Here is a 72089-nt window from a genome sequence, read left to right as displayed (position 1 = left end):
TCACCAATGCAGGTCACCCACCTCTTTCAGAGGAACAAGTACAAATAATGTACTCTTCAGAAAGCAGAGGATTGTGTGCTGAATGGTTTATTTGCGGACATAAAATGTTTGATATGGTTTCCAGGGGGGAAAAAGTAAGATGGGCGCTCCAAATTTTTTTAAAAAATTTTTTTTGGGGGGAGTCATACTTGAATCTTGATGAGTACATAGGTTTTCTGAAGCCTGTTAGTTTTGGTGGGTCTTCTGTGCAAATACTAGGATCCTGCTGAGTATTTTGAGGATCAGCCAAGATCGTCCAAGTGTTGCCATTTGCTATGGTGTATTTTAAATACATCTTTGTAATTGCACATTTTGTACAAGTACATGAATAACTCAGGGCAATAACTTTTATTATTGTATAAAGAGTAAGCGGTCCTTAGATAGCCAGAATGCATGCTTCTTGTTATAATTTCAGATTCTGAATCACCATCAGGCAATAAAAGTTAATCTTTGTATTTTATCTTTATATCCCTAGTCTTTATTCTTAATAAACCATTTTTCCTGCCTGGCCTGTTTTTTCTACTGAAACTCAACTAATTTGTTCTTCACCTAAATGGGGATAGCTTTTTAATTGAGGTTCTATATTGCTCCCAGACAGGTTCTTTTCAGTCAAAGGAAGAGATGGAGTAGTGAGTCTCAAGGCGGATTCTTTCTCTATGAGATATAAGTGAATTCAATGTGCTTTAATATAATATGTATAACTAGAACTCCTCATTGAGGGAGAAAGACCTGGGCTTCTTGTTAGTGGCCATTTTAGTTCAGATATGCTTACTTAAAATTATTACGGTGTCATAATTCTATAAGGTATAGTCCCAACCTTTTATTACAAAATAGTAAATGCTTTTCATGGCTGTGAAGAATTGATGGTTATATGAGGCAGAACTGATCAACAGAGAGAAACAAAAGGGTTTTAGAGGCTCAGTGATGGGGCTTAACTGTGGAGAGTTACAGATTTGAGGTCAAGGAACTGGTGTTCCTCTTCAAAGGGGAAGCAAAGAAGAAAATACGTCACATAACCTGCATAAGCATAGACATTTAAATATATTTTTTTAAGTATCAGATGGATTGACATTGGAGACCCCAAAGGGAGGACATATCTAGGAAAGGACAGATATATCATAACGTTAATGATCAGGACCTATAGAGTTCTTAGTAAATTCTAGAAGAACTAGATACTTCCCCCTCCCAATAATCCATCAACTCCATTTTTTAGTTCGTGTACCTACCTTTATTATTAGTAAATCTGTTGTGGCCTGCCAGCGGCCTGCACGGATTGTGGCTGATCCCGACGATGAGGAGGCTGGTGTGGTGTCATGCCAGCAGCCTGTGCAGCCAGCGCTCGTGTCGGACAGCGATGAGGCTGAAGAGGATGTGGTACCAGAGGCAGAGACTCAGCCAGGGCCTTCAGAACCTCCAGAGGCTCCTTCAGGTGGAGAGAGCGAAGTGGAGGAGCCTCTTCTCAATGCTCGAGCACGCAGGCCTGCCAAAAGGCATGAGTGGCTACTCAGGAGGATGAGGTCTTCTCAAGAGTAAGGCTTGAGGATAATTGGCCATTCCCTTAGCCTATTTAAGTCACACGCCCTTAGTAAGTTTGTTGCTGGAAACAACTTGTAATTATCATCAGAGCATTTTTAGAAAAGTCTTATCGTATCTTGTTTTCTGGGCTGGTTTGCTGGACTTTGGTTTATTCTTGCTACTTAATAAATTTGATAAGGACCATTGGTGTGTGTCAATATCCTTGGGAATCCAGAACTGAGGCAGAACAAAGTCACTCAAGGTGATAAACATACATAACAAACATTTCCTCATCCTATCTTTCCCACAACAACAACTGATGGGCTGAGAATGATTGGCCCAAAATCATTCAAGCCAATCTTTCATGGCTAAGGTGGGACTAGAACTCACAGCCTTCTGGTTTCTAATCTGGCGCCTTAACTGCTAGGCCAATTCATGCCATGGCTTCCTATGAAGAAAGACTGATAACAAGCATATGTGTTCTGATAGGTGAAAGACCTCCTTTTCAGATTGATACATTTGATGCCTTATATGAATTTCAGAATTTAGTGGTTTATTTAAGAGAGATCGACATAATGTTTAATGTCTTCACTTAACTGTTCCTGTCAAGCATTCTTATTTATTTATTTTCAATTTATTAGTATTTTGTCATGTGCTTAAATGTATACACAGTATAAAGATACAACACAAAAGTCCAACACTAAAGTAGTATAAACTTTAGGAAGGGGTCCTTGGTGCTCTCTGAGCTTGCTTGTTTTCTTGCAGATGTTTCATTACCCAAACTAGGTAACACCATTAGTGCTAATGCTAGTGACTAGCACTAATGATATTACCTAGTTTGGGTAATGAAACTTCTGCAAGAAAACAAGCAAGCTCAGAGAGCACTCCTCATTTCAACCCTGAGCTACAAATATTCTCCTTTATTGATAAACTTTAGTTTATTCCATTTATTTGTTACTTACAAATATTTATGACAGGTAGCAATAATTAAAATAGGGAATATAAAATGAAAAGTTTAAAAACCAATTCAGATCAACACTATTAATTAACAGTTACAAGCCCTTCAAAAGACTGATATCTTGGTTGCACTTCTAAAGTCAAAGAACAAAGAGGAAGAATCTATACAACTGCTTTCTAAAAAATGGATGTGATACAACTTGCCAGACAAATCTCTCAGAAAGGACATTTTTAGGAAGCATTTCCTGCCATTTTTAATGCCTGGATGAGTTAAAGAATTCCATTGAAAACATACCAACTCACTTTCCATTTATAGCCAAGTCAAGAAACATAATTACTTCAATTTCCAGTTTAAGCATTCCCAACTGTATATTTTATGTAACATGTAACATACTATGAAAAAGAAAGGTATAAGTTAAGTTGTGCTAACACTAGGTTTGGATGAGGGGGAGGGGGAGCAACTCTCGGCTCCCCTAGGACCGTGTCCACGCTCAAAGAACACGCTTAAAGCCAAGCTGGTGTATCTTCATTTAATCGTGGCAATCAGCGCTTACAGAAACCGGAATGCAAAGCTAGCAAAACAAAGACGCAGCTGTCACGCCCTTGCAAGCGAGACCTTATATAGTTCCTTCCAGATTACATTCAGCTGGAAGGTCTCGTACTTCCTCATTTCCTTCGGACGTACTGGGATGCCGTCACTTTTCTAGAGTGTTCTCAGAGTAGTAAGCTAACCCCACGCGACCCCATAAGGCACCCGTGCACATAAACGCCTACTCGGAAGCCTATTCCACCACCATCACCCATGTGGCTCAACCCCCCCCCTTCCAGCCGGGTATCCATGTTCTGCCGGTGCATGGACATGATGTCGAGTGCTTCTTGATGCTCGACAGCAACTTGAAGACAGGGAGAGGACAAGCCATAAATTCATAAATTCAGCTTCTGAGTGAGTGGGTTCAATCTCAAGAATAAAAAATAATCTTTTGTTTCAACCTAATGGAGTTGAGTGTCTTTCTTTCCTAAGAGTGAAAAATTGGGGGAAGACCTTAACAATTAAGTTGGTGGAAAGAATAGAGGGAGAAGCATAGATGATATTAATAAGGCAGGGAAACCGGAATTACAGAATTTACACAATAAAAGTTGAAAGAGACCTTAGAAGTCTTCTAATCCAACTCCCTGCTCAAGCAGGAGACCTTATACCAATGATGGCTAACCTTTTTGCCATCGCGTGCCAAAAGTGGAGGGAGGGGTCATGTGTGCATGTGCCCACACCCATAATTCTATACACCCTGCCCCCCCCGCACATGCATGCACAACCCCTTCGTGCTCCCCCCACTTTGACATGTGATGGCACGGTGAGCCGGGTAGGCCCGTTTTTCACCCTCCCCAGGCTCCAGAAGCTTTCTAGGAGCTTGGGGAGGGTGAAAACAGCCTTCCCCACTCCCCTAGAGGCCCTCCAGAGGCTGGAAACAGCCTGTTTCCCAACTTCCAGTGGGCCCAGAAAGCCCCAAAATCAGCTGAGCTCGTGTGCCCACCAATATGGCTCCGCGTGCCACCTCTGGCATGCGTGCCATAGGTTCGCCATCACGGTCCTATACCATTCCAGACAAATAGTTGTCCAATCTCTTCTAGAGGAAAGTCATTCCATTGTTTAATTGTTCTCACAAGTTGGAAATTTGTCCTTAATTCTAGGTTGGATTTCTCATTGGGTTTCCATCCATTACTTCTTGTCCTGTCCTCAGGTGCTTGGGATCAATCTCCTCTTCTCTGTGACAGTCCTCAAATATTAGAAGACTGCTATCATGTCACCCCAAAAACAATCTTGTTTTTTATTAGAGCACAGTTTCTAGAGTTCTTTCCAATCTCTCTAATAACTGTGCTCAGGTTCATATGACTGAGAAAGGAGGGAATTTTGATTGGACAGGATGCAACATTCCAAGCCTCCAACTGATTTTCTGTTTCAGAGAAACACATGGAAGGAATTTTTTTTGGATATGGACCATTTTTCAACTCAATCTTTCCCAAAGTTTATTGCAATAATGGTAATTCAGGTTCATCGTACATACTTTTAGTCAGGGTTCTCCCAAAGTCTGGAGATATCCCAGCTAGAAGTAAATTTGCCAAGAACTTTTCCTATACCGCATTGAGTCTTGTTCAGAGCAGTTGTTGGAGTTAGGCTAATGAACCAAACCTTGACTCCCTTTACACAATCTCCTCCAGAGGCATGAAAACCAGCTGGGTAACCTTTGGTTAGTCACTCTCCCAGCTGAATCCACTTCACAGGCTTGTTGTTGTGGAGAACATAGGAGGAGGAAAGGAGCATTAAATATGTCTGACACCTTGAGTTCTAAAGCAATAAACGTAGAATTTTAAAAATCTAATAAACAAACAAATATTTTGTTGAGTTGGATGGAATAATGAAGGCTGAAAAGCATGAGGTATCTGGATTCATGAATGATTTTCACTCCTTTACCAGGAGTGGGCATTGAAGGCACAAGTATTTTCTATGTAATGAAACCACTGCCCATCCCTAGGGATGTGTAGGGGATCTTTTCCTGATTTTTTTTTCTTTGTAGCCCCCAGAATGATCCAGTCAGTTCTCAAAATCATTCTCCCCTATCACTACATTAGGCTTTGTTGTGTTCAACTTTTTGAATTATTCTGTCATAGATGGATGAACAGAGTCATGACTCTGTTTATATAATTTAATTCCAACCTTCTGTTGGAAGGTTGGAAGTATAACAGTAAGAACCTTCACATTTGGATGGGTCATTTTCACATTCAGAGTTAGAAGCTATTTAAATTTTACCCAGCTGTTATCAGCTATAGAAACTATTACAGGATCCCAAGGTTTTCATGTAGTTGGGACTGAGCATAGATATATGTACCTTCCCAAAATCAACACTGACGAAAACCCTTTAAAAATGGCCAACAAAAACCCAGAATGCTCAGTAGGCATGGAAAGCTGATTGATTGCCACTGGATTGATCCTAAATAGGAGCACTTCCTGCTGTAACATATTGTTGCAGCGGCATGCATATCCCCTCCAGCCTTTTAAAATTTTTAATAAACTGCAATTTTCCACTTTTGAGGGGGAGTGCTTCTGAACTGTAAGAGCAGGAATCTTTGCTCCTTTACTGAAATTATATTTAGATCTTATCGTTTTGGAGCCTGCTAGCAATCCTTAAAATATATTCAAGAATATCCTCAATAGATTTGCTTACTGGCAATGAAACCATTCAAATGTTTATAATAAGATCATAAGGCCAACTAGCCTGAGAGTCCATCTTTCTCCAATTCCAATCTGGAAGTTGTTTATTAATTCCCACCTTTATCAGAACTGTACCAGGGGCGGATTTCAAAATCCGTCACTACCGGTTTGTGTGTGTGCATATGTGCAGAAGCGTCCGGGCAGGTGGGTGGAGCCTCCCACCGGCGCCACTACCAGTTCGTCTGATCCGGGGTGAACCGGTAGCAATCCACCACTGAACTGTACTGTTATCAGGTATAGTAGGCTCCAGAATGTATAGAAACCATAGGAAATACAGTTATTGTGATTTATTATTTTATGTTTCAACAGTAACACCCAAAAATTACATAAATGGATATACCAAAAAGTAAATGTGCCTGTCTCTCTGTGTGCATATGAATAAATATGCCTTGGGCCAGCACAAATAATGACTCAAAGACTGGTTCTGCTTTTTAAAGGCATGAAACTATAGCCACTTGAAGGCTTGGTGTGGCTGCTATGAGACCTTCTCAGTCTTCTCAACTTATTCTGACAACTAATAAAAACATTCTAGCCATCTGCATTCAATATGGCAATCCAGAGTGATGTTTACACACCCAGGGACAATGCATTAGAAAAACATTATTATTATTATGTATATACGGTGATTAGATTTGTCTAAAATATCTTTGTTCTTGTGATTATTCTTCTGACAACACTAATTATCGTATGTACTTTAATTTTTTCAGGACTTTGTAATAATGAGCCTAGCAAGAAATACAAGAACTGAATCAATGTTTTAAGTTACCTCAATGTACACTCAACAGGAAATATTGGCTGAATTCAATATTGTTGGATTATTTTCAAGATTTATACAAGAACTTTCAACCAAAAATATTGATATATTGGCACTGCTTCCAGAGATGATAATATTTCTTCAACATAATATGTTCCCAACTTCTGCCAATGCAGGTTGAAAGGTTTTAGTTTATGCAGCATAATTTTTGCAAAGTGTGGTGTGACAATGGTTTATCTTCACAGAATGCTTGATGGTTTGCTGAAATATATTTTATACCAGAGTTCCAATTTAGATAATCCTCCCAGAGTTTTTCAAAAAAAAAAGTCAGAGTTTGATATAGCCTTGATGAAATTCCCTTGATATCGAATGATGTGTGACTATATAATGTGGTCAAATATTATCTTACACATCTTAAATAATATATAAAGAATCTGGATTTATTTAGTACCAAGTTAGTATTTATGACTGTTGTTTAGACAGTGTTGAGTTGTTGATCTCGTTTTTTGAATATTCAAGAAGGAATAACTCCTAAGGGTTCTAGCACCCACTGAACATGTTTTTCTTTTCTAATAGTATGAATTAATTTTCTTAACTGAAAGTTTTCAAAATAATGCTTTAAACTTGATATACTTCAACCTCCATTGTATGTTTGCTTGTATTGCATAGCTAGTTTAGTCTCAGGAGATTTTTATAATAATGATATATAAATATATCCTAAATAGTGCTATAAAACTGGGACTGAAACTGTTTGGGACCGGATTTTATAAAGTATTGTATAGTTACTGTAACTTCAGCAAGCAATGGTAAAGAAATATGTTTCAATGATTTAAACTCTGTTTCAAATGTAGATATAAAAGGATCATAATTATATTTTAAATTAGGATCAATTCTTTTAAAAATCTCCTACTATATATCTAAGTCCATCTTGAAGTCCAATATCTTGAAACTGGTTTCTGTGATTTTTAACTGATATTAGCATAGCAGAAAGGATTCGTAGAAGTTAACTTCTGACCTTCTTTCATCACATTCTTATAATTCAAACTGCAGATGAAATATATCTCTGACCAGGTTTTTAAGAAAATAAGATAATCTTATTTTCACCACATAAAGAAATTACATGGTGATTGAAGACTGTTCCCATTTCTCCTAATATTTGGCACTGATCTTTTCCTACTGTATATAAACAGACATTCTTGTTTGATACCACTTACACTACTGTAGTTTACGATGTACCTCCTATCAGTGTCTAGGGATGTCAAAAGTCATTTCCCCTGGCTCTTCAAAATCCTGGATATTGCTTGTACATACATGTGGCAGCTGTCTAGATCATGACAGAGGGCCCCACTGTGACCCCTTACACTTGTGCTGTATTTTATCCAGGGAAAAACAGAGCTTGCCAGTGGAAAGGAACTTTGCTTAAATTGGCATTACAGTGGGCTACAATTGTAAAAAACTATTAATTAGCATTTTGAAGATCTGTCCCCTTTTTGTGATTATGGTGGTGATGAGGACAATCTCTGTACCTAGAGAAGGCAATTCTTTTTATATTTTACCTGATGAAATTAGACAACTTAAAGCCTCAGCTGGAGAGGACTAGAATATATTGAGTTCTTTACAGATGAGCTGTTAGTGTAATACAAATTAATAAAATGTATTATCAAAATTTACTCATCTCTACATATGTACAAATATTTAAGAGCATTTTTCCACTGTGCCATTTAATTAACAGCTATTTAGAAATCCATTTTTCATATCACTTTTAATCATTTCTATACAAAGCACAATCATTTAGAAAGCTCATAACCTCCAGCCTAGTTCTTATATTTCTAATTAATGTCTGTATATTAACCAACAGAACATCATGTAAAAAGTGACTGATAACAATAACTTCATTAACAGTCCTCCTGTAGAAACTGGCCCTAGATCATTCAATTAACACATTAATAATTAAAATAATATTTCAAGATGAAATGTTCTTCCGTGCAAAACCCTCAGATCACTGAATTATGGGCATATTAATTCATAACTGGCTTTCTTAATGGGTCTTGGCCTTTGTTTAACACCTAGCACATTAATATGGCCTGAACTGATTTTTCCCATCTATTTCACATATGGTCATTCCTTCTCATTTTAAAATTAACAGTTTTTAAAGAGATTTCAGAATGCAACTTTTTTTTTATTGCTGTCTCTTGCTTCTTCCTCTGAAAGATGTGGAACCATTTCTCTCCCTTTGTTAACCTTTTGAAGTAGACCAGACTATGAAACTAAAGTCAAGTAGACTATTTTTATTACAAAATTATAGTAAAAAAAAAAAATCTTGCAAGCTTGAATCTGCTTTCCTTCTCCATCTCTTTATGTTCCCGAGAACTAAAGAAGATCTTATCTGAGATGCTTTCTTGGGTTACAGTTCTGTCCAGGACTTAGGTTTCTTTTATCTGATTGCTGTCCTGGTAGCAACTCTTCCCTTTATTCCTCAGGGTCATTAAATTAAACCTAAATTTGGTGTTTTTAAACCTTGATAAGATTGGAGTGGAATATTTGGTTGGAGCAACTAACTAATAAAAAAGGAATGGTGCTTATGAAAAATGGATTTTACTCTAGAAATGCCCTTTCTACTTCAATATATTTTTAGAATAGAATAGAATAGAATAGAATAGAATAGAATAGAATAGAATAGAATAGAATAGAATAGAATAGAATAGAATAGAATAGCATTCTTTATGGGCCAAGTATGATTGGACACACAAGGAATTTGTCTTTGGTGCATATGCTCTCAGTGTACATAAAGAAAAATAAAATATATTCATTAAGAATCATAAGATACAACACTTAGTGATAGTCGTAGATTACTAATAAGCACTCAAATCATACTAGGAAACAAATAAAACAATATAAATTGTAAAGATACAAGCAGCATGGCTATAGTCATAAGTGGGAAGAGATAGGTACTAGGAAGGATGAAAAGAATAATAGTAATACAGTCTTAGTAAATAGTTTGACAGTGTTGAGGGAATTATTTGTTTAGCAGAGTAATGGCGTTCGGGAAAAAACTGTTCTTGTGTCTAGTTGTTCTAGTGTGCAGTGCTCTATGGCATCATTTTGAGGGTAGGAGTTGAAACAATTTATGTCCAGGATGCGAGGGGTCTGTAAATATTTTCATAGCCCTCTTTTTGACTCGTGCAGTGTACAGGTCCTCAATGGAAGACGGGTTGGTAGTAATTGTTTTTTCTGCAGTTCTAATTATCTTCTGAAGTCTGTGTCTGTCTTGCTGGGTTGCAGAACCAAACCAGAGGTGCAGATGACAGACTCAATAATTCCTCTATAGAACTGTATCAGCAGCTCCTTGCAGTTTGAGCTTTCTGAGTTGGCGCAGAAAGAACATTCTTTATTGTGTTTCTTTGATGACATTTTTGATGTTGGGTGTCCATTTTAGGTCATGAGATATGGTAGAATCTAGAAATTTGAAGGTCTCTACTGTTGATACTGTGTTGTCTAGTATTGTAAGAGGTGGTAGTATGGGAGGGTTTCTCCTAAAGTCCACCACCATTTCTATGGTTTTGAGTGTGTTCAGTTCAACTTATTCAAATAGATGGATAACCCTATTGCAGGAAATCCCACAAGACCGTCACATGATCCTCAGGTCAAGAGGGTGTTTCGCATGCTCTGCATTGCCATTTTCTTTCTAATTCATTTATTTCATTCAGGGCTAATCTGTTGGGACATGCATGGTGAACAGTTGGGGAACAAAGAACCTTTCTTAAAAGGAACTTTATAGCAACTTCTCCTTACAAGATGAAAATAACTGGGGTCATGGCTTACATTTTAGCTTGGATGGGTGCTAGAAAATAGGGTTGACCCTAAGTTATAGAAGTCTTTGAAGAACATGCAGCTCTCTCAATAGTACACATGCTTCTTGGCTAGAATTTTAAAGTAACATAGACAGAAAGCAAGCAGTCAACAGGAAAGACCAAAGACAAGATAAGCTCTTTCTAGTTCCTCCCATGTAAGAAATGGATGAACTCAGAAGAATTTGGGGAAATGTTAGGAATGTCATTCCAATAAAGAGTTTTAACTTTAACCAAACAAACGTAGGATATAGATTAGATTTAGAATGTAAAATTAGCTAAAACAGCACCGAAAGATAAGCAAACAATTGTTCTGCTGATGCAGGTGCAAACATACATTTTCACATGCAGTGGAACTGCACATCCTGCTACAAAACAGCTACTATAGATAATGGGACAAACCCTCAGGAGGTTGCCATGGAAATGTTACTATTATGATACTGATGTGCAATGGCAAACGTTTGAAAGATTATCTACTTCTTAGAAAGCTGTAAGTCACCAAGTATGAATGAGCCAATGCTGATACATTCTGAGATATGTTCTAAGGAGAGCAAAGGTGACAGTTTAACATTTGGACTTATTGTGGTCCATAGTAAAATACACGGGGAATCCCATTACCCATGAGAACAAAATTAGGATTAGGGTTAGAGTTAAGGGTAGTTTTTGGAATCACGGGCAAAACTAATGTCAGAAATAGATTCTTAGAGGTTCTCTAAATAAGTGACTGTAAAATCTTTTTGTTCAGACTTCTTTTTAGACCATAGTAAAGTATATAGGAAAATCCCATTGCCAATGAAACGAAACTAGGGTTAGGATTAGTGATAGGTTTGCTTGGAGTCAGGGCAAAAACTGATATCAGGGAGAGATTCTTAGAGGTTTTCTAATGAAAGAGATGGTGACAGATTTTTTTTCAGATTTCTTTGTGGACAATAGTAAAATTCTGGGAAAATCCCATTGCCAATAAAATGAAACTAAATTTAGGATTAGGATTAGGGTTAGGATTAGGGTTTGTCTTCTTGGAAATAGGGTCAATAACTGATGTCAAGGATAGATTCTTAAAGGTTCATGAAGGAAAGGGACAGTGACAGATTTTCATACGGACTTCTTTGTGGACCACAGTAAATTTCATGGGAAAATTCCATTGCCAATGAATAAAACTAGAGTTAGGGTTAGGGTTATAGTTAGGGCTCCTTGAATTCATGGCCGAAAATTGATATAAGGGATAAATTCTTAGATATGCTTTATTGAAATGGATGTTGACAGCTTTTTGTTTGAACTTCTTTGTGGACCACAGTAAAATACATGGGATAATCTGACTGCCAATGAAATGAAACTAGGGTTAGATTTAGGCTTAAGATTAGTCTTAAACTAGTCTCCATATTTTTCGGATTATAAAATGCACTGGTGTATAAGACGCACCAAGATTTTGAAGAGGTAAGCAAGAAAAAAAAAGTGTTTGCCCTCCCTGGCCCCCAGGAGCACTCTGCAGGCCTCCCAAAGCCTCTGTGCACCCTGTTTTTGTGAAAAATGTGGCTGTTTTTTGCAAAAACGGGACATGCTGGGTGGGGCTTTGGGAGGACAAAAATGGCTGTATTCGGTGTATAAGATGCACCAACATTTCCACCCTCTTTTAGGGAAGAAAAAAGTGCATCTTATATTCCGAAAAGTACAGTAGGTCTCCTTGAAGTCATGGCTGAAAAAATTAAATGAGGAAAGCCCATTGCCAATGAAATGAAACTAGGGTTAGGTTTAGGATTAGGATTAGGATTAGCGTTAGGTCTCCTTGGAGTCCAGGCCAAAAACTGATGTCAGGGATAGATTCTTAGAGGTACTCTAAATAAAGCCACTGTAAAATCCTTTCATTCAGACTTCTTTTTGTACCATATATACAAAGTACATGGGAAAATGCCATTGCACTGTTTGAAATACTTGGTGTGAAATTGACTATATAAGGTTGTATATATGCTCATATGTGTATTGGGGTCTTTTGCCTCTAAAGATTTCTTCATATGTCTGTCACTCTCTGTGTGTATGTGTGTTCTTTACTATATTATTATTTTTCTTTTTTTCTTTTTCTACTTTTTTCTTTTAGTTTGCATTATTTTTTTATCATTGTAATTGTAGTTTTTAATAAAACTCCACAGAATCAATAAAATTCTGGAGAAGTATTCTGTGTAATGGCTAAGTAAAGAAACAGAACTAAACGTTGCCTTCCAGGTGTTGGATAAAGGAGAGGAGGTGTTTTCATGGAATTTCTGCAACATCCTGAAAAAAGTAAAAGGACCACAGTATCCTTTCCTTCTGCAGATCTATATCAGAGGTAGAGATTCCTCGATAAAATCCGAAATTGATCCACACTTTTAATGTAATCTGATACCATTCAGTTTTATTATTTATCCATCTAGGATGGCTTCTTTTGCCTCCAGCCTGGCCTATGCTCACTAGACTACATTCACAGGGCAGCAAACTAAGCTTTAATTAAGAGGTAAAATTATTAAAGCCACAAATTATTATAGCCTGAGGATGCTCCAGACCTGGTGATACCAAACAGATGGTCCAGGGCAAGCAGGAGCCCTTTAATAAAGCATTGTTTGCAATTCATGAGCATTAATTATGTCCACTCCTCTCATTTTCCAGTGTTATGGTTGTCAGGCCTGGCATTATATTGCAAGAAAGCATGATGAATGAGGCAAACCCCATCTGGTTCAGGACAGAGGCTTTGTGTGGCAAAAATTAAAAGTATTGTCTTCCATAAAATGCAGTGATTGGAATGTTTCAGCCTGTAGGTTTCCCCTTTTCTTCTATACCTTCCTTTCCTTTCCTTTCCTTTCCTTTCCTTTCCTTTCCTTTCCTTTCCTTTCCTTTCCTTTCCTTTCCTTTCCTTTCCTCTCTCCTTTCCTTTTTGTAACCAACGGTTATCTGAAATTCCACTTCTTTTCCTTTAATTACTTGTTATTTTTCATTTATTTATTACATTTATATTTTGCTGCTGTTCGTCAATGTGTGAACATGGGACAAATGGAACTTCTAAAACAAAATTCTAAGAATATGATAAATAAATAACTTAGTATCAAGATGTAATCTAGAACACTCAATGAAATAATCAGTTTTCAGCATCTTCCTGAATGTAGTTAAAGAGGGGATCTGAAAATGTAAGAAATAAAACATTTTTAATGAGGTTACTCGCTCACCTGGAAGTAAAGATTTAAGGAAAAAAAACCTATTAATGGAGTAGTTGCATTTTAAACATATTTTAGACCAGGCTACATTCAAAAACAAGGCAAAATTTCAAGGAATGTAGCTGTTCTTGCTCTTTGGGTCTGTTTAAATTGCCAAACAACAACCAAATGGAATAGTATGTAGCCTGATTTACATATAGTTAGCGAATAGCTCTTTGGTGGTAAAAATGTTATGCTATGGTAAGTCATGTGGTAACTGATCTATGCAGCAGAGTTAAAAGTAGCTTCCATTTAATGACCTTGGTACAGGTAGTCCTCAACTTATTACCACAATTGAGCCCAAAATTTCTGTTCCTGAGTGAGACATTTGTTAAGTGAGTTTTGCCCCATTTTACGACCTTTCTTGCCACAGTGGTTAAGTGAATCACTGCGGTGGTTGAGTTAGTGACACAGTTGTTAAGTGGATCTGGCTTCCCCGTTGATTTTGCTTGTCAGAAAGTCACAAGTGGTGATCACATGACCCTGGGACAGGGCACTGTCATAAATGTGAGTCCGTTGCCGAGCATCTGAATTTTGATCAATGGGATGCTGCAACGGTTGTAAGTGTGAAAAATGGCCATAGGTCACTTTTTATTTATTTATTTATTTATTTATTTATTTATTTATTTATTTATTTATTTATTTATTTATTTATTTATTTATTAAATTTGTATACCGCCCTACTCCCGAAGGACTCAGGGCGGTGAACAGCCATAGAATAAAACATATAAATACAAAATTTAAAATGGAAATAAAACAAATTAAATAATTTGGCTGAACCATATTAAAACCCCAATAATTTAAAACCAAATTTTCAGTGCCGTTATAACTTTGAATGGTTACTAAATGAACTGTTGTAATTTGAGGACTACCTGTATATATTTTAGCCCCTGACAATCAATATCATTCAAGTTATGGTATTCTCTTTCTCCTTCAAATCCATAAATGCATAGCATCTAAGGGGCCACTCCATTTGGACCCAATAAGCTCCAGGATTCCTAATCCTGTGGGTTTTTGGCTGCCCTAAAAAACTCGTGTCAGGAAAATGCCCCCAGCGAGCAGCAACCAAATCCCAGCTCTCCATTCTTATAAGTAGCGCTGGAGCTCCATGCTCATCTTGCTGAGGGACGCACGTCATCAACCAGTTCTGTGATAGACATTTGAAAAAGGACACTCAGCCCCAACGGCTGCTTTTTGATTCAGCCCCTTTCCTGAGGCATTCCCAGGTGACTGACTTGCACACAAAACCCCAACAAGCATCTGGCCTTTTGGGGAAACTATAACCTATGGAGCATCCGTGATCAACTGCTGAATTCATTTATAGGAAATCCCTTGCCTCTCCCACCTGCTCCTGCATGGCTGTGGGTCAGGTGCAGCTCCAGGCCTGCCCCCATGCAGTCAGAGAACCAGAGTATGAGGCACAGGTCATGTAAGGACTTGAGGGTCTCTCATTAAAGGGGGGAAGGGCAAACAACAACAAAAAAGATTAGACACAGCATAGCCATTCATTATCTCGCTTCATTCTCGGATCCATTAAACAGTCCCTTTTCCCTGACAAGGGAATAGGTGACAGGGGATGCTGTTTTGCTAGGGCAGATGGGATCACAGCCAAATCACACCCCAGGTGCTTCGCGGTGCATTAGTGCTGAAGCCAAAAACAAGAAAGTGGGATGACAATTCCTCAAAGGACAGGGCTGAGACCCAGCAGGAGGTCCCGAAGTTCATCTGTATCACAGACACTAATTTAGTTTAATTTATTTCAAAGGCCTCCTTGAATCAGTCAGGGAACGGTCCCTTACTTTTCTGTTTGGTGAAGTCCATGGGCCAGGAAGAACAAGAGGCCAGGCCACTGAAACCACTGAAGGAAACCATTCTGAAGTGAAAGCAAAAAACCATTAAGACAAAAGCTGGACTGAAACAGCAGTGTGACATTTAACTATGGTGTCTCCTATAATGTATGTTTAAAGGCAATACTCAATCAGGGGTCGTGAGATTTTTAATTAATTCATATACATATATATTTGGCCAATTTATATCCACTCCAAGCTGCTGCACTGGGATAATTCCAATGGTTGCGTCGTCTATCTGATACACCAAGGTAGATAAACATATATGATGAATAGATGATCAAAAATATGTTGTTGCTTTATTTTACAATTTCAGTTGCTTCTGCAGCTGGGCTGACACTGGATACATTATAATGGGTTTTCCACAATTTTAAAAAGTATGTTTTAAATAAAGCCTAATATTTCTTTTACTATCATGTTTCCCCAAAAATAAGACCCTGTCTTATTTTTTGTTTGTTTGTTTGTTTTTTGAACCCTGAAATAAGTGCTTGGCCTTATTGCCATGTGCTCAAAAGTTCAATTGGTCTTATTATCAGGGGATGTCTTATTTTGGAGGAAACACAGTATATTGTGTATCAGTATATGCCAGATTCATTCTAGTCTTTGCAAAAACGCATTTGATTCATAGGTTCACTGTGAAGATTTTGCATGCGGTTATATCCTGTATAGCCTAGATTTCATCACAGTCAGTGGTGGTATTCAGCCGGTTCAATCCAGTTTGGGAAAACTGATAGCGGCTCCACCCACCCACCTGGACATCATCACTTCCTGTTTTTGACACTGCGCATGCGCGGAAGGCCCGCATGCTCAAATTTGCGAACGGTAGCAAAGGTAAGTGAATACCACCCCTGATCACAGTCACATACCTCTAAATATTTTTTAAAAAATGATTTTCATAGACATGAGGGTTCTGACAAAAGGGTCGACAATGCAGATCGTTTAACAGTGTACAAACAGCACTGAGTGAGAACAATGGCATGATTTCAAATCCTATCAAATTTCCTCAGGATTTTCTTCCCCCTTTGACTCTTTCTTAAGATAAAACAAGTGTTGTTTGATGGATGAAGTGGTGGAAATGTGGGCGGTTTTGCCTGGCAATATACTGTAGCAAGGGAATACAGATGGGATCCATATGATCAGTTCCAAACTGCTGTGCTATCCTTTAGAGATTATTTTTCTAGATGTGCTATAATTAAACCTTTTTTTTTTTTAAGGTGCAGGGTTTGTCTTCTCCCTTCCACCTTTCCTCTTGTCACCTACTTCCTTGAAATTTCAAAATCAAGCTGTTGTAGTTAAGAAAGGGAGGGGAAGAATTAGGAAGGGACAAAAGAAGCTGCAGATAACAAGCGACACTGATGGATGTAAGATGAGAAACCTGAGATCAAAGCCAAGAGGGCTGTGTGACCTCCTGCTGGTGGAACACAACAGCTAAAGCAGGATGGCCTCAGTCTCTGCAAGGGGATGGAATTTGCTGCCCTGCATTTCTCAAAAAGTCCCTAGCCAGCAATGCCAAAGGCTAGAGCAATGGTCTTAACTATTTTTCAAAATAGCATTCTTTTGCTACTAAATCTTCTGTGCAAAAATTACATTTACCATTAAGTGACTAGTTATGATTTGACGTACTGTAAACCCTTCTTTGCAGCCACTGTGCGGGTGCATCAACAGGCATGCCTGAGGGAATGAATTCCCAACTATTTCTCTCCTATATTTGCATATCCCCCCAAAGAGTTTAACAGCAGTATATTGAGAACCACAGAAGACACCACTGTAGCCAAAGAGGCCTCAAAGGATCATGAAAATATCTCTTTGTAATTGTTCTGCCCCAGCTACGGACCCCAAAGAACGCAGCACACACAAAGTCCATTCAAACCTTAGTTTACTAAATAAACCAGTTTTTTTACAACAATGGCTGTTCATTAACTGCATTAACAGCAGCCAAGAATTCAAAGAATAATACTGAAAGCTTACTGTGGTTGGCAGAATGCCCAGAAGCAATTTGCAGGAAGCTGATAAGATAAGCAAGACAAGACAGGAAGGTATGTGAGCAGAGTTGGTCCCTGCAAATTGCTTCAGTCGGCATTTCTCCTTAAATAGGCTAGGGGCGTGGCCAATTAGCCCCAAGCCTTACTCTCGAGGAGACCTCCTCCTGAGGAGCCACTCCTGCCTTTTGGCAGCTCTGCACGCCCGTGCATCAAGAAGAGGCTCCTCCTCTTCGTCCTCTTCATTTAAGGGAGCTTCTGGAGGTTCTGAAGGCCCTGGCTGAATCCTAGCCTCTGGCACCACATCTTCTCCAGCCTCCTCATTGTCCTACTCGAGTGCCAGCTGCACAGGCTGCTGGCGCAGCACCACACCAGCTTCCTTGCTGTCTGAATCAGCTACTAGCTGCACAGGTTGCGTACTGGCCACAACAGTAATACAGGTAGTCCTCGACTTACAACAGTTAACTTAGTGACCGTTCAAAGTTACAATGGTTCTGAAAAAAGGGACTTTATGACTTTTTTTCACAGTTACAACCTTTCCAGCATCCCCATGATCATGTGATCAAAATTCAGACGCTTGGGAAACTGCTTCATATTTATGATCGTTGCTGTGTCCCAAGGTCTTGTGATCCTCTTTTGTGACCGTCTGACAAGCGAAGTCAAAGTCAAAGTTCACTTAACAATTGGGTTACTAACTTATCAACTGCAGCGATTCACTTAACAATGGTGGCAAAAAAGGTTGTAAAATGAGGCAAAACTCACTGAACAAATGTCTCATTTAGCAACAGAAATGCTGGGCTCCATTGTGGTCGTAAGTTGTAAGTATACAGGTGGTCCTTGACTTACAACCATTCATTTATCCACCCTTCAATGTTACAACAGTACTGAAAAAAAGGGACTTACAACTGGTCCTTGCACTTACAGCCATTGCAACATCCCCACAGTCAAGTAAAAATTTGTGAAAGTAAAATTTGGGTGCTTGGCAACCAGCATGATCACCATTTGCGACATTCTCGGCCTGCTTCTGACAAGCAAAAAAAAAATCAGTAAAAATAAAATCATTGGGGGAAACTGGATTCACTTAACAACCATGGGATTCACTTAACAACTTCAGTTATTCTATTATGAACTCTGGCCAAAAAAAAAGGACATAAAATTGGGCACCATTTACAGCAACTACTTTGCTTTGCAATAGAAACTCTGGCCCCGGTTGGTGGTTGTGAGTTGAGGATTATCTGTAATCATCATTTCCTGAGTCTTGGGGACTATTCATTTTATGCAAGCAAAAAGAAGCAAGATAGGCTTCTCGTATTAGTAATGTGGGAAGCAAAAAGCGATGTGGTAAAGAATTGCCTTTGCTGGGGATGTCCTTTTGCTGGTTAACATTGGTTTTTTTTAAAGATTTTGTAAAACTAAATCCAATCTTTTAAAACATGTTACTTGTTTGCCATTATATTGATTGGTTTTTATTGTTCTGCTGTTTTGCTGTTGCTAGATAATGTAAGATGCCTTTGATGTCCTTTGGAAACATAAAGAGAGGAATAGGAACCAGAGGTGGGTTTCAGCAGGTTCTGACCAGTTCTGGAGAACCGGTAGTGGAAATTTTGAGTAGTTCAGAGAACCGGGAGTAAAAATTCTGACAGGCCCCGCCGCCATGTATTCTCTGCCTCCCAAGTCCCAGCTGATTGGGAGGAAATGGGGATTTTGCAGTATCCTTCCCCTGGATTGGAGAGGGAATGGAGACTTTACAGATCCTTCCCCTGGAGTGGGGTGGGAATGGAGATTTAATAGTATCCTTTCCCTGCTACAGCCACCAAGCCGCGCCCACCAAGCCACACCACGCCCACCAAGCCACACCCACAAAACCGGTAGTAAAATTTTTTGAAACCCAACACTGTGTGAAACCTATCAGAAATTATTTTTTTAGCTAACATGTCATGCTTCCTGATGAAACCATAGACAACTCTGAAAAGGGGCAATAGTCACACCACACGTCTTTTGTTGATACAGCTGGAATGAAAACAATTACATCAGAGGAATTCCTTGGATTTAGGATACTCATCAATGTAGGTGTACTTCCCTTGTCAAGTGAGCAAACCAACTTCAGTTTAAACTTGGATAAATTGTTGCCCAAGATACGATGACTGCTTTTCAATTGTCAGAGGGGTGGGGGAAGGCACATGGGATTAAAATATACAGATTCCGTACCTCAAAACTGCTTTTGTTCATGATGCAACATGAGGCTCGACCTAGTGGCGAGCAGTTCAAATAATATGACAAACATAATTGGCACTGGCAAAACGATCCATTTTTGTGTTTGGAAAATCACAAAAAGAAGACAGCTTGTTCTTGCTGTGCAACTGCTAAGTGAAAGGCCCAATTGCCAAATACACAAGGATCGGATAATTTGCAAGCATGCTGGAAATGATTTTTGAGCAGTTGAGCACCCTGGTTACCATCTCTGCAGAGAAACCATGCCAGAATGTTAATCTTCATAGTCCTTGCCAGGTCTTCTACTTTCTTGTTATAAAAAAATAATTTATTCAGCAAGATAATAAGCTGTAACATAAGCTCTGCAATAGATTTTGGTAAATAAATATGGTATATGCTCAAACCAACTTCTATTGCTTCTAAATTTCAGGGTCAGATGAAGTTTCCAAGAATCAGAGCAGAATTAGAGACAGATGAGTAAGGTTACCATTTTGTAATCGTGAAGCTTGGATTTATCCTGCTGGACATTGTTTAACACAATAATGAAACAAATGAAAGAGACTTTTCATCTTCTTCATGATGGTAGACTAGATACAACTAACCTTCATTGCTGGCAGTGTCATTTTATGTAAATTGGAAGGAAAGTAACATCCTTATAATATACACAGTAGTATGTTATATGAATTTCTAAATTAGTGAGATCGTGGCAACAGTTTGCATATAAACTAAAACAGTTCTAAAACAAGAATAAAATATACTTATAAAAGTATATTTGGAAAATACTGTATAAATTAGGTATCCTAACCAATGGGCTTTTGTATACTTAGAGTTGATTGACTGGAAAAAAATATGTACTCCTACTGTAAGTAGCAATTTTAAAAACTTCCTTGCCCAACATCATTTGAATGTGTTTGATATAAAATTCTACTTTGGTTGTTCCCTCTCCCTCTCCCTCTCTCTTTCTCTCACACACACGCACAAAATGACATTCAAAATGAAGGCTGTGTATAGCTGTGCAGTGTGCTGGAGTTTCATCTCTCTTCCTCTTTTTGTATGCACTCTTTACTTTGGTGGTGTGGGATTATCTTAAATGTAGAGTTGTCTTTTGTTTGGATAATTGTGGCATGAGATACTTGGCTGACAAAATGGAGGATTACTGAAAATCTTTTCTTCTGGCCTGGCCCAGTCTTGCTAAGTATTTTTTTTTTTAAGAAATCTTGTTGCTTCTCTAGAACTATGCTTTCTAGATACGCCTGTAAAAATCTATGTAAATCTGCTTTTATCTTCTAAAATGTCCACCGCAGAACCTCAAAAGATTCAAGAAGAATTCCAGTCTCTCAGGATCTGCAAATGTCTTAAATATTAGAGGAGCTGCTGCTTGATGGGAGGGATAAGCCATAGCATCAAATAGCATACAAACCATTACTGAGAAATAAAAGGCTTACTTCCCAAAATCATGTTATGGGTATTTTTCCAATGTTACTGAAAATTGTAGCAGAACCCATTCAGAATTTCCATTCCCTTTCATTCTTCCTGGTTTTCTTTCATTTTCATTCCTACTTTCATTATATAGGTGGATCTTTTTAAATTCCTATTTAGAACAAGAAAGAGGGCCAAGAGGCAAAGTATTTGCATGGTTGTAATCTTCCCAGTGGCACAATGTTTCCTAGATTGCAGCTGATTTTCACTAGCAATTGACTCTGTAAATGCCAGTATAAAAGTTTATGCCACATTAAAATAACAAGAGTAGGGGAAAAATTCTACTAAAAGATAGCAATAGAAACCTAATTGTTATGGTTCCTTTTATTTGTCTAATAAAAACCTGGGCATGCTTGAATCAACAATGAAGAAACTTTTGAGGTACAATATACAGTGAAGATTATTGACTTGATTAATATTCTGCCAGGGAGAAGCTTCAGATAGTTAGAAAATTAGAATAAAAATATTAACATCGCTGCCTGTTTATTATGGGAGAAGTAGTAATGGGTTTATTGAGACCTCTGCATGCTCTTACCCTTAGTTTTTCAAGGCCCATAAAGACACAATCATTTAGTCATAATTTATAGGATGGAAATATGACATGGCATAATTTCTACTTCCTCCAATGCATTTTGAAGCCAACTGCACTGTCAGCTTTATTTGCACCAGCCTTAGAGATTATGCCTCTAAGTTTGTCAAAATGCACCTTATTTACCACAGAATGAAGAAAATTGCAGTGAACACACTCAAAGCCTAGTCCTCAATGTTCAGTATTACATGCTAAACTGGGTTAATACAAGTAAATGCAGGTAACATCCAAATACTTAACAGCAGTAGCAATAGCACTCAGACTTTTCCCAAATGTGCTTTTTCAGAAGGCAACTGGACTTCCTTGTTTTTTCTTTTGAAGATGTTTTGCTTCTCATCCAAGAAGCTTCTTCAGCTTTGGCAAGATAGTGGGGAATGGAAGGATTTATATTCCTTGCAGACAGCTGGTAATCTGCATCCTTTTAGAGGGTAATTGAAGCACTTGGAGGTTTATCTGTGTCCTCAGGTCACCTGAGTAGTGCTCCTGGTTTCTGCAGTTGCAATTTTTCCTCTGGAAATCCCTTCTCACTCCCACACCATTCAAAGGGCGTACATCCCAAATTGTATAGTTAAAAGTCTGTAGAGATTCTCAGTCATCCAGACTGAGCACCTTTGGGACAATCATGACCTGAATGACTGAGAGTCTCTACAGACACTTAGAATTATATACTACTTCATAGTGCTTTACAGCCTTCTGTAAGCAGTTTACAATGTCAGCATATTGCCCCCAACAATCTGGGTCCTCATTTTACCCACCTCGGAAGCAGGGGTGGGTTCTACTTACCTTTACTACTGGTTTGCAATGGGGCCGCGTGCGCGCGCTTGCTTCACTCACGTGCACGCACGCTCTTTTCCGCAAGCATGCGCAGAAGCATTATGATGACGCAAGCATGTGCAGAAGCATTTTGATGACATCGGGGTCAGTGGGCGGAGCCTCCTGCTGGTTTTACTACAGAACCAGTGCGAACCGGAGGCAACCCACCACTGCTCGGAAGGATGGAAGGATGGGTCAACCTTGAGCAGTTCAAAATCGAACTCCTGGAGTGAGCAGTGAGTTAGCCTGCAATACCGCATTTTAACCACTGTGCCACCATGGCAGCTGTCAGATAAGTTCTTTTTGCATGTTAAAAATCTCAAGCAAGATCCTGTCATCCTTTCTATGATGAAAGCAAGAAAGCCTATGCATGTACTCTTCAAGATAAGTAGTCCTTTCACACAAACTGAAGCACTGATAATACATGTCTTCAGTTTATGAAAAAGTCTATGAATACAGATTTTATGCTTATCACCTGGCTGTCAAGGACAGAAAATTCTGTGAAAAGTTGGAAGGTAATGAGACGGGCACCACAACCCTTTTCTCCTAGATGACCCTTTGCCACAGCACTATGAAGGTAGAGGCACGTGTCCCACTTTTCCTCCTCATGTGCATAGACTGGTTCTTTACTAAATGTGGTTTGTATTTTCCTTTCTTCTTATCTTTGAGAAATGCTGTCTAATGTATTCTTTGGCCTTTAAACTATTTTCCATAAAATGTTCTTGCTCAATAACCAATGGAAAAAAGGAGGTTATAATGGTATTGTCTAGGAAGACTCTCTTTTCTCATTTCTGCAGGAGGGGATGTAACTGTTAACTGAATTATCTTGGTCAATATATCCTGCCAAATAGCAAGTATTATGCTAATCAGTATGATTAATTAGAATAATAGTACAGATAGTCCCCAACTTACAACAGTTCATTTAGTGACCTTTCAAAGTTACAATATTGTTGAAAAAAGTGACATGATCATTTTTCACACTTGCACCATTACAGCATCTTCATGGTCATGTGATCAAAATTCAGACCTTTGGCAACTGGCTCATAATTGTGATGGTCGCAGTATCCCAGGGTCATGTGATCCCTTTTTGCGAGCTTCTGACAAGCAAAGTCAAGGGGGAAGCCAGGTTTACTTAACAGCTGTGTTACTAACTTAACTATAGTGATTCACTTAACAATTATGGTAAAAAAAGATTGTAAAAGGGGGCAAAACTCACTTAACAAATTTTTCACTTAGCAACAAAAATTTTGGGCTCAATTGTGGTCATAAGTCAAGGACTGTCCTATATATAAATCAATCTTAGAAAATGAGTCTCAGCCTGGACTAACATCTCAGGAAGATGCATGTGTGGTTCCCTTCACTATCATATCTGGAGATTTCTGACTAGAAAGTTTATTTGATTCTTTATTTTGTGCTCAATGTATAATTGCGCCTATTCTGCAAAGTCTAATTTTAAGATACTCATAACTCTATTGTTCATATATTGTCAATTTCAGAAAAAGCAGGCAAAGCCACTCACCTCTACATATTAATGATTCACCTGTGGAGATGATTAATAGCATCAAGATTCTGGGTACAGTATGCAGCTAACGGGAAGGCTGGTTTGGTTGGTCAACAGTGAGACACTAGTGAAGCGGGCACAGCAGCGTTTGCATTTTCTGCATCACGTGAGAAAAGTACATCTTCCTTCCCCTGTCCTTACCACTTTCTATAGAGGGACGATTGAGAGAATCCTGTCATATTGCATTACGGTCTGGTTTGGAAGCATTACTGCTTCAGACAGGAAGGCGGTGCAGAAAGTGGTGAGGATGGCAGAAAAGATCATTGGCAGTTCACTCCCTTCTATCCAGGACATAGCGCATAAATGTTGCTTGAGCAGGGTTTGCAGTATTGTCTGGGATGCTACACATCTTCTTCACAACCTGTTTTTCTTGTTAGCTTTTGGGAGGAGGCTTTGCGCTATCCGAAGCAGAACATCCAGATTCAGTTACAGTTTTGTTCTACACAGTATCAACCTTGTGAATTCTCAAGGGTTCTCTTCCCACTATGTATTCAAAATGGACAGTGATACACACACACATTCATATACATATGTATGTATGTATATATGTATAGTGCAGGTTTATATTGTGTGCATGTGTGTGTGTTATGTATGTGTTTGGGTAGATATACACCTTCTCTTGAGAGCAGGCAACATAATTTCATTTTTAATGTGGGCCGGTGTGCTCACAATAAAAAAAATGACAATCAAGTTATTTTATCTCCTCTCCTCTCCTCTCCTCTCCTCTCCTCTCCTCTCCTCTACTCTACTCTACTCTACTCTACTCTACTCTCATCCTATCATCTCATCTTATCTTACTAATATTTGCCCGGAATGTTCTTTACCTTTGAATGTTCAACTAAAAATCAGTGGCAGTTGTAGTTTAACAAATTGGCATACATCTGGTCAGAGAAGGTTGTTCCAAATGAAGAAGATAGATGCAATAATCCGAAGGGAAATGATAAAATATGCCTCTAACTTCAGAAGGAAATAATAGGTATTGATACATATTGCTTGTTACCCATGTGGTGGTTATGTCAAAAAACTCAAAAGTACTGTATGAAAAGAAATACATCAAAATATTTAAATAATAATAATCCTAAGAATAAAATTTGAATTGCAACCACATATATTGTTATTAGGTATAATTCCAGAAAACATATATGACAGTTGCAGAACAAATTTGGCACAGCAGAAAATGTCTCAAGCAAAAGGAAAAGATGCTCAGATAGAAACAAGAGTAAATATATAGGTTTTGTATTCATTTAACTGCTATTCATATAATTTATTTTGAATAACTAGGCAAGGTTGCATCATGTTTTGTGTGCACCACTTTTCTAAAAGCTCTACAGCAACTGCATTCTTTATAGTCGTTCTTCTGTTATTGTAGTTAAGAAACAGTTCAGACCAGTTTATAACTAAAGTGATTGTAACAACTCATACTATTGTTAGATCATTTCAGGATTTTGTTTTGAGGGGGGGTATTTTCCTCCTGCTATTGTCTGTATAATCTACTTCATATTTTCCCTTTACTGTATTAACTGTATGAAGACACCTCCATATCCCATAACTAAAGTGAATGACAATTTTACAGAGCGATTAGTTTATTAATTGCTGGGAAAATTTTGGAAGAATTTGATTAGGTACAAGAGGAAGCAATGAGTGAAATATGGAAAGCAAAATGAGGCTATATCCCATCCCAGGAGGTTGTTGGGCATTCAAGATTTAGTTTAGTTTAGTTTAGTTTTATTTGATTTGTATACCTCCCTACTCCCGAAGGACTCAGGGCGGTGAACAGCCACAGGATAAAAACATAAATACAAAATTTAAAACTGAATAAAATCGAATTAAACAATTTGGCCGAAGACAGATTTAAAACACCCCAATAAATTAAAAAGGAATTAAAATTTACATTTTAAAAAGGGAAAAAAGGGAAACAGTTAGGCCAGGCCAGCCTGATGGAATAAAAAGTTCTTGAGAGCGCGGCGGAAGGTGCGTAGATCCGGGATCCTCCATATCTCTGGGGGGAGCTCATTCCAGATAGTAGGTGCTCCCACAGAGAAGGCTCTCCCCCTGGGGACTGCCAGTTGACATTGTTTGGCCAACGGCACCCAGAGGAGGCCCTCTCTATGAGAGCGTACCGGCCAGTGGGAGGCTACTAGTGGCAGCAGGCGGTCCCGTAAGTAACCAGGTCCTAAGCCATGGAGCGCTCTAAAGGTGGTAACCAAGACCTTGAAGCGCACACGGAAGACCACCGGGAGCCAGTGCAGCTCGCGCAGGAGATGTGTTACATGGGAACGCCATGTTGCTCCCATAACCACCCATGCGGCCACACTCTGCGCCAGTTGGAGCCTCCGGGTGCACCTCAAGGGGAGCCCCATGTAGAGAGCTCCGTTTGTGCTCTTTGGCAGGTCATTGGGAATTTTTGAGTGAGAGGATTGTTGTATATTTGTTATATACAAAGATTGTTGTATATTTGTTGTTCTAGAAAGCATACAGGTAGTACTTGATTTACAATAGTTTGTATAATGGCCGTTCAAAGTTACAAAGGCATTGAAAAAAGTGACTTATGACCATTTTTCACACTTATGATTGTTGCAGCATTCTCACGGTCACATGATCAAAATTCAGACACTTGGCAACTGACTTATAAATATCATGTCATAAATGTGTTGCAGTGTCATAAACACATTATGTCATAAATATATTGCAATCTCTTGGAGTCATGTGATCAGAGGTGGATTTCAGCAGGTTCTGACTAGTTCTGGAGAACCGGTAGTGGAAATTTTGAGTAGTTTGGAGAACCGGTAGTAAACATTCTGACTGGCCCCGCTCCCATCTATTCTCTGCCTCCCGAGTCCCAGCTGATCGGGAGGAAATGGGGATTTTGCAGTAACCTTCCCCTGCCATGCCCACCAAGCCACAACTACAGAACCAGTAGTAAAAAAATTTGAAACCCACCACTACATGTGATCCCCTTTTGTGACCTTCAGACAAGCAAAGTCAAGGAGAAGCCTGACTCACTTAAGAACCATGTTACTACCTTAACAACTACAGTGATTCACTTAATGACTGTGGCAAGAAAAGTCATAAAATGGGACAAAACTCACTTAACAACAGTCTTGCTTAACATAAATTTTGGGCTCAATTGTGGTCATAAGTCGAGGACTACCTGTACAGAAAACACATGAATAGGTCCGAATTATGGAATGTTTTGTACAGATTTGAAGGTATGTCACTTAATATAAATTCAGCAACATCCAGTATAATGAACGTTAAGCATGTTCATGAAAAGAATGGAATGTTTAACAAAAGGCCTAATTTTAAACAGGATGTAGGACAAGATTCCTTTATTTGTTTAATGTATTTATAGATATATGTATAAGGAATGCTTATGATAATATTAGAAGTATATTGATGGGGACATAAATGTGTTTATAGTTTTGAATTAAAATAATACCAGGGTGAGGGCTGAGAACATTCACTCAAAATCATTTTAACTAAGTATTAAAAATATTGTATGATATAACTAGCAGTTTGGATCTAAAACGTATTATATCCAAGATCAAAGCACTTGAGTGTGATGAGGAAAACTGAGCAAACAATTCCAAGTTACACCATCTGTGTACCTTGGAAGAACATTGAATAAATATGAAGAAATTAATGGAAAAAAATTCAGATGTACAAATGCAGACATAGTATATTTGTGAAAAAATTATGTTTGTTAAAAGAAGCAAAAACAGGTTGGTATAAAATATTTTCCTGCTTTGTTAAACAGATGCGGGAGTTGGACATGGGACAAAAAAACAACAACATAAATATTCAATAAGAGTAGATTATTTAACAAGTGTGTATGGTCAAACAGTATGAGATAGGATCAAGCATGAATGTTTGCTCAAGGACTATGCATTGAATATTAACTTGTGTTTGGTATAAAAGAAGTACTTTGAGGTAATTGTGTTCAAAGTAGGACTGAATCATAGAACAAATATGTGAAGTGTGGATGAGTCAACTATAACTGTAGGAGATAGGCTGAGCGGAAAGATGAAAGCCATCCAGCGATCTTCCAAATGGTACAAATGTTAATGTTGGTCTTTCTATTTCTAGTTCAACATCTTATCTCTTCCATGGTACCGATTCATTTCAAGAACCTGTGAAAATCATGTGTTTCTATCTAACAAAGCCCTCACCTCTATCGATTCAGTCTTTGAGAATTTCTGTCAGTAAGAATAGACCAATCTTGCCCAATCCAATGCTCTCCAGAGGGGATGGATTTTTGACTTCCAGAATTCCCAACCAAAATGGCTGTGATATTACTAAAAGCTAAAAGTTTTCCCTGTCCAGTTGATTCTGACTGTCGGGGGTGGTTATCATCTCCGTGTCAGAGTTCCAAGTAATCCACCCATAGGGTTGACACTCCATTTCTTAGCCGAGGGAGCCAGCATTATCTGAAGGCACTTGGGTTTCTAACCTGGCCTGTCAGCTTTCCAGCTGACAGCATCTTTAACTGCTGAGCCATCTGATATAACTAAAGTGAAGTGTAATGCATGTGAAGAATAGTTCCAGAGAATACCAGATTGGGGGAGGTATTAAAGAATGAATAAAGACAAATTCTTAAATTTACACTGAGTGTAAATTTACACTGAGTGTAAGCTGTGATTTGCTCGGCCATAGTTTGCTGAATAAAACACAGGAGTCTATATTTAATGACACACTAAGTCAAAACTAAATCTTAGTACAGTGTATGAACTGAAATATAAACTACCTTAAGCAAATTAAATCTCAGTTTTTGCAAATTCAAGGCTATTCTGAAACTCATTGGCTTCTAAATGATATTACTGAAAGATACATGGTCAAGAGCACCCCCTATTGGTTAGATAGCATTTGTTTACATTTAATTCACAGCACTGGTCTGTTTTTTTTTTAAGTGACAATAATTTTGAAACAGTTGTGGCATTCTTTTACTCCAAAGCTCGGGAAAATCCTCCGAATCAGAATTATAAATGAAAGCTAAATCTATTATGTATGTGTATTTTACAAGTACAAAACTTAAGTTTGTAAAGGATTATTTTGTATAGATTTATGGTGCAATGTACATGAAATAATCTTTCCAAAGAAGTATTCTGTCTCCCTTTATGTATTGCTTAAGTCTCTCATGTCTTGCTGTGACTTTCATTTCCAGATATTTTTCTGTGGCTGCCATAGAGTCAGTTATAGATATCTGTGGAGATTTTAAAGATCCAGCAAATTCTGATACTTATTCAAAATCTATTTCTATACAGGAACAATTAAACATATTTGTATAGAAATGTGGTCACAAAGTCCAACCATACATAGATTGGCTGGCTCCAATGTTAATAAATGTTTGTTCTCTTTGTAGCTGTTATCAGCATTTTAAATGGGAATGTCCTAATAAACTAAAAATAGCATCTTAATTCTCTTGAGTTGTTGTTCCTGGTACCAACGTGATACCAAATAGAGCACATCAATTTATTGGCTTCTTACCTCCAGAAGAATGAAATAAGCTTTACTCTATCCGATCAAAAATCCTATTAATGCAATGTGTCCCACGCTAGTCAATCAGATGTCTGTAGGAAGCTCACAAGCAGGATAGAAATCAACAGCCATTTCGAATAAGTGGTATGTAGAGAGACATTGCTAGCTGCCATAGTTAATTTGACCATGATTTTATATATATAGTTTCCAGTGGTGGGTTGCCCCCGTTCGCACCGGTTCTATAGAACCAGTAGTAAAACTGGCGGGAGGCCCCGCCCACTGACCCTGACGTCATGAAAATGCTTCTGCCCCATTGCGAACTGGTAGTAAAGGTAAGTAGAACCCATCCCTGATAGTTTCTTCTTAAAATTGTCCATTAACCAACTTTGTGGTAGGGAGTTGCATAGCAGTCTATCACTGACACTTGACTTTTCTAACCATTTTTTGTTGCTGTGCAGGCATCAAAGAAGATGACCTCTCATTAGAAGGAGCCTATAGATGTATATAAATGTAGAGATCTATTGAAAGTTCCTTTGTGATGCTTTGTTGCCTAGAGGAATAGAAGCTATACCCATTCAAAGCAGCAGTTTCTGACTTCTAGGCATTTAGCATAGTTGTCTACTGATACAAGTTTCAAAAAAATGAACAAAGTATATTACTTGGCTACACATAACGAGAATTCTTACAAAAGGATTTGTAAAGATTGTATTCTCTATATATCTAAAACAACAAAAAAACCTACTGAAAAATTTACTTGTGTTTTCACTCTTCACAAGGAGTAATTTGGAAAATGTGATTCTATTACTTTTTTTAAAAAAAAACACATTTTATAAAGAAGAGAACATGCTTGCACTTTTGTGGTTCCATGGTGTAATGGTTAGCACTCTGGACTCTGAATCCAGCGATCTGAGTTCAAATCTCGGTGGAACCTATCATCTAAATCTTTTTCATAAACGACTTAAATGGGGGAATAGAAGGGGAACTTGCCAAATTTGCAAGCTGGCAGGAATAGCTAACACCCTAGAAGATAGGCTCGAAAACTATCTAACAAAATGAAATTTAATGTAGAGAAAAGTAAAATCCTACACTTAGGTAAGAAAAACCAAAAGTACACATACAAACTGGGTGAAACCAGGCTTAATAGCAGTGACTGTGAGAGGGATCTTGGAGTTTTAGTGGACAACTAGCTAAATATAAGCAAGCAATGTGCAGCGGCAGCCAAAAATGCCAATGCAATCCTAAATTGTATAACAGAGGGATACAATCAAGATCAAGTGAGGTACTAATACCACTCTACAAAGCCTTAGTAAGACCACACCTAGAGTTCAGTTTTGGTCACCACACTATAAAAAAATGTTGAGACTCTAGAAAAAGTGCAGAGGAGAGCAACCAGAATGATTAGGGGACTGGAGACTAAAACATATGAAGAACGGTTACAGGAACTGGGCATAGCCAGTCTAGTGAAGAGAAGGACCAGGGGAGATATGATAGCAGTGTTCCAATATTTGAGGGGCTGCCACGGAAAGCATGGGGTCAAGCTGTTTTTCCAAAGCACCTGAAGGCCAGACAAGGAATAATGGATGGAAACTGACCAAGGAGAGATTTAAACTGGAAATAAGAAGAAATTTTCTGACATTGAGAACAATCAATTAATGGAACAGCTTGTCTTCAGAAGTTGTGGGAGCTTCATCACTGGAGGCTTTCAAGAAGAGATTGGACTGCCATTTGTCAAAAATGGTGTAGGGTCTCCTGCTTGAGCGGGTATGTGTGTGTGGACTAGATGACCTATAAGGTCCCTTCCAACTCTGTTAATCTGTTAATTGTATTTAGGGAATTCGGAATCCTTATGGAATGCACATTTTCTCAAGAACAAGAGTGGTAGTGCCACATTTCTCCCCAAGAGGGCAGGCATTCATTACATTTTAGCTTGCTACTAAGAAATCAAATGACCATTACTAGGCTGCTATCATTAAAAAAAAATAAGTGTATATGTGTGTTGTATGTGAAAACCATTCCAAAGAATTTTTGAAGTTCAACAAAATGTGAAGTGAATAAAAGCTTGTCCTGAGGAAATTCATTTCTGAATCAAAATGGTGTCAGTAATGATGGCTTGGTTTCTGATAAATTTGCACTGATAGTTTCTCAGTGATATTCCAGAAAAAACTTTCCCATGCCAGAGGAGAACTCTATATCTTTCAGGGCAGAGCTCAGACTCTGAAGAATAATTACTAAAATTTCAGGAATAAAAATCAAGCAACAAATTCTAATATATTGAGTGTTATGCATCTCAAATACATTTTGAATACCATAAGGACTGCAAGATTCACAAACTGGCATGATAACATTGCCAGAAAGGTGTATGGTTCCGAGTATGTAGCATTCAGAGGTACGAGCAGGCTTTCGTTTACAGGACATAGGTGAGTTTAGGAAGACTTGGAGGTACTAAAGAATTTAGATAAACTGCTCACTTTCATTCTCGTCTTATTCTACTTTTCTGTTGAGCCATACTTCTGAATCTTAATTGCCTGAAGGTAATCATAGCCTGATTTCTTCTCATCTTGATCTTCCCACATGGCCAAAAAAAAAAAAAAAAAAAAAAAAAAAGCTCTGATTCCTAGTTTCAGACATATATGCTGTTCTATTTGGAGTCCTGAGAGTTGGATGATTTCTCCCACACCATATCTTTTTAATAGGAACAAGCTGCTAAAACCTGCCCAGGGAGGGTGACTGGTTTTAATACTTTTGTCAACCTTTTCTGAAATGATTTGTGAAAATGCAACAGTTCCAGTGATGGAATTCAAATTTGTTTACTACTGGTTCTGTTGACACTTGGTGGGCATGACAGGGGAAGGATATTGCAAAATCTCCATTCCCATCCCACTCTGGGGCCAGCCAGAGGTGGTATTTGCCAGTTCTCTGAACTACTCAAATTTTCCGCTACCCATTCTCCAGAACCTGTCAGAACCTGCTGAATAGTTCCCTTTCCCTCAGTTCTTTCGTTCCACTTCTCCTGGAAAAGGGAGAAAGGATAAAGCTGATCACTAGGTGCCCTTGTGGTTATCTAAGGAAGTGCAGAATCTTTCACAAAACTTGCGAAACTCCTAATCTACACCAATTGAGAAGACTGTCAATATGGTCTTCACATGAGTCAGTATATTCCTAGCGTCCTACAAACACTATCAGTGCCTTTTAGGAAGCAAGAAATTCAGCTAATCCAGTCAGGAAAATGCTTAAAGTTAAGATGGGGCTTGCTGATGTAGGCTTGTTATCCATCTACAAGCACAAGCTCCCCATACAACAGCTGCATTAATAGTGTCTGTAAATCTGTGGTAGTCTTGCATCAAGTGTTTCAAAATATCTAAAATCGCCTTGAATTTGAAAATTAAAAGAATGCCCTTAAAATTAACAGAGTAGCTTTACAGAGTGCAGAGATATATGCAGGTAGGGATTCTATGAATGCTAACCAAGCTACACCATTCTCTGGTTAATGGGTATCCTAAATTGGGATTAAAGGGCTTGGTAGCCCTTTAAATACTCAAATACTGAGGGCGTCTTATCATAGTGTGGAAGACAAATAATGAGTTTGTTAATGGAGGTTTGAGGCACTGGCATTCACAGAATTTTGGATTCAAAATCAGACCACTTCTGCTAAAATTCAAAGTGGGTTGTTTCTTTGTACATGAATGTTTTTATAGCATCTTCAATCAATAATGATGAAGTCCATCTGTCCTCAGTATTAAGCACAATGGTGGTTGAATGGATCTAGAAAATGTAAGCCACAAATAAGGATGCCTAGGTGGTCTGGTTTGATTTTGGATATTTGATGGGAATGTAGACAATTATGATTTATTTTGTAAAATATTATGAAATAAAAATGTGACTTAATGGGAGTATGCAAATCTGTTTATACAGTCCATCAATAAAACCAGAAGTTGCACCAAATAAATCTTCTATACCAATCCACATCCATTAGGATTGGCTTAGTCTTGGTTTACTAAATGAAGCACAAATTCATTCGTTTCCAACATCTATTAATTAAAACTAAGCAAACCCCAACATAGCCTATAGCACATTGTGTGAAGAAGGTCATTAGTTTGTCAAAAGGCTAATTGAGAACAATTGATTGAGATGCAATATAAGCCAAAGCACTTGAGTTATTCTGGCTTTTATTTTGTTGCTTCTTAGTCCACACAGCTGGTATAAAATCAGAAAAGCAAAGAGAAATAATTGCATAATAAAGCCTGGAGTCTTAGGATTAGATGGCATTGCCTTTACTGCTCTGGTCACCTGTACAGTTCATTCCCAGACATCTCTGGAAGCACAGAAAAAGGTTACAGAGGCAGCTTTTTTGGGGGGAGGGGCAGCAGATTCTGTAAGCTCTACAGGTTGCTTACTTCCCTTCTGCCCATGAAGGGAACAAGAAAAAAAAAATCCTTGGTTATAAGTGCTTTATTAAAAAAATAGTAATAATAATAATGGATAGCGACTTTCCTACATACAAAAGCAGTTATAGGTTGTATATATTACACAGAATTATTTATCATTCCTATTCCTTGGCTTTTCTCAAAATGGTTACCGCAATTTCCAGTGAGCAACGGTTAAATGGCTTAGCGATATAAGGAATGGTAAATAGATAGCACCATTTCACGTATTTGGTATTTGATTTCAGAGGATCTTGGGAAAGGGACGAGGGTGGACCATAGAGCTTAGAAAGCTTCACTTTTGCTTATTCTCCAGGAAACAGAGGAAAGTCTTTTCTGAAGATCAGGTGGCATAGCTGAAGGAGAACCACTAAGCTAGTTAAAAATCTCAGAGGTTTTTATTTGAGATCATCATCCCGCCCGTAGTGTCCCTTTCAACTAACTCAGCTTCCGTGCTAGCCTTGGCTGATCTAAGATATGCAAACATTTCCTTCCTTCCCAAGACTGAGGCCTAATTCAGGTTCTTTGCATCACCTCTGTCCTACAAGGAACTCGGGTGATCATACCAGGTGGCTTTAGGTGGTGATAACAGTGGCAAAGAGCTTTGGGTTGCATCACTGAGGCAATGTACCTCATTCAATCCTCCACAACTTGGTTATCATCCCAAGCAGTTGAGAAGCTGGGCTCGCCCACCCTTAATACACCATCTGCTTTCAGGTAGAAGTTCCTCCCCTTTCTGTATAGCATTTGGTCTCCATCATTTGGTTAAAAGGGCCATAATGCAGACATGGGCTAAGGCAGGTGCCAGGGTACCAGACCATACTTAGCTGGAGGGGCCAGATGGAGGGTTCTCAAACTGGGCTTGGCTTGAGGTTGACAGTGGAAAGCTTTGGAGGAGGGATCCGCTTGCTTCCACAGCATAAAGATAGGGAGGAAAAAGCGGCATTCTCATTACATTGTTAGGAGTTAAGAGTTCTTAGGCACTTTTTTAGGCTTTAGACATGGTGGCAGGTCAACAAACAAAAGCAAACAGTACTCTGTACATATATGTAAAAAGTGTTATAAATAGGCTTTTTAAACCATAGATACTATATACATCTCCAATGAATACAGTAATCCTTCTTTCAGCTCTCTTTCTTCCTTTTTTTTCCCTTAATATCTTTGTGGGTTTTGAAGGGGCAAGGGAGTGGATGGGGTTGGTGGTTTGGGGGGGGGAGGGAGAAAGTGTTTGGTTTTTCATTTTCTATTTTGCCAACACCTCTTGTCTTGAGGGCTCTAAGTCTCAGTGACCTCCCTTGACATTTCACTCGCGTTTCCTCAAGATGACATAGATCACCCCGCTAAGGATAGCCAGCGGGAAAGCCACCCAGGACAGAATGTAGGCAAAGCCAAAGGAGACGTTGTCTGTGGAGGGATGCCACTCTGTGTGCCTCACGGTGAAGATGGCCGCAGCACTCATCACGCACAGGCCTAATGCAGAAGAGAGAAAGAGAGAGAGAGAACATGAGCAACCAACCAAGTCCATGATTAAGAGACCGAAGAACAAGAAAGATGATGCTTTGGTTTAGGAAACACCCTCTTTCCCTCAATTCCAACCCTTTGACTTCAAGAAATGGTAGGAAGTTGGCAGCCGTGTTTAAGGCATCATTATCTCTTGCGTTAAAAGCCCTCTTTTCAAAACATCCAAATTTTCTTTAGGGCCAACCCAATTGTCCCAGCAGTTACAGACGACCTAGTGCTGTAATGTAGAGGATACTCTGTACTGTTCAGTTGAAAAAAAAAAACTCTTCATTTGTTCAGCAGATAGATAGGTGCTCTTTTTAAGTTCAGGTTGTTACCTTTAAGTAGGGACTCCAATCTGGTTGGAGCTCTGCTCTGCAAACCCCAGCGCAGTAGTTAATCCTACCTTATCATAACCAGTAAAGCCAAGCCTGACTTTTCTATTTTTCCATCCTGCTGCCTCCAGTATCTAAGCTCCTGAGATCAACATTTAAGCTGCTCAAATTGGGTCCCTGTGTAGTAATGTCACTAAGGTCAGCTTTTTTGTACTGCCAGCTCAGCAACACCAGCTCGATGGGCTTTTCACCCCTTTTGCTTTTTCTGAAAGCCCAGCATCAGAGTTTGCCAGGACTACACAATGCCCCTTCTATTCATGGTCCAGAACAAGGCTTTTCCGTTGATCTCTGCAATTCCACAACCTGCTCTCTGGGCCACCAGTTATTTCTGTTCCTACAATGTGCCTCAGGACCACCTACACCTCAACACAGTCATATTTGAGCCCTTCTTTCCCTCTACACTGTCCCCTTTGTTTGCAGAAAATGCATGAGTAGGAAGGTGTTGAATTCATGAACTGCTGATGTAGCTCCCATTCTCTGGGCCAGCAAGTGGACACCCACAAACAGAGCCCACATTCTGCAAGCAAAACCTATTGTCTCTCTGCTTGGGTGGAATGGAATAAAGCAGAGCAATGGCCATTTTATAAATAATCTACAGTCTTTAGAGAAGAGAGGCAGAGATTGTCTGTGGAAAGGGCAGCAGAGAAAGGATGTGTAACTTTAAGCAGAAATACTCAACTTCAGTTTTGGCCTGTGTTGAGGGGGGTGGGGAAAGGTGTTTCACTGGGCAGGTGGGTGTCATATACTTTCTTGCTTGCAAAAGGTAGCACTTGGGATTATTTTCCTACAGTTCTTCTAGGAGTATATGCAACGCAAAGGCTGCGGGCCTCTATTCCAGATCCATAGCAGTACTGAAATTCACCTCTCATATTTCTCTAACTATTGCTGCAAAACTGGAAGCACATATTGACAGATGACTTCCATTTTATCAGCATGCTAGTCAGTCATCTTTCCACTGGCATTCTGTCCCCTTGCTCTTTCAACTGGGGCCCTTCTTATATCACAAATTAGCTTCTCCCATTCTGAATATCCTTGTATGGAAGCAATCAAATAAGGATTCTGGAGCTGTGCATATCTTTGTGCATAAGTTATGAGGCATAGATTTGAGCTGGGGAACCATCAAATAAAAGTCAAGGGACTTTTTAAAATTTGGTTTTTGGTCTAAGACTTTCATTTTACTGGTTGCAAAGTTAAGAAGAGGGATTTCTTTCATCACATTTCTGCCAAGTTCTCCTACCTGGATTATTAAATTGCTAATGGAAAAAATGAATGTTTAAAAAGAACAGAATTAATATTACTTACAATGTGAGGTGATCCAAACTCATAATTTAATACAGGAAGTCCCCAGTTAAGAACCAGCTCTGTTTCTAACTCTTTCACTCAAATATGTGTAAGTCATAATTCATACTTACAAATGGGCTGCCTTTTATTAAAATGGTGGACAATGTTGTCCTTCCTTCATCTGACAAATCGCTGAAGCCACACAATGCTTTCAGGAACCATTGGACACTGCTGAAAATAGGCTGTATATTAAAAACTCAAAACTTCAGCAGTTTGTTGGCTTGAGGAAGGAGAATACCATCTGCCATAATAATATGCAGCCTGTTCATATCTAGAGGTTGTCCTTACGTTAGACAATATTAACTCAGGAACTACCTGTGTTTGGATTCCAAAAGGGGAGAGTCATTGGGCTATGGTGGCTGGAGTTCCTTGTGGGTGTTTGACATGTTTGTGTTGTTGTCTGGCTCTGCCATTTTGTTACTACTATATGCTCTTCCTTGCTCCCTTTTACTATATTTTGTTTTATTTTTTTTATTCCATGAGCTGCTTAGAGATGGAATTGGGTGGTCTCAAAGTCAAATAAAATTAAAAATATCATGCTCATAATTTGAGACTGTTATCTCAGTCACATAACCCCTTACCAAAGTCAAAGAAGCTATTGTCTCCTGATGCTTAATAGCATCAAGGCTTTTTTTGCATAAAGGTCCCTTAATTTTACACATAGTAATTACAGAAGCAAATGTTCTAAAAAGTCAGGTGCTTAGTTCTGATCTTATTTCCATCCCCATTCTTCCACCAGATAGCTTATACATGCATATGTGCTCTTCAGATTATCTGAATCCACTTTGTTTCTTCTGGGAAAACACTGTATATGGAGCAAAATCAGACGACTCTCTCTCTCAACATTCTATTCCTTTTGGCACAGGGGTTGAATTACACAGCAACCACATCACTCCCAATCAACCATTGTACCATTGCTCTTCCTAGGCTGAGTCATAGAACAAAAGGTTGCTTTGGGGCAGAAGCTTTTCCAAATAAAATAGTAGATGGCTTGAAACCAGTGCTGCCTCACTGACTCCGCCCGGAGATGCTTTTCAGATATTCCACCCAAGAGAAACTGAGTTTCATTCCCTCAGATTAATCCTGTCTATGAAATTGCAAATAGGAAAAATATGGGTGAGGGCCAGTCTTAATCCTACTACAAAGAAACATGAACATTCTACACTGCTCAAAAAAATAAAGGGAACACAAGCAGAAGACATCCGAGATCTGAATGAATGAAATAGCCTTATTAAATACTTTGTTCGTTACATACAGTAGTTTTGTATTCCCTTTAGTTGTTTGAGCAGTGTATAAAATACTGTATGTATGTAAAGAACAAAGTATTTAATAAGGCTATTTCATTCATTCAGATCTCGGATGTCTTCTGCTTGTGTTCCCTTTATTTTTTTTGAGCAGTATATAATTCCAGCAATGATTACAAGGTATGGATAGAATGTTCACAAATGAACCATCATCTCCCTACCATCTGAGGAATGCTACAAAGAAGCATCACCAGGAATTTTGAAAAAACATATATTTCATACCCTCCTTTTTTGGGGGGGGAAGTAAATTTATCTAAGCCAAGGCAGCTCCCATTCTGGAGAAATAAATAAACAGACAAACAAATTAATCTTTTTAAGGACAGAAACATGGAATGTTCAACTGTAGCTAGATTGGAGCACAAGGAGATGAAGATAGTCAACACAGAACTTCGCTCCTGACACAAAGTGTACTGAGCAGCACATAACACTCTCAGCCAGATCCTATCATAAGCAAACTCATTGGCTGAATTGGCAACTTATACTTGATAGTACTTCAAGGCTGAAAAATGGAATATAATAGCTGGGAAGTCTGCCCTGAAAAAAAGCCAATATATGGGAGACGCAGCCCAATGTATCTGTAAGGCATCAGAGTAGGGAAAACAACCATATAATATTCAACTCATTTTAATACAACAGGTTTAATTACTGGCCCAGAATATTGCAGGAAGGTACATTGGATAAATGTTGTTCCTTCTACTGTGTAAGCAGGGAGACTTTATTCAGTTTACATGTTCTCCTAAACAGATAGTTATCAGTCTAGTCCAATTCAATTTTTTTTCCCTAGATCTATATTTATGTCTTAATACTGTATGATGAAACATCTTCAAAGGAAATTAAACTGCATTTTTTGGGAGGGACAGCGTAATGGTTCTTGGTATTAAAAGACAAGGAAAGAAATAGCTATTTCAAGATTTCATTTTTTTTCCTTAAAATTTAGCTTTGGCTGGCAATTTATTTCTATTTTTAATTGGCCAGTAAATATACTGTATATAAATTCCGTAGCTGAACATTGTTCAGCTTGTTGGTTTGATTCCTATTTTAAATAGTTCTCAAATTAATTCATTTGAATGTCCATTTCAATAGAGACACTAGAATTTTCTTATTGGGTTTTATGCAAGATGTTTTGGCAAGGGTGCAAACAGAGGCAGGAGGAATAAAAATCTGTAAGATACTGGTAACTCCAAGCACATGTTTAGTTTCATGGATTTACAAACTCTCTGAAAATCTATTACTATAAGATACCAAGATGGGATGACCCACTTACAATGGAGCAAAAACTCCTGTTTTCTTTCACAATACAAAATACTGAAAAAGATGATACAAGAAAAACTTGTATCTTGTTCTTATTGTTGTTATCATCCCAAATGAATTCACTGCAGGATTATTTCTTCAGTGAAAATTATAGATTTAAATTTATCACACTAGTCCAGTATACATTGGTAGACAGGTGTTTAGGTCCAGTCTAACCGCCATATATCAGCACCAAAATATTCAAATAGAAATGCTAAAAGAGAATATTAACTATTGAATCTCCAGGTCTATTATCCATATCCGATTAGCAACTGAAGTTGAAATCTTATATTTTTATGTGGAAGAAATCCTCTTGAATTAAGAGCACATTTCAAAGTGGATACACAAGGGTGTTTTGTTAGCAAGCTACTGAAATTGACTCAAGATGATGCATTCACGTAATGCAACCTATTTGGAGAACACCAAGTTGTAAGAGGCTGCAAGAGACTCCTGCTTGAATGGAGTCATCCTGCTTTCTTTATCAGCCATGATTTTCTTCCCTTTGCAAGCATTCCAAAGCACACATTTTTGTCCCCTCTACTTACCAGCAAGGATCTGGAAAATACCAGTAAGGTAGAAACGTCCACCTTTAGTGAGTGTGAAGAGCTGGCAGAAGAACAGGAATAAAGACTTAACACTGAAGATGACAGAAAGTATCATCAAAGCTTGAACAGATTGCAGCCATTCTGGAAAGGAAAAGAAGAGAGAAGAGTCAGGACAATATTGTTCAGATTTTATTTCTATTGGTGTATACAATCAGGAAATTACAGCATTATTTCCAGCTCTTCTAGCTGTAGAATTCAACCAACCATAAAAATAAATTAAGATTACCTGCTTTCTTCCAAATGTTTAGAATTTACTTTTAGACTTATTCCTTGGGTTTTGGGGGGGTGGGGGAGGTTGCGTTGTTTAGATAAGCAATGATCTGAAAATATATCTTATTTTGTTTGCAAAACTATAGACATCTGATTACAAAGATAAGTGTTTGCAAAGATCAGGTATACAAGACATATTAAGAAGTGAGTACTTTTCAGTTCTAGTTGGAATGGACAGGAGAAATGGGGATTATTGTGTTGCAGTCCAATACCCCAGCAAGATTCTTGTTTGGGGAAGGTGGGATTAGGGGCATAAATCTCTTCATATGAAAGAGACATATCAAGTCTTCCTAGGCATAATTGCTGAAAGTGCTTGTAAATCCAGTCCTGAATGTACAGTGAGGATCACTGGCATGTTGTCACACCCTTATCGTTGCTATCAACCAGCAGCAAGAGTTGTCTCTGCTAAGACATAAGCCACATCACTGATGGAATGCTAGGAAGAAGTACCGACCCAGACTAAGGCAGCGGGAAAACAAGGGTATGCAAGAAGGCTGCAGAAGGCTATTATCAAGGCTGGGATGTCAACAGGTGACTAACATTGGAAACAACTAAATCAGTTATAATTAATACTCCTGTCCTCTTTTCGACCTTTACAGGAGGCTTTGGACATTGCTGTCAAAAGGACAATAAATTTACACTATAAACTCACTCAAAGCCACCCTGGATATTTGAGTCAGAGGCTATTTGTGAGCCTCGTGGGTGGCTAAGTGGCCTTTCCAAACAAACACTATAAAACACCACAATTGTGCTGTTTTGATGCAGGAATATTTTAAAAAAGTCTTTATGTAAAGCAGGCTTTACTCCGACTGGTCTAAAAAGGGAGAATAGAATTAGCTCAACTCCATGGACCACTTTGACCTATTTAAAGCTATGTGGAAATTAGCAGTTCCTACAAAAGGATTTGGATTTGCACAACCTACTTTTTTGTGAATTCTTTCTTGCCTTTATTTATATGATAAAACAAGACAAAGGGAAAAATAACCAAAGGAATAAAATAAAGCAGTACAATAGCCTTTTTAGCTCTTACTATTATTAAGGCCAGAAAATGTTAAAAAGGACAAAACAATGATCTGGATTCATGCCCATTCTCTGTAATAAACCCCATCAAGGACTTTCCATTTCTCTCCCCCCCTCCCAAAAAAAAATGAAGTAGAAAAAAAGACCCTTTAAAAATAGGACGAACCTTCTCATAGTTGAGGAGCATATGACAGGCACATACTTATTTATTTCTTATTTAGCCAGAATTTCTTTGTTCTAGTCCAGGGTTCTGTGTTCAAACTTGGCAACTTTAAAATGTGTGAACTTCACTTCCTAAAATTCCCCAGCAAGTCCACACATCTTTAAATTGCCAAGTTTAGAAAACATCGGACTAATCCCAATAGATTTCCATACCATATGCACATCAACTTTTTTGTTGATTGCTTTTTAACAAGACAAGGATTTGTTACAATCTTTATCTAATGCTGTATCATTCAGTCAACCCACTGCAAATGTCATGCATTGTACTTGTGTCATGATGCACAAAGGATAAACTTAATACATGCAAAGATATAACATGTCATCATTTTGACACCATTCAGGTTTGTTACAGATGCCAGTACCAGTTGCACCTTGCTCCAGAAACTCAAATGTAGAAATCAACTTTCACAAGTGCAACTGTTTACTTTCTGAACTAAAAGTAATTTAAAATCCCAATTTAAAATCTAGGTGTCCAGATTAGCCCAGAGTTCCAGAAATGTAGTGAGACGCCCACACATAACACTACAGCATCCAAGAACTACATATTACTATACATTCCAGCAAGGCTTGGTCAGCCTTTGTAAGCATTTATTCCGCCTTAGCACTTTTCATATACCTTGATACCTCAATTTTATCCAATTAATAGGAAATCTACCTGTTGTGGCTTTGGGAATCTCATTTTGATGTGTCTTGTAACTTTAGATAGGATTTTTCATAAATTGCACAAACTACATTCTTCTAGGACTGCCATTGCAAAAAGCTATGACTGTTGTATGTGGTATATCAGCAGAGTCAAGTTAGGTATTTTCACATTTTTGACATGCAGACCCCAAAAGGTTCTCCATTATTGTTCTATAAAAAAAATCTATGCCTCTGACCCAGTCATGTATAATGCATTTGTCATACATAGTCATTTGCCCAAATAAACTGTATAAAATACATAATAGTGGACATATGCTTGACCAATTTTACATCTGTGCCCTTTTGGCTGGTTAAGGCTGACTGGGAGGGGTCACCTCTTGGATGACTTCTGGTCAGAGTAGGATGGGAGTAATTCATCCATCCTTGCTCTTCTTGACTTGTCAGCAGCCTTGGATACCATCAATCATGGAATCTTGGTGATCCGATGGTTTGGAGTGAAGTATCATCAATATGTCAAAACCCAGCTTTATAGCTCCACCATGGGCTTGAATGATGCTGTGGATGTCCTGTCCAGGGGCCTGGATAGGATGCAATGGCTATGGGTCTTTAAGCATTCTGATAAGGTTCTTCTACCTCTGATCCTGAATGGGATGGCATTGTCCCAGATCGACAAGGTGCACAATTTGGGGGTCCTCCTGGATTCACGGCTTCTGCTAGAAGAGAAGGTGGCAGCCATGGCTAGGAGGGCCTTTGCATACTTCCAGGTTGTGCACCAGTTGCACCCATTCCTAGTCTGGGAGGCTTTGCTCACAATTATTCATGGCCTCCTGACCTCTTGGTCTGTATTACTGCAACACAGTCTACATTAGGCTGCCCTGAAAATTTTTGGAAGCTTCAAATAGTGCAAAATGCAGCTGCACTGGGTAGTAAATTTGACACACGTAAAACCACTACTGTGTGAGTTGCATTGCTTGCCAGTGTGTTCCTGGGTGCAATTCAGGGTTCTGGTTAAAGCTTCTGATGGCTTGGGACCAGATTACCTGAGAAACTGTCTTCTCCCAGTTTTTTACCTGTCCAATTTGGTCCATCAGATTGGGCAAATTACAAATCCCATCAGTTCAGAGATGTCAGCTGCAGGGACTAGGAGATAAGCCTTCTCTTCTGAACTCCCTCTGGAACTTCTCTTTTCAGAAATAAGAATGACTCTGACCCTGATAGCTTTTCGTAAGTCCATGAAGACCTGGTTTTGGGGCCAGATCAAGTATTTTAAGGGTCCTGTTTATTTGGATATATCAACATGTATGGCAGTAGTCCTACTCAGCAACCATATATATTTATTCTGAACTGTTCTAATTGTTTTATTGTTCATTTTTATGATATATTTCACTCACCAGTTGAGATGGGTGGCTATAGAAATTAAATAAATAAAAAGTATTTATTATCCCTACAGCATAGCATTGTATAATATCTGACACAATGAGCTAGACTTATTTTACTGACATTAATACATTGGCACGTAGTTCATTAATTATTGTGGTTATAAATGGCTAACATATTCTAACCATGGTTATACCTGAATAGAATTCTTGTTATCTAAAAATGGCTATCTTTAATTATTTGTAAAAAAATCTTTGTATGTCCAGTTATCTCCACAACCTCTTTTTTTTAAAGGGCTGCCCAATCTTCTTGTGCTTTGTAATCAAAGCTTTGTTTACAGGCTAAAAATAAACATTTTTTACCCGGTATTCTATATTCTCATTTGACATCTAGAAATATTAAAATGAAAAGCAAAGAGACATCCATATTGTAGATCAGTGTTGAATAAGAATAAATCTTTTGTTAGTGATGCTCTTCCCCTTATTTCCAAAACCCACCAACATTCCTATTCTATCATGTTCGACAGACTATAGTAATTAGTTAACAAAACTAATTTTCTGGAAAGTTGGTCCATACAGACACAGAGGATCATGATGATCAAAATTAGAGAGATGATACTGCTTAAATATTTCAGCTCAATCTCATACTTTTTTTTTTTTTAGAAGTAAAGACCAGCTGTGTTTCTGGTGTCCAGATTAAATCTCAATTCCCACACATACAGTATATCTCATGACTCAAGATACTTCAGCGGGATGTCCATCAGAGTATCCTGCCTATTAGAGTTTATGTTGAAACCAATGAAAGCAAATTCCAAATGTGACTAAAGGGCAAACTATGAAGATAAAGAATGTTCTAAGCAGCTTTCATATAAGGAATTTGGAAGTAGTGTTTTTCCTGTTCCATGTCCAGTTTCTCTTCTTGCGCAATAGGATCTCAAGTATCGCAATGGGTATCTCTTTTGGGAAAAATAAAATATTTGCTTTATGGGTAGTCCTTGATTAGAGGCTGATGTGGTATGAAAGTGTCTGTGAGAGAGAGATCAGGGAGATTTCTTGAGAAGATGAAAAAGTTCTGAAATGCAACACCAGGAGAAAGCTATGAAAAATGTTACATTTCATAGTATTAATTCATTAAAGAGCCTTTGTAGTACAGTGGTCTAAAGCACCCTGTTATTAAGACCAGCTGCCTGCAATTACTGCAGGTTCAAATCTCGCCAGGCTCAAGGTTGACTCAGCCTTCCATCCTTTCTAAGGTAGGTAAATTGAGGACCCAGTTGTGGGGGCAATAAGATGACTTTGTATAAATATACAAAAGGATGAAGGCTATTGCTTAGCACATTGTAAGCCACCCTGAGTCTCCGGAGAAGGGCAGCATATAAATCAAATAAAAAAAAATAGTGTGGGAATTATTTTTCCATTATATGATCCCACATAACCAGAGAGTTATGTATGGGTGGGAAAATTTTATGGGCTACACCTGCAACCAACACTTTTAGTTGCCTGCACACTTATGTTAACTTGTCCGATCCTAGGTCCGCAAATGAATCCCACAGGAGACAAACTAAGCAGAAAAGTTCTTGCTATTGATTTACATAAATATAAGAATTGTGCCTATTTTAAAGGAGAAACTAAATGGAATGCATTGAGAGAGGCATTCCACTGGATGCCAAACACTTGAAAGGGTTTAATATCTTCTTTTCTAAAATAACTCATTGCTGTTGTGGATAAATGAAAGTACACGGTGTACGTGTTACTTCAGGCCCTTCAACAAATGAGCTCCTAAGAATGTAACTCTTAGCCATTAAGAGTTGTTAAAATGTCACTGGAGTAATACATTAAAAAAAAACATTTTCTGTATCTGGTAATTTCCAGATATGTTGAATTCTCATAATTACCAACCAGTGTATCTTCTAAGCATTTGGCTATGGATTACAGAGGCTAAAGTCCATATTTGGAGAATGCTAATTTGCAAGCTGCTAATTCTAACAATTTGCTCTTTCCCCCCCACTTAAAAATGACAAGAATGGAGGGGAACATCTATATTAATGCATAGAATTAGCATGCAGTAAATTATAATTTTATTTCTTAACAACTATACAATAAAGATGGGAAACAACTGAAACGTCTCAAAACTCTAGCTGGCATGGAAATGAACATTGACCAAACTCGACACAAGACTCAGTTTAATGTAGCATTATATAAGGAAATTGCATCTACAATAATAAGCACTAACAATTCCACCAATTTTATTGAACAGCTAGTGTAACATCACTTGAAACATACGCTTGAAATGAATTAGTCATCTAATTCAACACTGAGCATGTGTCAGGCTTATGGGTCCTTGTTTTGTTTAGATCCCAGAGGCCTATTTGAAACACACAAAACCAACGGCTGAAGAGAAAGTCATAGAGTAACTCATAAGCATTGCCAAATTATTGCCTATTATTGTGCCATCTGCCCATGCAATAAAAGAACTACAGATCAGAGGTTGTAAAACTAAAGTCAACACTGTACATACTGCAGAACTGCACAAAAACTTAGAAAAAGGTGTCTGGTTTGTACAGAATGTTAAGCTTAGCATTTTTATACTACTGGGAATCAATAATCAGGAACTCTTAAGAGATGCATTGCCTATCACAGACGGATTGATTAATACACACCTAATTTTGACCCACCCGGATCTATTTATTTTGTATTTTATGCATGTAAACTCTTGACTTCAATATTACTTTTGCCAGTCCCCATTCCTTTAAAAATGGTTTGAAGGTGCTCTACAACCGTTTTCTTTTCTCTTGCCTTAGAACCTTGAAAATCAGGGTTAAAAATTAAAAATCACTCTGATGTGCAGTAACAAAAAAAATATAACTAAAATCATTCTTCATAAAAAAGTAAAGAACAGTGCTTGCACTTTCTCATCTTCATCTGTAGTTTAAGATATGTTCTTTGATTGCTCGTGTGCAGAAAGATCCCAGAGGGGTCCAATGAAGTAGCTGAAAAGATGTCAAGCCATCTTTTCCCTTGGTAGGCCTTTAAGCGAGGAATTGAGTTAAGATAAGAATACTTGCAAACATGAAAATAAACTTGTCTACTAATTCTACAGAGCTGAAGAATTAAAAAAAGAAAAAAATCAGCTGTAGTAATTATAGCAGTGTGACAAACCATGTGATCCAAAATAAAGGAAACTTTTCTACCAATCTGGAATGGGAGAAGACAGAACATCTGCATAAAAGAACTATATCAAAAGACACACTGATAAGATCAAACAAAATGTAGTTGAAATATTTAAATATTCACGTTAATGGCAATTTTTACAGTCTTTCTTTCTAGTTACTTGTTTCCAGTTGAAAATAATTTTGCTAAATTATTCAGAATGAGTTGAGATGGCACAGTTTGACTAGGACTATTTCTTAATTGTAAATCGAAATGTGTATTTAAGACTACAGTCCCCCCCCCATTTATGAAATATCCTTATTATTAATTTGCAACCTGTCAGGTCTTCCAAGCTGAAAATAAGAAAAAAAAATAGGTGTTTTTCTCAAATTACTGTCAATTTAGAGAAATCCCACTAAAGAAAGAGTTTTCGATCATCAGATTCACCTGTATTGGATCACAGAAGTTCAGCAGTATTTCCTACAAAGGCTGACCATGTGCCAATGGAGAATCTATAAAGCAGGACAGCCTCTTGTTTGCATGGCATGATGACTGGCATCTGAAAACAGACTGTTCGCTTTTCACTGAATTTATCTGTAACTTTTTTAAAACTTATGAAACATCAATTTTTAAAAATTCCAGAACAGAATTGTACACTGTCTTTTCCAGGTGTGTATCACACCCCTTACTTCTCTAAAGGCACCATAGAAATGATCTACATCTTTTTTCCCCCTTGTGATTGCCTAAAGCATGTGACTTTTTATAGCATACACACTTATCAATCTATCCACCATAAATCTCAATCTTCCTTCCTGATCAATCACAATATAAAGATTTCTCTGAATTTGTATATTTTGTAGGCCATTTTAAAGTCTCTTTTCCACTTCTAATGTATACAATTAAAGTAAAATAGAAAAATTATCAAAATATGAGAAAGAAAATTACAGGAAACTGAAAATATCTAATATGGAGAAATAATTAGAGATTTGTCAAGCGATAGCAGGAGGCTGACCTTGTCTGGACTCCCAAGCAAAGCAAGGCTAGGTTTGGTTTTGACTTGAATGAGAATTTCAGGGCTGTAGACTAGAGTGGGAAGTGGGGGGGGACATCCTGAAAGGAGGCAATGGGCAAACCACATTTATGCTGCTGCCAAAAGTCAATGCATATTCACATAAGTCACTAGGAGTTAAGCCTAATTCATGGGTTCATTACTTACTTTCTATATTAAGAGGGAAGGGAGGAGACAGAGAAAACAGATCAGTTCATACATGATATTTATACCATCTTCTTCAGCTTCCAAAAACACATAATATGGCCTTCTGCATATCTTATACACCAACCCAAAATCATCAGATAAAAGGTCAGACAAACCAACATGTACAACCTACAGTCTGTGAAAAGCATTCCACCTCCCACCTTCCTGCTGAATTTCTCAGGTTTTTTAGTATTTTTGCTTCCAAACAGATTAAGCGGGGTGGGGGGTGGAATCTAGTACTTTGTAAAGGTTATGACAGAACTGACTTAAACTCCACTGGAACTTGAACCAAGCACTTCATGTAGAAAGCTTGAAAATATGAAGAGTTGAAACAGTTTGGTATGAAGAAATAAGACGAAATACCCACCAGCTGTGTGAGAAATGGGTCAATTACAGAAAGCACTTGGTTATAGGTATTGCGACTCAAGGTGGTGAAATAGTTTCCTGAATCGAAAGGGGAAATTCCTTTCCTATATTGTATGTTTAAATGAAATAAATGAAACAGGTGCCAAACTTAACAATATTATATTCTCGATAAACTAGCATGCCTTACTATTCTCTACTTGTGCAAAGTAGTCTAGTGCCACAGAGGTGAATGAGAACGGATGCTGAACAATGTAAATATGGAACTTTCCTTTTTAGATCCACATTTCCAGCATAAGGGCTTTTGTTCCTTTGTTGTTTTACGAGTTAAAGAAACAAAAATAGGATTCTTTCTCAACACTTATGCAATGAAACAGAAGTGCTATCTTCTTGTTCCATTTATCACCATGGAGTAACAGGCTCTAAATTGTCACCCATGTTGAAGACATTACTTGCTGGAAAGTACAAAGCCATTTTTTTCACAAGAGAGGGAGGGAAAAAAGAATGACAAAGAATGCAGTTTGATGTTTTTCCTTGTCAACTATGCTACAGTGTATGCCTATGAATGCAAATAATCTTAGCTTACAAAATTCAATAGGAGAGATACTGCTGCCACACATCTACATGGTCCACTCGCTTAATCAATTTTCTGCTAACAGCCTTTGCAAATGAGGTGCTTCCTAACATCTTGGTCTATAGCTCCCATCCTCCTCTGTCCTCATGATTTGCAAACAATAGGGTCCACTTTGTGAGGGTGTTATATTTAGAAATGCTACCTCCCTAGAAATGACAAATATTCCAAGAAAAAGGGGATCTGGAGGAGAAGCTTCGCATTTCGACATCTTCCTCAAAGGTTTCTCTAACCGTTCCTTAAGAAACTGCAAAATCACTCACTGAAGTCTTGTGGTTGCAATAGTCCTTTTTAAAGATTATATTATTATATTTATTTGTTGTATACTTTTAAGAAGGAGCAATACAAAACATACAAGCAACCAATCAATGCCAATAACTGCAATATTTTATAACCCTGGCAATTTTATTTTATTATTTTTGTTCCTGGCCTGCAGAATGTAAGCAAACAAATTTTTTGTCACATGTACCTCCCAAAATGGGGGAAAATTCTGCTCGGTTTTTGTTTGGAGTGGCTTTATTTAAAATGTTTTGAGACTGCCTTTTAGCGTAGATAATATTTTCAAATGAAACAATGGTAAAACAGAAGCAAATAGTAAGGATCAGAATAAAAGCAGGTGACAATAATTAAAAAGCCCTTCTAGCTCTTAAAGAAAAAAAAAAAAACCACCCACACCACAAAGCCACTTCTGTCAAAAGAATGCATGGAAATTAAGTAGATCCAGAGAAGTCGCTAAAAACTGTAATGACAGCATTTTAAAAACTTAATTTGTTTTTTTTTTAAACAAAACCCTGCCACTTAAGTGTATTGTGATTATGCAATTATATTTATCTGTTGAAAACTACCTATGCAACTTTTTTAGAACCCTTCCAACATGACAAAGACTAAAGATTTGATACACACTGGAGAGTGGCCTTGGACAGTGATGGAATAAGAGGGAAAACACTAGTTAATGCTGATACAGCTAAGGAATTTTTAAGTCTGTTTCACTCATGCCCAGCAGATAAGAGGAAGGCAATATCATGGCTATAGTGCAAAAAGATAAATCACATGATTGCTAGGTGCAAGGATGACATGGCAATAAACTAAATCTACCCTTGCTTGATCAAAGTTATGCATATTCATCTTGGCTCTAGGCAGCTACAAGTATCTAATATCACTACTAGCTGCAATGGGTTCCAATGTGCTTCCAAGTGTAATTCAAAGTGCTGGATGTCACCTTTAAAGCTTTTCATGACTTGGGAATGGTCCAATTGAGGGACTCTCTCTCCCCAGTTGTTTCTACTCAACTGAACTGATCAGGGAGGATGGATGTACTTTGGGTCCTGTCAGCTAAGGAATGCTGGTTGGTTAGGCCTAGAAAATATGCCTTTTCTGCCATGGCACCTGTTCTGTGGAACATTCTCCCTCCAGAAATCAGGCAGAAATCATGCTGGCTTTTTGTAAGTCCTTAAAGACATGATTCTGTGCGCAGGCCTGGAGCATTGAGGGTGTCCAAGAACCTTTTTCTCGGTTATTTTTTTAGTGATTATATGATTTTTCTGTCACTATGAATTTTAGTTTTGTATTATTGTAATTTTTTGTTGTTTTAATTTTGTTTGCCATCTAGAGGCACTTGTTGAGATTGGTGGTCAAACAAATTTTAAAAAAAAAATCTGGTGGCCACTGATGACTTCATTTCTTCACGAATTTGATTCACCATCCTTTAAAATTGCCTGGGCCAGTGACCATCATCTCATTGGAAACAATAAGCTGCTTAATTTACTTGTGCTTTTGACGAACAGTTTTTATTTAATTCCTCCTTCTACATAAACATTTAAACTAAACAACTAGTTTCCCCCACCCAACTCTTCCCTGCAAAACTCCAGCTAAGCAGAGGAAGACAGGGCAGCCAGAATTGGATTCTAGAGCTCTTCTTGCAGCAATGACCATCCAATAGGTAGCAATTCAACAGAAGATACCACACAGAGAAAGATCCAGTAACTCCACCAGCACTATCAGTACTGGGTAGAAAGCAGAGGCTTCTTATGAATATGGAAAAAACGAATGACTGGTCTACACATTAGTACGGCACTCCAGTGAACAGACTGAGCCAAGAACAAGTAATGTGAATATAGACTAATGTGTAAAGAACAATACAAGTCAAGATCTTTTTAAACTATATGCTGACCAGAGTCACCGCAAGTGGGACAGCCTATAAATTTGATTTACAAAGAAGTGAACAAAGAAATATGCAGCATCATAAATAGTTGCCTCTCCAATGATTCCTGTACAAGGAAAAGCATCACCATCTCAATTTCTGCATATATGGCTCCTACTACATGCATAGAAGCAATAGGAAAATTGGCAACTTCAAGATCTTTCAGAAATAAGACTTTACATTTTCAAATATCAAAACTTTAATTCCATGAAAAACAAGCCTTGTTGTATATCAAGGATGCAATGGTGAGAAAAGAGGAGGGGAACAGAAGGACAAAACTCATTTCAATATTGGCCATCCTTGGATCCAGTTGTATTAGGCAACTTTGATCCAATCACCAACCTTCCTTTTTGGGCTTGCAGCTTCAGAGTGCCTTGAACGAAGTGGATTATCTGCACCCTTTTCAGTCTGGGTTCAGGCTGGAGTAGAGCACTAAAAGAGAATTGATCATGCTGGCTGATGAGCTTTAAAAGGTTCAAGATAGGGTACTGCAACTCTCCTACTTCTCTCAACAGTTTCTATATCACCATCCATTGTATCCTCCTGGACCAGCTCCAGAGGTTGAGTGTGGGAAGCACCATTTTGTGGTGGTTCTCCTTTCTCTAGTTGGTGTTGGTAGGCAAGAAGAGATTGAACTCTAGTCTCCTGCAATGTGGGTTGCATAAGAACTCGTGTCCCACTCCTCTTTAACCTCTTCATGAGACCGCTGGGCATGGTCATCCAGTGGCATAGGGCGTGGTTTTCTATGCCCACCAGCGCAAGTGAAGCTGATCTAGGTTCCGCCCAGGGGTCTGGTGAGTTTTTATCTTTTGATTCTGGATGGGGTTGCATTCTTTTGGACTGAGTTGGTACCCAGTTTGGGAGTACTCCTGGATTCATGGCTTCTGCTTGATTGATAAGTGGAAACTCTGGTTGGCGGAGGGGGTGGGGCTTGCACAGATTCATCTAGTGTACCAAATATACCCTTTTCTGGACCAGGAAGCCTTGCTCATGGTCACTCATGCCTTAATTACTTCCCCTTTGGATTACTGCAATGCGCTTTACATGGAGCTGCCTTTGAAGACTACTCGGAAGTTCCAGCTGGTCCTGAATGCAACAGCACACACAGTATTGGGTGTTCACAGGTTCATCCATGTTATACCTCTATTGTGCAAGCTGTACTGGCTCCCAGTTTCCTCTCACATGCAATTCAAGGTGCTGGTTATCACCTTTAAATCCCTACACGGCACCGGATAATCCTACATGGTTATTTGCAGGACTGCATTTCTGCTTGTCCCACTGGATCAGATAAAATAGGCATGCTCCAGAGCTCTTCCCTGAAATCCTGTCACTTAGTGGGACTTTGGAAGCATGCCTTTTCCTTGGTTGCTCCTGCCCTATGGAACATCCCCTCCCCAAGATATTCAGAAGTCCCCCACCATTTTAGCCTTTGGAAGACCATAAAGACCTGGCTGTTTACCAAAAAGCTAAGCTGGGCGGGGCGGGACAGGATGAATGGGATGAGCATAATTGGAGCATGCTGTGAGCTATCCTAAGGGGATGATTGAAGCACAGGGTTTTGGTGTGATCATTTTACCATTTTATTCTTTTATAGTTACTGTACTGGTTTTATAGTCGTTGTGAGTTTCTCAGAGTTGTTAAAGATGGGCAGTCAAAAAAATCTTTTAAATAAATAAATAAGATACGTCATCTGAAAAATGGTATCTGGCCTTGACCATGAGCTCATTATTCCAGGCATCCTTTGACTTTATGCCACTACTTTCAATGGTGCTGCTTCAACAGAAAAACTAACCAGTAATCCTTTGATATACAAGTGGGATACCGTCCTAAATTCCTGAGATAAGTCTTAATGAAGAATGCCTGGCAAGGCAAGCTGAAACTATGATGAGTGCAACATTTGAACTGACAATTGTAATAAATTTATTTATTAATTTATTTATTTGCCAGCTATCTTGTGGCTCAGGCAACTCTTGGGTGTCAAATAACTGACCACTTAAACTGAAGAATGAATTTGTACCGAAATCAAACAGACATGTTCCAGACAAGATGATACTGCTAGATGACATTGTTAAAAAAAAAAAGTCTGAATGCAAAAGTTATATGTTTTTTTTTGCCAATGTAAAAATGGGTGCCTAAATAATAAACAAATAAACATACATAAATGCTACTGTAGTGTCTGATTATTCAGGAAATAACCACATCTTTGCCACTGTTACTGAATAAAACATTTCAGCAGATGGCAAAATCTAGCAGAGAATCTGAGAGCTGTAACTGGATATCTTGAAAGAACTCAACTTGAGAGTTTTCTTTAAACACTGAGCATATAGTATAATATGAATATATGAATTAGATTTAGAATTTATATTACATATACTGCTCTGGCAAACTGCACTGTTACCTTAAATTCTTTCACCATCTTTGAGAGCCATCATTTCTAAGAAGGATGGCCACAATCAAACACTCCATTTGTACCAAAAAGAAAAAAGAAAACAGCATTATTTAAGAGGAAAATTGGTGAATTATGCTAGGTAAACATAAAGCAGGTATTAATCATATACTCTGTTATATGGCTAGTAATTCAAGCAGGCATATATCTGCAAAGATATTAATTCTAGAGCTAGCTTGCGGTAGTAGTTAAGACACTAAAGATTAAAACAGGTAGAAAATGGAACTCTAGCCCTGACTTAGGCTCAAAGCCTGGGAGATTTGGGGCTAGTCGTTCTCTCAGCCCTGAGTAGGAGGCAACATGACAAACCACTGAAAAATCTTGCCAAGAAAACTGCAGAGCCTAATCCAAGCAGTCACCAGAAGTCAATACTGACTAAAGGCACATGCATGCATGTACCCTCCCACATCATTCTACTAAGCTCCTGAGCAAACCTTGCCAATTAAAATAAGATGTAGTTGGGGAAAGTATGGTGACACACTTCCTGTACCTCGCAATGACATTATTCACTGGTGGTATTAATATTTACGGAGCTATTGAACAGCATCAGCACCCAATTCAACTGTATGAATTTTACAAGTAAGGGTAATTTTTAAAAAGATACTTCATTCCCTTTCTACCCCTGTAAACACAGACAATGGCTTTAAAAGGTTTGATTTTTGATTGCAGCAAATAAAATTAAAAATTAGCATTTTATTTGAAAAGCAGATAAGGCTATCGAAGATACAGTCCTTAGTTTTTCAGCAAAAATCTGAGTGACCAGGTCTACTGCATGAAGGCTTACAGAAAAGAACCCAAAGAAATTTCAAAGTTTCAAAACTGAACTACATACACGGCTATAGCCATTGGACAGCTTCTCTTCAAAAACTAGAAGCAAACTTCTATAATTGAGGACATCTAAAGGATTAATCATGGCATCCATTTACAATGCATAAAATCTTTCTTTACAGATCCATAGAAGAAATAGAAATTTTCAGGTAGGAATATCTATTACCTGATGTCAGCTAGGAACATAGAACATAATTTATATTCAGAATAAGGATAAGGAGGCCTATAACAAAGAAGGTCTGGATGGACTACCTTGGTATGTGTTTGCCTAGATGTAGAAAATATGTTGCTCAGCTACATCTCCCAGCAGCCCCAAACCAATAGGGAAAGATATAAAGACTTTAGTTCAGCAACATATGGAACCACACAAGTTTCCCATTCTTGGTATGTAAGGTTTGGCAGTGAGTGTATTGGGAGGAGGCACAGGAGCCAAAAGAAGGGGTTGTAAGAACATGGCATTGCATATGGCTCCCCCTTTCTTGTCTCAATCCATTCTATCCCGAGGTAAACAATACAAGTATCCAAATTAAAAATGCAAATATTTCCTGGTGGTTGTCCTTTGGGATATATCCTGCACATTTGCAAAATATTGAATATTCTCCCTTGTGTAGGTTTCTGTTACTAAGAGCAAAACATTATTTCATCTTTCTCAGCTGTGCAAACAGTATTACCCCTCCCCTCAATTTGGAGGGCTCGTTAAATATAAATAGGTTGGAGGGCTCATTTAATATACTGTAAATAGGTTTTATTTGAAAATAAAAGGTGCCCACTATACCAATGACTTCAAAATCCATAGTCCTCATACATTTAAGATGCACAAAAATGAATGCTGATTAGAAACTTTCAGATTTAGCATGTAAAACCACTACACTGTTACACAGATGTGTCCAGGTACTTGCATACTCATCTCCTACTATTAGGGGATAACAGATATCTTTTCCATTCACTCCTGAGAGGAGCACTGATCACTGCTGCTTTCAGTGAACATTGAAGCTGAACTGGGAACATTACAGAATATCCCAACCTTACCAGACAAAATATTGATTATGGAATAAATAATTTGGAATATGTAGAAACACACACTTGCCAGTTGTCTACAACTCATTGAATCGGGCTATCTGAATGAGTTGGAAACAGATGCTGTGTTTGTAGGCCTGCATATTCTGAACCACTGAGTCGAAAGCATTAGACAGCCTATCAGCTATTCATTTTACCTGTGTGGGCCTGCAATTAAAAAAAATAGACTGAGCAGAGTAATCCGCCAATTCAATATGCTCATGCTGACATTCACTACTATGGATCCAAGGATTTAGAAAGAGATGCTGCCCTTGACAATGGGACTCAGTTAATGGGGACATTAAAAAATGTTGTTTTGCCCCACTGTATCATTGTTAAATACTAAATTATTGTCCTACACAGCAGCTTTCTCCATTGCTGCATTCTAATGATGCATCAGATCAGCTCTTCTCGGAATAAGCAGCCAACAAGATCAATGTCCATATTGTGGGAGCACTATTGAACTGAAGTCCAATACAACAAGCTGGGGGAGGCTATTAAACGTGAACATTACTTTGCTGCAAGATGCTGCATAGTTTTCTGCTGAGAATTATCACAATTCCGAAACACTTTATTCTAAGAGCTTGTCTGAATTCTCCTACATGTGGGAATCCATGTCCAAGCTACAAATGCTTCTTGAACTCCTTTCTTGCATTTATCTCATAATTCTAGCCCAGTTCAGTAAGTGGGCAAAAGACTAGGGCAAACTGAAATAGAAGCAAAAGGTGGACCACCACTATTTTGTCTGCAATTTTATATCTCTTTCATAGTCCAGCTGTTTTTAATATCCAATATTAAGCTTTTGTTTTTTTGATGTCTAGTATCATATTAAAGGGATTCTAGGCTAGTGATCTCAGAAAGAAATTCTAATATATTTCAACTTCCACAATTTAGAACTAAAGTCACATGATCCCTCACAATTGCTCTGATTGGCTAGGAAAGAACTTATCTGATGTCTCCAGCTCCTGTTAAAATGTACTAAAAGTAACCAAAGTTGTAGCAATTTCCATTATTCCTGCTTGCATGACTTGGAGTTTCAGGAACCGCAAAAATAATAACCACAGGATACATTCAAAATAATTAATTCATTTCCAAATATTTTCACAGGCTCAGTGTTTTAAAATGTAAAGAAAGTTCCTGCATTTTCAAAGGAAGGAAACATTATGGTTTCATTCCAGTATATTGTTGCAATTTAGTATTTCTTTTGAACTGAGAACAAACTAGCATAGATATCAAACTACTTACAATTCATCTCCCTGAATATTGTCCCAGAGGGATTATTTAAAAAAAAAAAAGTTGCAAGAAATATCAATCTACACTTGGTGATTGTAATTGGGGGGGGGAGTTGCTTTTCCTCTTTAGCATCAAAAAGTCTACTTATCCTATGGGGGAGACTTAGAAGTATTTATTTCCTTTCCTCTTGGGGTTGTGTAATTGAGAAGACAGTTTTTCCAATTAGGAAAAAAGAACATCAAAAAAATATAAGCGTTCCTCCTACTCCTCCCTCCCAGTGGTGGTAACTTTGGCTGCAGCTTCTCTGAATAAAATAAAAAACAAAAAGCATCTACCTAAAGCAACAATTCGGAGATTCAAATAACTCAGGCTCACATTAAATTTGCAACAAAGATTCTGATGCTCCTTGAGAGGAAACTGAAAGAATATCCTAATTGAGAAATACTGAAACAATATTACCAACTGAGTAGCATAGTGGCCAAGAAATATTGTACAAAAACCGATGCTGGATAGAGTATATAGCTGTTGGGAGAATAACCACCTATAGCCAATGAATTATCTGTAGACAGCAAATTAAAAGATTCAGATTGGAGTGTTATTTCCTTTTATGAGAAAAGCTGTTACCATAATAACCCTTCATTCCCTAGGTTTAAAATGCTATTGGGATGGGGGGTGGGTGGGAATGTAAGAATGCTTTTATTTTATGTAATTAATGCATTAATGTGCAGAAAAGAACTTTTACACTTAGGCAAGAAAAACCAAAGGTACAAGTACATATTAGATGAAACCTGGTTCAAAAACAATAACTATGAGATGGACCTTGGAGTGCTAGTAGATGATCACTTATCAGTAAATATGAGCCAGCAATATGTGGCAGCAGCCAAAGAAGCTAATACAATCCCTGGTTATATAAACAGAGGCATAGAATCAAAATCATGTGAAGTATTAGTACCACTTTATAAAGCCTGGAATACTGCATCCAGTTTTGGTCACCACATTACAAAAAAGATGTTGAGAGTTTGGACAAAGTGCAAAGAAGAGCAACTAAGATGATTAAAGACCTGGAGACAAAAACATATGAAGAACAGTTGCAGGATTTGGGTTTGGCTAGTCTAAAGAAAAGAAGGACTAGGGAGAACATGATAGGACTATTCCAGTGTTTGAGAGGTTGCCACAAAGAGGAGGGGGTCAACTTATTTTTCAGAGCACCAGAGGGCAGAATAAGAAACAATGGATGGAAACTAATCAAGGGGAGAAGCAACCTGGAATTAAGGAGAAACTTCCTAACAGTGAGAACAATTAACCAGTGGAACAGCTTGCCTTCAGAAGTTGTAGGTACTTCATTACTGGAGGGTTTTAAGAAGAGATTGTCCAAAATAGGATCTCCTGGTTGAGCGGGGGTTGGACTAGAAGACATCAAAAGTCCCTTCCAGCTCTATTCTGATTGGTTATCCCATATCACACAGTTGCAAGTTACAACACTCAAAGAGTGTGTTGGCCAAAACCATGTCTACTTAATTCAATGGTCCACAATGCCCTTTCAAACACCCTTAGAAAACTCATCACAGGGTCTTATGGAAAATAAGCCATGCTCTTGATTGGGAAGCAAAATGGGAAAACCCAAATAAGACAAAATCAAAGGACTTCCTAGCTACACAGAAGATGAATTTTCAAAATAAAAGGCAACTAAATGGCTTGACAAGGACCTATAACCAAAATACTGAGGCTGGTGACAGCAGAAGGGAATCCATAATCAGCAGCAACAGATATTAACAAACTATATACAGGGATTTTAACAAAGATTTAATCAAACAGTCAAAGACCAACCTGGAAGAAAACTCATTCATGTATTTCATGATTTCCCTTAATGTGGGCCCAGTTTTATCATTATTACACATGTCTACAGTACATCTTACACATTTATTCAAAAGTCCCAATTTCTGCAGTGGAATTTACCTTTAAATAAGCAAGCATAGGATTGCAGCCTTAGTGACCCTAACATGTATTCATGTATATAACACCACTGTCTTTGGAATATCTCTGCCTATAAATATCTGTTCATAGATTAAAAACCATGGTTTAGCATAACAGAAGATAATATTTAGGCTGGGTGTATATACAGGTGTTACGGTATCGATTCATTATTGCATATTCCAAAGGTTAAAGAAATATCCAATTTTGTGGCTAGATTAAGGAAGCAGGACAGAGTCAATATTCTACACAAAAAGTATTAAGAATCAATCATTACTAGATTAACCACTCACTTCATGCAGAATGCTTTATTTGATGGACAAACCAAGCACATACGAGTAGCACCCATTTTCTTAATAGACATCTGACAGTCAATTTAGTACAAAATGGGAAGAAACAATGCAAATTATATATTCATTCAGAAATGGAGCTAAGTATCTAGATAGTATTAATGAGCCAGGGTTGTCTAAAAGTCTGGTAAGAAATTGGGGAAACAGGGTACACATGCAAGCAGCAGATAGTTGGCAGTGAGAAAAGTGGGTATACATCGTGAAATCCTGTCTAAACTGCTTCCAGGATTAGCAGGTCACGCTGTTTCAAAGATAATATTGGAGTAAAAAAAAGAGATGAAAGAGACTATTTTAAAAGAAAGCCACGCCCATCAAAAATCTCACCATTTGTGGATGATGATGTGCAACGAAATGGAGACACAGGAATGGTGCAGTTCAGCCAAAGGTCTGCCCTGTGTCCGTTCCCAACGAGCCATTGCTGAAAAAGAAGGAGTGGTTTATTCAGAGATGAACAGTTTGGAAGGGGGTAGGACTTAAATGTTATCTTCCACGTTAAGGAAGTTAAGCCAATCAAGATTGCTTAAGGAATGAAAGCAATTAAAAAGACCCTCTGATCTATGCCTCGGCAAAGGCTTCTTTCCAACAGTGAGTGTAGAAATACATATTCCTTCTTTACATTGACTGAAAGGAGAAAGACCTTTATTCATGCTTTGATTCCTTCGGCTGCATTACAAACAGCCTTCAAAAAAAGGCAAAAAACAAAGTCAAGTATCTCATTCTTTTAAAATCTTTGCCAAATTTCACAGGAGGAAGTTTTATTCACTTCAACCTTCTTTTCCCAATCACAGAGCACCAAGAATGGTTCTGGAACAGAATACCAATAAAACACATGGCAGCTAATACAATCAGCTATCTTGGAGACCTGGCAATCTGCAGTGCCAGGACTAGAAAATCTACAGTTCCTCCAGATGTTGCTCAACAACTATCCCAGCATATTTCACATCAGCCATGGAAACTGGAACTGCTGGAAATTGTCATTCAGTAACATTTGGAAGGCCACTAGTTCCTATCCCTTTAAAAAAACATAAAATTGTGGCTGTTAGCCACTTTCAATAGTCTGGAAATTTTTCTGTGGTTACTCAGTAAGAGGAAATTTTTCCTTAACCATTCCCAGTGCAGAGACCGACTCACATTTAATAGGCCTTTATGCTTAAAATTTTGGTTTCTATTTTATTTAGCTAACAGATTCCCCCAAAGGCTAATATATTCTCTGATACCTGTAAATACTATAGTTAGTATAGCAAAAGTTATGAGAATACCAATGACTCTTGTTGTGTTTGCATTATAATTTTACATTAAAAATTTAAAATAATAAAAAGGTAAGTTTAAAACTATTTTAATAGATGGAGCTGATATATTTCATAAGGAAGCAATGATTTAATTGCACAATGGAGCACTAGGTGCAGGCAATAAAAACAGGCAGGATAGTTTACTTACACTGACAATTGTAGAAACGAAGAGAAGAACAAGCACCGAGATATGGAGCACAATGATTCCCAACAACAAAAGGAGCATTTTGGCAAAAGTGTTCAGTAGATCTGGAAAGGGGGAAAATACCTTTTAAGCAGAGGTGAAAATGTTTACTCATGGATGAGGTTAGGCAAACCTGAATTTAAGAAATGAACAGCAGAGGGTGCCTCTGAGACAGAACATAGCAATGTTTTAAGGCTTGGTTTATGATCACTTAAAGAAATTCACCAAATGTGTTTTTGTTTTATGCAGAATGAAGCTAAGAATATGCATGAAAGTGGGAGAGTTTCCAATTCTTAACTAGGGGTTTTAAGTATAAAACATAATTTTGTGTGTCTGAATGTGATTGTTTGGAGAAGTAAAGGCTAAGATTTGAAATCATTTGAATTTGGGGAGGGACAGGGTTTGGGTACTTTCACTGCAACCACATGGTAACTACCTTAACAGTTGCAGAAACTGCAAGAAAAAGGATGTTGCATTCTCTACCAAACAATCCATAAAATACACATCTTGAATAACTTTTCTTCCCCAATCAGATTCCCTTTTTTCTTTCCTCCACTTTGGAAAAGTTATGTTTATGCCTGGCGTACTGAGTCTAAATGCCATAACATTCCTCAAAGTTTCCCTCCAGCCTACAGGAGAGCTCTCCTCCGAAGAGAGACGGCAGACAAAAATCTCTTTTCTGAGGGTGCAACTTGAATCGTGTTAAATGTCTAAAAGTAGGAAAACAGTGCCATGCTTGGACTAGACCTCGGAGACTGGCTGAGGTAGTTTAGGAGGCGGGGAATGGAAACAGTTATGCCACAAAGTCACCACTCTTTTTTGAATCATCGGCATCTGCAAACCAATAAACCGCCAATCCCTCAAATTCACAGCCCAGCTATAGATAATAAAATAAACCGGACAATTATGGGGGGGAGGGTGGAGAAAGAGATTTTTCAAGCTTATATAGTATTGGACAGGATAAAACGAGGGAGGGAGAAACAGATAAAACCCTGAAAGTTTAAAAAAAAAAAGTGACAACTGAGCGGGGTGTTGCTAACGCAGCAAAGAAAATGGGGAACCTGATGACCTTAATCTAGGTGGGAAAAACCTCTCCGTGTATTTAATTACAAACTAGGAAAATGGGAAACCACTACCATACCACCATACACACACACACACACACACACACACACACACACACACACTTCAGTCTACCAATGGACTGCAGGGAGGAACTAAATTCCAGGCAGAGGGAAATGGGGGTAGGAGGTGGGGGCGGAGAGATTTACGTGCTAAAATATTTCAACCCGTTTCTAATTATATCAAGGGCCGGCATGATTTAGAGCGGCTAGTTTTCAAAACGGGAACTGAAGCTTTATATTAAGATCTGAAAAAATCCCGAACCAGAACCAAAAATCCCGAACCAGAGGTCCAGTCAAGCTGAAGAGGGTCTCTCCCGTTCCACACCCGCCCCCCCCTTCACGCTCCTCCCAATGAATGCGCAATTTAGCCCGCTTAAGATGCAGGGAAGGGAGGGAGGAATAATAATAGCAGACGTGGATTTGCCATATCCCTATATTGTACCCCTACAATAAAAGTGCCGGGAGTCTTCGGGGTACTAAGGAGGGCGATTTAGAACAGACACCCCCACCCAGAATGGAGTTCCCTGTCCCATCAGAAGAATTGAGTTGGAAATGAAGCGGCCTACTTACTCCGCTGCAATTCGTTTTAATTTCTGCCAGGTGTTTTTCTGCCGCTCGCTCCCTATCACTGGTGGTGGGAGGGGAGAGAAAGGCGCCCCAAAAGAGGAAAGTCCGAGAAAGCGGCTGCCCGCGTTTTTTCTCGCCGAAGACGAGGGGCGGGAACTCAAAAACGTGTCGCCCTTCAACAGGAAAAACGCCCCACTCACGGCGGGGCGCCTAGCGTTCTGTGTATGTGTAACACGCCGACGGCAGGCTGGCCGTGCCCCAGCTATAAATACTTTCCCCGAGGAGAAGGGGATGAGATAACGGGGCCCTTCTTTATTGCAGGGGCTTGCGGCGCCTACAACCGAGCGGAGGAGAAATACCTCTCCCACAAAACTTGCCTTTCTCTTGCAACTCCCAACCAACTCCCTTTTTTATGGGCCCTAGAAATGAGCCTTCATTCGGGAGAGCGCGAAAAAAGAGGCGAGCCAGGTATAGGTCGCGCGCCTCATCAGGGGCAGGTGCCAGCTTTCCAGGACGGATATTCCTCATTTCAATCCCGGCAAACTCCCTTCCCTTTCCCACACCTGGTCCCACGAAAGCGACTCTCCCTCGCCCCGTTAAAAAGAGAGCAGCACCCCTGCCAGGGCCCCCACCCTCTGCTTTCCATTATCCTCGCCGCCGAGAGAAATCTGGAGGGGAATCATAAGAAGCCTTCGGAAGGATGCGCAAAGAGGGCTTTCTCTGAGGTTGGTGGGGAGTTATTTAGGAGCACAGAGGCGCCAAGGATTGCAGAGAACACGTACCACACCACGTCTCCCAACGGCGTTGGTTACCTATAGTGCGCCTACTTGACACATTCGCTTCACACACACACACACACACACAGAGAGAGAGAGAGAGAGAGAGAGAGCGCCAGATGGGGGGCACAGTACTCCCTTAGAGGGAAACCTTATTACTTCCCTCGTCCCACAGGTGATAGCCGTCGGTCCCGTATCGTGAATGATGCCTCCCTCCACCAGCCCCAAGGCTTTCAAACCGCTCTCTTCCCCTCCCACCTTTTGGCTTCTCCCTGGCCCAGAACCGGGAGGCCTGCGAGGGGTGCGCCTCCCTCCTCGCAAGGTCTCCTACGAAATTGTCCGCCTGCGACTAATTTCTTCGTGCAGAGCCTTCTCTTTCTCTCTCTCGAAGCCTTTCGCACAGCGCTGGTACTGTATAGAAACGGGGCGGGACTAACCCATTGATAACTGTCCAGCGAGTTTCTCTGCTGCCCCCCCCCCCACACCCCCGTCCCAAATAAACGAAGCGGTCGACCCTTGAGCGACTGATTTCGATTAAAAAAAAAAAAACAGGCTCGTGTGATGTTCCCGAAAAACTTCGACTCCCGAGAGGCGAACCTGTAGAAAAGTTGAGTGAAGATAATAATAACTCCCGTCCTCGCCGTGTGTTGACTTACCAAGGCTGAAAAACCGCGCGCTTCCTTTGCAGCAGTATTCCCTCAAACAAGAGGACCCGGTGGTTTAAACTCCAGGAACCGAGTCCCGCCTAGCCAAAGCCGTCGCAAACCACTCCGGTGTATATCAGCGAATGGGACAAGCCCCAGCTGTTTGCAATCCCTTTACTGCTAGCGCAGATCTCGTGCTTACTCGGTTTATTCGGCCCCCGTTCCAACGCCCAGATATGTCATGGTGGCCTGAGAGAGAACACCCTGAACTATTTAAAGGGGCAGCGCCTCTATCTTTATCCCCCAGCAAGGAACACAGCAAGCACGCAGAACTTAAGGGGGGGGGGGGAGAGAGAGCGAAGCATTACTCCGCGAGGGTGTGGCTTTTTGAGGACTCTTCCCCCTCCCCCGCACGACGGAAAAGGCACGTGAACTATCAAAAGCGATAGATAGGGGTCGGGTTCGTAATATCCCTGGCAGCTGTCACTCAAATACCAACGCGAGGGGGAAGACCCTATAGTGCAGTATCGTATCTGGGGATTCAGTGGGAAAGATAATGGAAACCCTACAGTTGGTTTCCCTCCTCTGTTCAAAGACAGCTTAGTTAAAAGTATTAAAGAGACCCTCTTTAGAAACTTTTTAAATCCTACTACTGTGTTTCCCACATTTGAAACAACCACCAAACTCTGGACTTCGAATGCTGTGCCTTCTTTAATATATGGGTTTTATTTTTCTGGATTTGTGTTTCTTTTTTACACTCTGTTTAAGCATTTTGGAGGAATTCTTGAACAAGTGGTTGACTGACTGTGACTCTCCCATATTTATTTATACGTCATATTTGTATTGCCATGGATCTCACAGAAAAGTGACACTTGGTGGTGGCATGATAAAAATCATAAAATCGAAATATTGAAACAAGTTTAGTTAAAGATCCCTATACATATTAAAAGCAAGGCAGTAGAGAAAAATAGATGTTAAAAACAATGCAGCCATCTTATTAGACCACTGTGAGATCTCCAAGCCTGCTGATACAGCCATGTTTTGAGGGCCTTACGGAAGGATAACAAAGATGGACAATTGCACTTTGGAGGGGATGATGTTCCATAAGGCAGGTGCCAATGGAAAAGACCGATCTTCTGGGTCCCTTTAAATGAAACACCCACAGCACCCACAGCATAGATCCGTTGCCGGAAATGATGGGACGGGTACAGTGGCGGGTTCCAAATGCTGTTGCTACCAGTTCGCATGCGCACTGCACTTCTGCACATGCGCAGAAGCGTCTGGGTGGGTGGAGCCTCCCGTCGCCACCGCTACCGGTTTGTCCGATCCGGTGCAAACCGGTAGCAACCCACCACTGCATGGGCAAATATAATCAGGCAAAGGTGGTCCATCAAATAATCCACCACATGCCATGAAGAGTTTTGAAGATCAAAACCAGCACCTTGAATTGGACTCAGGAGCAAACTAGCAACCAATGCAGCTCACGGAGCAAAGGTATGATATGTGCCATTCTAGGGGCACACATAACTACCTGTGTTGCTGTATTTTGCACCAGCTAAAGCTTCTGGACACTCTTGAAGTGCAGCCTCATGCAGAGGGTATTGCAACAATTCATCTATTCTAAGTGGTGACCAGGGCATGAGTGATTCTGAGATGGCATAGTCCAGTGATGGCTAACCGTTTTTTCCTCAGGTGCCGACAACACGCGTGAACACGGGACAGCGTGTGTGTGCCCACACCCATAATGCAATGCCCCCCGCGCCCCTGCGCATGCGACCCGCCTGCAGTCCCCCACCCCCTGCACATGCGTGCACAACCCCCATGCTCCCCCCACGGATGCACGCACGACCCCCCGTGTCCTGTTTTGGGCCTAGCAGACCTCCCTGAAGCCTCCTGGGACCAAAAATGAGCCTTGGGGGGGAGCACGCTGCACCCCCCTGCCCCCACACATCCCCAGCTCTATTTTACACACACACACACACACACACACACACACACACACACACGTATGCCTATCAGATAGAAAATCTTTGTACAAGTAAAAGCTGCAGTGCCATGTGGACTGCCTAAGGAACTCCTCTTGAATCCACTGACAATTCTTAATAACTACATTGAGAACCAGATTGGGTGTCATCTGATCAAGGTATCACCAATGCAATTAATTCCATTTGAAAGCCAATTGGGCTTCCTTTCGATACTTCATGGGAATTCTGTTTTTATTTATTTATTCGTGAAGCCCTCTCATGCCCTTTCTGATTATATATTTCATTCATTAGACTGGAGAGCACAGGGTTTCCAAACTTTAGTTTAACTTACAAGAGAGAAATGAAAAGTAATGCATGTGCCAAGACAAATTAAGCCATCTCATTGTTACTTAAGCAAATAATTAATCAGAATTTCCCTAAGGCATAAGTTATTCAAAGGAGAGGAAAAAAATGAGGTTTGATTAATTGAATCTTGTCTAAATAATGAATTTGTGCTGATTTTTTTTTTTTTACTATGTACCTGAAAAGCTGATTCTTGCCTCCTTCTTTTGCTGATCTGAATTCATATTTTGCCTTGAAATATTCTGGTAATTGACATTCTAAAGGGGAAAAAATTCTAGGCCTTTAATGGCATGCAGATAAATGCAGCTTGTTTCGAAGATCTGAGTAGGCACTTTGTTCTCAGCTCACAATGCCCACTTTATTTTAGCTGGTGTTTTATAGAGTGCTTGGCTTTTAAGAGTTCAGAGTTGATAGCAAGAAATCAAGGGAGGTATCACTGTAGGGAAATGAGCAGGAGATACTTCTGTATGTTTTTTTGGGAGACATACAGCAAATTCTCATGTGATCATGAAGCATGTGGCTGGCTGATAATTGGCAGCCTCACTAAAATTAACTTCTGATATGGGTATCAAAGGCAGTATTTTACACCATTGCCTTACGTACACATGGAATTATTGTATTTAAGCTTTGTTAGCAATTAGGTGACTGAAACAGAGGGACAAGACATAAAAATATGATCACATGGCTACACTGTAACAGTCATTTGGATTTTTGCCCATAAATTCAAAATGAAATTGTCAAAACTCTGTAGAAATATTGATTTATTAGATTTTTAACAACTTTTATTACTTAATAAGTAAGTCAAGGCATACCGAATATTCCTTCTTCCTCCTGTCTTCCCCACAACAGCAACCCTGTGAAGTGCATTGGACTGAGAAAGAGTGACTGGCCCAAAATCACCCAGCCAGTTTTCATGCCTAAGGTGGGACTAGAACTCACAGTCTTCTGGTTTCTAACCACTACACCGGATAGAGACATAGACAGACAGACACATATGGATACATATACAGATACAGATACTAGATATTTTTTACTTTGAGTGGTTTTCAGGAATTGGCCATATGGGAGGAAAAATATGTTCAAATAATATAGCAATGGCACTTAGACTTATATACAGCTTCACAGTACTTTACAGCTCTAAGCGGTTTACAGAGTCAGCATATTGTCCCCAACAATCTGGGTCCTCATTTTACGGACTTCGGAAGGATGGAAGGCTGAGTCAATCTTGAGCCTGGTGAGATTTGAACTGCCAAATTGCAGGCAACTGGCAGTCAGCAGAAGTAGCCTGCAGTACTGCACTCTAACCACTGCACCACCAAGGCTCATAATATGGTAATTTTTCAACTGGGTTGTATATCCAAATCAAATCCATTAATATTTTATGACAACTAAATTAGCAATAATTTAATGCCTAATAAAACTAATCTAGACATAATATATACCAAATAAAACTTAAGAGAATGAAATTAAAGAGTCAACCCAACTTTCTACAAACTCTAGTCCCTGGGTGTGATTAGAAAGAATGTGAAAAGCGATCTGACTTAAGTATAGTTCAGAACAGAGAGAGTTTTAACAAGTTAAATGGTTCCTCAGCCAGCTCCGTCTTCTCCAAAATATGGTTGTCTGCTAACAGAGGCTGGCAGTAGCAGGAGGAAATGTTGAGAAGTGGCAATTGTGATAAATCCTCTTCCTCAGGCGGTTGGAAGTCCCAGCTGCTTTCTGTTCATGGAAAGAAGAGAGATTTATTCAACAAACTCCCCATGCTTGTAAAATAAAAAAAACTGTTTTTCTCTAGAATTTTATATCTTGTATATTTCAGTTCAACTGCCAGTTTGATGAAGACCAAATTTGTAGATCTTTCTGTCTAAAGTTGAATTATGTTAAATGGAATGACTAGGAAGGAGACAGTTCCTTAATGTACAGTGACTATCAATACATCCAAGCTTATTCTCTGATGGTTTTCCTCAATCTTATTGCAATTCAGTCTCAACAAATAAACCCAGAGCTGTTCTTATTGGCCAGCACAAGAACTTTCAAAATACCTCCGGCTGATGCTATAAAGTGGGCTGGGGACACACTCCCACTCCAAAGCAATTTATCTTGAAATCCTATCCCTCCTAGAGGCCCCAGTGTGTATAGGGAAAAGGACACAGGGAATGATCATGTACATTGTTCTCCAAACAGAGAAGGAGTTGATTTTCCCTGTACAGAGTGATTTTACTAAATATGGTTTCTTCTCTGGCATAGGAAAAAAAGGTGTTTTCCAAATGACTTATATTATTGTATCATACTATAAGCCATCCTAGCATTCCCAGCTAGCCTGGGCCAAATGACCAAAACCAAGATTGCAAGGTGCAAAAGTATAATAAATATTCTAAAATATACAGAATGTAAAACAGCTTGTTCCAAAATAATAATGTCTTCAGGAAAAACCCAGAAACATGGGGGATTTGTGTCTAGTTCTGCTTGAATAAGGCAGTGAAAGAACTGTAGATTTGAACCAATTTGGTCCTTTCTAAATATAGCTTTTAGATTAGTGCAACATTAATATTTGAATCTCTCCTATATGTTGATATTTAAAGTAACATTGCAATTTAGTAAAAGCTATGGGAGTGGTTCTTGAAGTTACAAGAGGTCTTGATTTATCTCCATTTTAAAAACAGAGAAAAATCTAGAATCACTAATCCATTTCCTAGAGTCATTGTACTGGCCTATAAATGGTGGACATGGTAGCAAAAGGGTTTTTTTTTTTTAATGTTCAGTTGTGTTCAATTTTCAGAAACTGTCTTGACACATTCCTGCAATTTTCTTGGCAAAGTTTTTCAGAAATGGTTTGCCCTTGTCTCCTCCCTAAGGCTGAGAAAGAATGACTGCCTCAAGATCACCCAGCTGGCTTGCGTCTAAAGCAGAACTATAACTCACAATCTCTTGATTTCTAGCCTGATGCCTTAACTACTTAGACCCAACTGGCTCTCTACCATAAGAGTAAGTTTGTGTTTATATATGACTTCCAATTTTAAAATGATCTGTGCTGCAAAAAATTATCTTTAGGATCACATAAAGCATCATCAACATTTGTATTTCTTCATCTCTCACATCATCCACTTCAGGCCCACCATAAACCAAGGGGAGCTAATCTGGTAAAGCAGAGGGGAAAAATATAATACATTTAAATTCCCATCCCACCTTTTTATTATAATTTTAAACTTGGCTGTATTTCTCTTTTTCTCCTTTGTATGCTCACCCGAGTTGACTACTTATATGTACAGTCTAAGCTGCTAGCTAGCAACTTACAGCTGGAGCAATACCTTTAGCCAAAAGAAAGCCAGCCTTGTCATGAGGCAAACTAAAAACCTATCTTTCAATGGCTAACTGGGGAGATTCAAATGTACCATTTTGGGCATAAAAGTCTGGCATTAATCTGGATCCTGCTTAAGTTAGCTCTGAGTTAAATAAATTCCAAAATGCCCACTCAAATATTTTAAAAACATAAATATTTTAATTCAAACATCTAGTTCATATATGGCATGGCTTGTTTAACCATGATTAAATGGATCTTTTGCTACATACGAAACCAAGAGAATACTAAACCAGGGGTATCTTCTGTAAGACTGAAAGCTACTCTTGTCCTTTGACTGGCAGGCTGGGGGTTGCACTCCAGAAAGAAGTATATGACTCAAGAGAAAAACTAAAGTTGATACAATTTAATTTTGTAATAAAATTAAATGTTACTTAATACACTTAATATGCCCATTTTCCAGGTATTTAATGGTTTTTCCATGCATTTAATGGTTTCTCCCCTTCTGTCACTTTAACAATTATCATTTGGCAGCAACTTTTAGAGAACTTAGGAAGCTAAACCAAGATTTTGAGAAGCCATAAATCACCTCAGGTTGGGCAACCTACTCAAATATCTAAACCATGGCTTATTAACTGCATGTGTGCTCACTAATTCAAAGCCAGTTAAAGTACATTATGTATGGCTTAGTGTAGCATGTAAACTTTTCACACCTCTAGTTCACACAGCAGTATAATCACAGATGTGTTTTTCAGAGAAGTAAGACAGTCAGAGGAGCCGACTTCTCTCTGGGGAAATGGGTTTAAGAGTGCAGTCTATGTTTTGCAATGAAAATCTGCATTTCAGACAAGTATTTGAATCTCTGGTAAATTAAAATACAAATAATGTTCCAGTTTGTGAAACAGAAACAGTTTGATCCTGATATAAGAAATCACAACTTAAAGCTCTTAAACAGAAAAAAAAAACACCTTTCATCTTATCCTTTGTCCAGCAGAAGCTGGCCAGAGAGAGCCACTCTTTTCCACTCAAGCCAGAAACATTTTAAAGTGAGAAATATGCCAAACTCAGTTAGGAAAAGGCTAGAGCTAAGGAAGACTCATCTGGCAGAATCTCCTAGATTGGAAAACGAGGAGGAAGCACATACATGAGTTCTCGCATCCTGCCAGTATCCTGTCTCAGAAAGTCTCTTTTTGGAAGGAAAACTAGTCCAAGCAGACATGGGGCCTCTGGACTTATTTATTGAGCATGTGGTTTCCATTATAGCTCCAGGGATTTTAAAACTATGCTGCTTCCAAATATTTTTAATCACGTGAACAAGCCACATGGAAAGTTATTTGCCTTCCTTCTGCAAAGCAAAGGGATGAGGAGAGCTGAGCTATTCAGACAGTAGATTTAATTTAGAGACATAAAAAGAACCAGATTCCTAAATTAATCTTACAGACTTTTCTTTTGGTATAGCACAGGATCTACTTTAGGATTCCATGCAACAGAATAAACTTGCATAGGATTTCTGCAGACATTTTCCAATGCTCCTATGAAAGGGTCTGGAACTAATGGAAAAAACAGAAGCAGATGTTTCTGGTGTTTGAAGCACTATTCTGGACTAATATTCAATATGCCCCAACCAAGTCACAGTGTGTAGTTATAGCATGTTTCAATAGCACCAAGACCAGGAAGGCTGAAATATGGTATTTAACTATAAGAGCCTTGGTAGTACAGGGGTTTAAGGCACCCTGTTATTAAGCTGGTTATTAAGACCAGCTGCCTGCAATTACTGCAGGGTTCGAATCTCGCCAAGGCTCAAGGTTGACTCAGCCTTCCATCCTTTCTAAGGTAGGTAAATTGAGGACCCAGTTGTGGGGGCAATAAGCTGACTTTGTATAAATATACAAAAGGATGAAGACTATTGCTGAGCACATTGTAAGCCGCCCTGAGTCTTCGGAGAAGGGCGGCATATAAATCAAATTTAAAAAAAAAACAAAAAACTAGATGAATTGAGAGGTTTCAGGAATGAGTTCATTTAAAATATGCACTAACTATGATATATTGAATATGTCTGTATATTTTAAGCCATAAGTCATGTATCAGAACCATTTTTTTTTAATTTGATTTATATGCCGCCCTTCTCCGAAGACTCAGGGCGGCTTACAATGTGCTCAGCAATAGCCTTCATCCTTTTGTATATTTATACAAAGTCAGCTTATTGCCCCCACAAACTGGGTCCTCATTTCACCTACCTTAGAAAGGATGGAAGGCTGAGTCAACCTTGAGCCTTGGCGAGATTCGAACCCTGCAGTAATTGCAGGCAGCTGGTCTTAATAAGCTTAATAACAGGGTGCCTTAACCCCTGTACTACCAAGGCTCTTATAATGATGGGTTTACACAATGCATTAAGCCAGGGCCTCTCACATTCTGTGATACCACAAGCCACTAAAATGATAAATTATTTGGCAATCCA

General features: G+C 38.9%; 1 protein-coding gene and 1 non-coding gene across 3 annotated transcripts; one reads left to right on the top strand and one right to left on the bottom strand.

The window, feature by feature from the left end:
* The first annotated feature begins 30412 nt into the window (after positions 1-30412).
* On the top strand, positions 30413-30484 carry TRNAQ-CUG (transfer RNA glutamine (anticodon CUG)). Its single transcript has one exon. It is a non-coding gene; the product is annotated as a tRNA-Gln (tRNA).
* Positions 30485-33987: 3503 nt separating this feature from the next.
* On the bottom strand, positions 33988-64135 carry PMP22 (peripheral myelin protein 22). Of its 2 annotated transcripts, none has more exons than XM_070934523.1 (5): positions 64019-64135; positions 60860-60960; positions 59747-59840; positions 40350-40490; positions 33988-35444 (listed from the first exon to the last, which is right to left on the bottom strand). In XM_070934523.1, the coding sequence occupies exons 2-5, from the start codon at positions 60935-60937 to the stop codon at positions 35278-35280; spliced, it is 480 nt and encodes a 159-aa protein (XP_070790624.1). In that variant the 5' UTR covers positions 60938-60960; positions 64019-64135; the 3' UTR covers positions 33988-35277. The 2 variants fall into 2 exon arrangements, with proteins under 2 accessions (XP_070790624.1, XP_070790625.1); XM_070934524.1 differs by lacking the exon at positions 64019-64135 and adding an exon at positions 62590-62715.
* Positions 64136-72089: the final 7954 nt, after the last annotated feature.

This window comes from Pituophis catenifer, unplaced genomic scaffold, assembly GCF_029215685.1.
Source record: "Pituophis catenifer annectens isolate HBS135680 unplaced genomic scaffold, rPitCat1.0.hap2 SCAF_2, whole genome shotgun sequence".
Classification (NCBI taxonomy): domain Eukaryota; kingdom Metazoa; phylum Chordata; class Lepidosauria; order Squamata; family Colubridae; genus Pituophis; species Pituophis catenifer.
The sequence above is the reverse complement of the archived record's forward strand: the minus strand, read 5'-3'. Positions and strand labels throughout refer to the sequence as shown.

Coding starts and splice junctions, on each gene's coding strand:
- PMP22 (XM_070934523.1), bottom strand. CDS start 60,937: ATGCTCCTTTTGTTGTTGGGAATCATTGTGCTCCATATCTCGGTGCTT. Junction 40,491..59,746: donor CACATCATCATCCACAAATG/GTGAGATTTTTG, acceptor TTTCCTTTCCAG/AATGGCTGCAATCTGTTCAA. Junction 35,445..40,349: donor TATTTTCCAGATCCTTGCTG/GTAAGTAGAGGG, acceptor CTTCTGCATTAG/GCCTGTGCGTGATGAGTGCT.